Here is a 72089-nt window from a genome sequence, read left to right as displayed (position 1 = left end):
AAATCCCTGATGAGTGTGTTTCAAATGATGCATCAAAAGCAATACTGCCATTTCCTTCTGAAGATATTTTCCCAGTATCTCAGTGTGGTAACAGTCTTTCTCCCCACGCTTCTGACTTTAATCCAGAGCTACAACTTGAATGAGATGAAACTTTTGACTTCCAAGAGCACGGAGGAGCTAGAGCAAAATTTTCACAATTCTGAACTGTGTTTGCAACCCCAGTTGATTCATCGCTTCTCTCTGCCTGTATCTGGTTCCACTCGATCACCTGTGGTGCTCCTGTGGTGTCTCCACCTGCTCTGCTCTGCTCAGCCACGTGTGGACATGTGTGGGGTCAGGGCAGGGAGATGAGACTCAGCCTTAATCCTCCTCAGTGCAGAGGTCCAGCTACTGCTGATTTGCCTTAACAGTGCTCATGGTGCCAGAAATTTCATTGCTGGAATTTATAAGACCCCACATCTCTTTGGTATCACTTTTAAGATTTGACTTGCTCAAAAAATTACACATTTTTTGCAGCTTTTTCTTTTCAGCAAAGCCAAGATTTGCTACCTTTTTTTCTTCCTTTTTTTTTTTTTCCTGAGAAGCTTTTCTTCAGATTTGTCTTTAGCAGCCTTTTCCACTGAGAAAATCTTTCATAGAACTAAATGCTGTTTACCAGACTCATTATCAATGACAAAGGGAAGTACCAAATACTGAAGATTTTTTTTTCTTCTAGTTATTAATGTCTTAGCTGTCATCCTGGTCTGGGATTCTTTTGATCTCCTGTTGCCCTGCTACATTCCTGTCAATCTCCTCAGCACAGTGCCTGGGTACCAGATTATTTGGCATTGCCCCTCAGATGCCCTCTGGACTCATTACATGGCTAACAGTGTTTCCTGTATTACTGTCTCCATCTGCTAAGGAATTGCTTTCAAAGTATACCGTGTTTTCCTGAAGATCTCCCTCTGGTATTCTAAAAAAGAAATATTTATTCCTAAGAAGGTCACCACCTCTATTTAGTCACCTGTTGAATGGATTCAAGATGCTTTGATTGCAGGCGTTCTGGGGCAGATTTTCTTTGTGTCACTCATTGATACTCAACACCTGCAAAAATGATCCTGTTCTTCAGAAGGAGTCTTCATCTATTACTGCAGCAAAAATAATAAACGCAAAAAAAACGCTTCCCAGATCTGGGTTCACAGTGGTACAATTTTTCCTCATTTTGGTCACATTTGTTGTCCCACAAAAAAATGATTCATGAAGTCATTTAATTTCTCAATTCTTTATGTGATCAACGCAGCAAAATTTATAATGCCCATATACTGTGTGGAAGGCACCAGTATGTTGCAGCATTTTAACCTTTTAAATATTCTGTATTTCAGCTGGCTAGCCATCTCTACCCCTTCTGCACAGTTCACTGCAGCTGTAAATAGTGGAGGGAGAGGAACAGACAGCCAATCAAATTACAAAAAGCTGAAAAGGTCAAAACTGCACAATTTACTACTACCTTTTCCAAAATACAGGAGACTTTAAGATCCCATTATTTTCTCTTGAAACACTTAATTAAAATAAGCAAAAATTGTGTAAAAGGAGTATGTGGGTGGAAAAATAAGTAAGGCAGTCCTTGTATATGTGTCAGCAGCGTAACTGTTTCTTTACAGTCTTAATGTCAACTACTTCTAGTCTTTCTGTGTTATTAAGAGCCAGTCCTGCAGCTGCCTTCTTCAATTTTCTGTAGGGCATCCCAGCGACTGGCTAGCTGTCAGCCTTCCACTCTTCTTCTGCTTTTGATCTGTTCTTACAAGAAATTGAGCGAAAACCTGGCAATTTTCTTCAGGGAGATAAATTTTGCAAACACACAAAATTCACTTCACAGCTTCCAGCAGACCGCAGGACACCAATACTTAGGAAAAGGAAGAAGACAAGGATCTATCTTGACATATGCAACCCCTAGACAACACTACAATCTCCTTTCACTTGAGTAATATGCACGGAGCCCTCTTTTAGGCCGAAGATGAAAATGCCCCTTCCTCTATATTTGCAACACCACGATTCATATTGCAAGTCACTTTGCTCTTCTTTCTGGCAGGATCAATGTCTATAGCATCACACCAGTGTCCCCATACTCTCGCCATGCTGGCCTTCTGTCCATTGCAAATAGTTAAAAAAAATTCTTGCTGTAGACAGAAAGCAGCACCACCCCTCTGCTCCTTGGTGCATGGAAAAAACAGCTCAAGGATGACAGACTGTCACAGCTCTGTCACCCCCAGGTGCAGGCTGGTGTCCCAGGACTCCATGATTTGCAGGCAGAAAAGTAATTTGTTGTTCTGTGTAACTTACTCAGCCAGTTCAGCAGGTGAAAAAGAGGCCTCTGCTGCTTTGCCAGCTGACTGGTCTTCTCTGTAGAAACAATGGTAAATAATTGTTAGGATGTGTTTTCCTAAGACTTTTCACTTTTTTTCTTTCTGTTGAAGTCACGTTTATGTAATTTTATGAATTTTGCGTGGGTATTCTTGACAGTAAATTAAAGCAAAAGCAGCAGAAAATGAACAGAAGGTCGACCTTTTGGGTTTTGATACCTGAGAAGTAGGGTAAAAATAAAAAAAAAAAAAAAAAAAAAAAAAAAAAGGTGGAAAAGAAATACCTCCTCTCCTGTTTTCCACCACAATTTAAAGGAAAATTTTAAAGAATACCAGAATAGTTTTCCTTCTGTCAGGCCGTACATATATTTTCCTAAGGAAAAAGAACTAAGATCATATGGAAGCTTACTCACTTGGTCTTATTTTCTTTTTCTGCAAAAAAGATCCCCACTTTTTTTGTGTCTGGTCTTTGTACTGCACATGGTAGAGGAGCTCTGGCTGAGCTACTACAGCCCTGCTCTAGGGAGAAACCATCCCACTGCCAGCACGGTTTAGCAGACCCTCCCTCTTCTTTCAGGGCTGAGCAGTGGCCCCAGACATGCTGGGAAGGGTAAAACTGTACTGGGGCTTGGATGAAGGGGCGGCTGCTGAAATGAAGCTGGCTGAGCTGCCAGTTTAGCTGACAGGGACTGAAGCTGTCACTGGCAATGCATTGCATCCACGCAGTCAAGAGGCAGAGGTCAGTCACACAGTCACACTGGTGCCAGCCAGGAGGCAGCAGTGTGTAACCTCATGCCCAAGGTACAAGGGACTACAGCTCACACCAGGCTGGTGAGCAGCAATTTGTCTGAGGTTACCTACTGTCTGAGGGTTCACAAGTATAACACGTGGAATCACATCATTAATAGAAAGGTGCCATTTCCAGATTTTTTCACAAACAGACCTTTCAGTTCACTGTGCTCAAAACATTGAATGCAACAATTCTCAGGTATCCTATTTTGTTAGAAAAACATCATAGTCTGGATTTCACATGCTCAGCCATGGGGAAATGGCCCCCACTCCCGGTAAATCATTCTAATGGTCAGTTTCTCTCTATGTAAACACTTCAGTGTTTATATGATGAAAGGGAGCTTTTGTAATTGACTTTAACTTGTAGCCATTTCCTTCTCCTTCCCGCTTAGAGTTGTCTGCTTCCTCATGTCATTTTACTCTCAACTATTGTTTATCTTCTTTCCCCTCAGCTTTGCTTCCTACCCACCTTCTATTGTTTCTGTTTTCCCAGCCTTTTTGACCCTTCATTCCTTCTCTCTCTCCGTTTCCTCTTACAACATCCGCCTTTTTCTGAATTTATCTGCCCTGCAGAATTTCACGGTGTCCAAATACAACCATGGCACAAAGCCTGCTGTGATTTAGTCACCAGCAATCTGTCACTCAACCATAATGAAACCCTGTCACAAACAAAATTCCATCATATGAGAGGAATTTCCTGTATAGAAATTATATTTTTGGATGAGAAGGGCATTTCTCTTGTGGCAACTCTCCCCACAACATCCCATTATTTGCAGAGCCAAAAACTGATTTACTTCGATATGAGAGAATGCCAAAGAGAGCCTTTTGGGGAGGGAAGAAGTAGTGCAAACTACTGATAATCAAGATAAATCAAGCCATGACGTAGAACATAAGCACTATGCTCCATTCAATTCGGCGAGGGAGCTCAACTTGTTCAGCACTGTAGGTTATTTTCCATTTGTAATTAGAGCAACAAAGAAACAGCCTTTCCCTGTTCTGCTCCATCAGCACAGCCCCAGCAAACATCCTCATTTTCAATAACTCTTCCCCTTTATCTCACTCTGCCTGATGCCTAATAAGCTGATTGCTATTTACTTTGGACCAACAGCTAATCTGTTAATGATTGATTTTAAATTTTTACAGCCATTTGTCTTTGGCAGGACTTGAGAGTGTGAGCAGCAGTCTTTCTTACCTGATGAATTGGCTTTTCTTTAAAAAAAAAAAAAGGATTTGAGTCAAAAGTCTTCACTGTTATGTTTTGCTGACAAACAGCTGACACACAGGGAGTAAAGCTTAGACAAAAGGGTAAATCTTCATCAGAAATTTCATAAGCCTTTGAAACCACCAGTAAATAATATAAGTGGACATTTTTTTTAATAGTTGTAGAGGGGTAAAGACCTACTTATGAAGTAAAACATAATTGTGCTATAAATTCACAGGGCTTAAAATTCTTAATTAACAAAATTGATGCTTGTAACGATGGTTAGGTAAGGAATAAGAACTAATCCTGCTACTGTGCTCGAAAATGATCTAAATTGTATACCATATGATATATGTATTACCATGATATATGCCTAAAAGTGAATTTCATTTCCCATTAAAGGACTGCCAAATAGACAGTAGTTATTTTAATTGCTACAACACAGCAGTGTGGTGCAATTTAATTGTTGATTCTAAAAATGGAAAAGTGAATAATAACAGCTTAGCCTGTATATTCTGAAAAGAATAGGAAAAATTCTATACCAGGAAGCTATGCATATTTATAAATGTTGTTTCTTCAATGAGCCACTTAGGGATAGGCCCAGCAAGGAAATAAATCATGCTTAGAACGCCTATACTGTGTCTCACCCATAGATCTCAAAGCTCTTTAAAAAGCCATGCAAGTTGTGTGCTTATCATTTTACAAAGGGGAGAAGCCAAATATCAAAAAGTGATTTCCCTAACATCCAAAATGTTCCAGATCCAGAGTTTGGTTTAGGACTCACCCTGGAAAAGCAATCCCTGTTCAAGAAACCAGAAAAGCCACTTTGTGCTAAACTATCAGCAAGTTCTAACAATAAATGCCTTTTAATCAGACAACAATTGATTTATAAGATTATCTTTAAAATTGTGTATTTCTTATACATGCTGTATATATATGCATCCAGGATCCAGGTATATAATAAGGGATTGTCTGACAGGAACAGGGAGGCAACCTAATAGGTTGTGCAGCTGCTCTGTCCCCTCGTTGACAAGGAAATAGCAGAAGAGAATGTTGTTTAATCCTCCCCAGCCTCACACCACAGTTCTGGTACCACAGGTAGCCTCTATCAGGCTTGAGCTGCGGAGGCCTAAGAACCCCTCCTGGATAACCCCAAAAGCAGACTGATGCACATGGGGTTGTGAGCCACCATTTCCTTATGTATATTTTGCATAATTTGGCCAGGACTAATAAGATGTAATCGACCATAACCTCTGTATGTACATTCAAACCTCTCATCTCCAGGCTGAGTTACCCAAAGCTTACTATCCTCCACAAAGATTTTGAACTTATGGCTAGCTTATAATGCAAACTGGCACTTTCTCAAAGGAAATGAACATTGGTGTAACCAATTTTGGCAATACCAGCACAGGCCAGCAACCGTCAGTGCAGAGGTTTTGCATTCCATGGACTGGATGCATAATTGCAAAGCACCAAAAAGGAAGCACTGAACTCTTTGAAGGATGCAAGCTCTAATCTCATTAATATTTTAGATGGCGCAAGACATGGAAGCTCCACTTGCTGTCAGCAATATCGTGAAGGCAATCAAGGTGACTTGGGAACAGGACTCATGAGCCTCCACAATGGTCTATTGACCTTCTGGTGAAGCAGATACCGTGTGACATAGATTGCCTATCTCAGCAGGCAGGATGGAAACAGGAGAAAGTGTTAAATATAACCAGGTAGACAGTGATGAATTGACATGCTGAAAAATCGAACGCTTCAGTAATCAGCCTAAGGATCTGATATCAACAACATTTTTCAGTTTTGTCTGAATTCATTGAAAGGTGTAGTTTAGCAAGCTCACTTCTCATTGGTAAGACCTTTCATCTTTATGCAGGTTTTCTGATTGGATTCTGAGACATCATCACTGGGCTCTGTGTCTTGCTGTTCTTTGCATAGAAAACAGAGAAAACATTAGCATGAGAGTGAAGTGGCCTGAGCAAACCACAGATTTGGAGAAATTACTGGATTTGTGACATTAAAAAGTATTACCTTGCTCCACTTACAGTAAGAAGTCAGGGCCAGATTCAGCCCCAACATTCACACCCATGGTTCTGTAAGGCCTCCAAGCAATTTCCAAAGCATACCTGTGATCCTCATCTGACATGAAGAAAACATCAGGCTGAGAAATTAGGGATCTGTCTGAACCTTTGTTGCAAGCTGGAGGTGACATTTAGTTGAGGCATGCTCCACAGCAAAGACAGGACCCTGGAAGGTTGCAGGGAGTCTAGCGGAGCTAGTCTCTAAAAATGTAGTTTTGTGGGTTATTTGCCCTGTTTGACACTCAGAGCCCTCTCACCAGTTTGGAGGTGAATTCCTTCTCCACAGCTCTGAGTTCTTCCCCTGGCTGAAAGCTGTTTACTGAAAGCTTGAAACAAGTAAATATTGCATGTATATTTAGCACTCTGAAGGCTTTGTAGCTATAATTCTAATTACAGAAGTCTAATGAATGTCTTTATGGCTTCATTAAATCTTTGGGATATTTATATTATCCAAAGAAATAATCTCCATCCATTAAGAGTGCATAAATCCTGAAGCAGAACTTTAGATATTGCTACAGATATGCTTATTTCATTGCAAAACACATATAGAGAATTTAAAGAAATCCATTAATAGGATTATATACCTTTCTTCTAAAATATATTTTGAACATAATATTTTATTACAGAAGCCTGACTGCTAGCAAAGCAGTACAGGAGAGGACATTCTAAAGTAATTACTCAGATGGTCAAATGGGCAAATATTATTCAGCTAATGTTTGAAAGACCTTTCATAAGGAAAAGTTTAGTGTACTTTTCATCTGTATAAAGAAGCCAGGTTCCTTTCATCTCAAAATTAAATACTAAGGGTACAAATGTCAAAATCTGTAAGCTTTTTTTTTTTAAAAAAAAGAGTATTTTTCAGGGTATATTTATCTCAGGCATCCGCACAGGACTTAAAGGTTCTCAGGACAGCTATAAATTGCAAAGCACCAGTTTTGCAACAATGGTTCAAAGCACCAGTTTTGCAACAAGACCTGCATTTTTTATAGGACTGAATCTGTTACCTAGACAAGGGGGCTGATGTTACCTGAGATGCCCTTGGACAGCTGGGATAGACTTCAGCTGCCACTATAGATGGGCTCAGGTCTCCCACAGATCCTGTGTCACCCCACCCAGCCTGAACAGACCCCTGAAGTGGCTAAGGACATTTCCGATGGGACGAGGCAACCATGTACAGATAACTGAGATTCACCCCATTCATCTTCACACAAATCTCATGCACCTTTGTACCAGAGGGTATCAGGAGGTGTCCCCAGACCCCGGGAAGCTCTTCTTTCAAGATACCCACTGAAATGTGGGTCTTACCATCTGAGAAAAAGAAAAAAAAAAAAAAAAAAAAAAAAAAAAAAAAAAACAAAAAACCAAAACAAAACACTTCTGAAACACAGATGGATTTCTTGCATTCTTTCCTTAGGGCCAAATCTTTTCTCTTTCTTCTTCCTCACTTCTGTGGAAAAATGAGCCTCAGATCCTTCCCTGACATGACTCTTTCAGATCCACTTACATCCTGATTACCAACCTGAAATTAACCAAGAACTTTTCCTTTTCCCTCCATTTCTCCATCTATTTCCTACTTGGACTTTTCATTCCTCCACATATATCAGGACTGTGGCCATATACTTTTATTCTTTAACAACTTGAGAATTGGGGGTCTAATTTGCAGCATGATTTTGAGCACAGTAGTAACTGGCATTGGTTAGGTTTCTCAAGAAAGAGAGATAATATAATTATTATTCCAGCCTTTTGATGCATCAGATCCATGTTAGGTTTTACACTTTTGCATCATTTTCCATTAATATTGCAAAGAAAAGCAGTATTCTCTCTGAAATTGGCTGAAGTGTGCAGTATGTCTAGGAGCAACCTCAGCAGGAGATACATAGTGGCTGTCCCCAGGGTATCCTGCTGCTACTGATGAGGACAGATTCAGCCCTGTTCAGACATTATATGGTGCTACTGAAAGCATACCAAGCATCTCTGCACAGAACAGTTTCAGAAAAATAGGAATTTGCTGTAAAATTGTGTGGGTGTGTATTCATAGATCTCTTACTGGGAATAAACTCTCTGGACTATAGCAGAAGGTTAGGGCCATGGCAGATCAGTGTGGAAAGCAAGCAGGTACTAGAGATGCCCCACGTCTTCCTTCTGCCTTCACTCTTCATCGTTCTTAACAGAAAAAGGTACCTTTGTTGTGCTTTACCCCAGCCCCACTGAACTATAATGATGCCTTGTAGTTTAGTCAGCTTGGGTGAAACTTTTAGTTCATTTCTACATACACCAGGGACTGGCAAAAGTGCCTTAGAGCAAGATATGTAAAAGGCTCATTCTGGTTAGCTTATCAAAACAATGACACAAATATTTTTTAAGTAGTAAATACTGTGGGCAGTATATTTTTTTTCTTTTTGATACTGCAGTTTCACAATGCCCATATTTACAAGCAAAGGAGTATAGAGGAAGATTGGCTAAAAATGGAGCAAGATTCGTGGAAATAATGTTCTTGAGAAGAAAAAGTATTTATAATTATCAAAATGGATGAATCCACAGTATATATACATCCAGAGTGTGCTAGGGATGTTTGCCGGTAATAAAGAAAGACAGTTTGTCTAACCTGGAATCAAGTCCCATGGTTTCTCCTTAAATGCAACAAGATAGCACCCCAGTATTTGGGATCTCTGAACATCAGCATAATCATCAGCTGTCAGCTGAGATGGGTTTCTTAAGCCTCTGTGTGGAGGTAGATTGTGAAGAAGTCAAAGACAGGTGTTATGAAGAGCATTTCCAAAGATCTATTTCCATTTTTGAAGACTATATGATTCCTCTGTATTCCCAGTACTTCTTCAGGAAGTCTCCCCTTTACTTCTGACTTCTGCAAACTGGAGAAGCCAGACTGCAGCCCAAAACAGATCAGCCAATACTCCAATTTCCTACTGCTTTACTTTGCTGTCCAAGATGGGGTCCCAGTTGTCCCTTAGCACTAAATAACATATATCAGTTGACTTTCTATGGCAGAGAGAGAGGTTGGTTGAACAACTGCTTATAACCTTTTCTGTTTTGTATTTCTTCAAATGAACCATTAGCAAGCTGAATGTTTGCAATAATTTCTGTTTCTCAAAATATCCACACTTGTCATCAAAAATTGTCAGACTTCATAGAAAGGGAACATCTAGGAATGGGGAGACTGAAGTAGTTTACTTCTGAAAATCAGCTAGTAATGTGAAGGGAAAGGAAACTTTTACCTCATGCATTATGAAATAAAGCAATTCATCCTCTTAAACATGATTAAAGTAGTTGTTTGTATGCTATAAATAAAGTGATATCATCCATTAAATGGTAAACTTAATGAAATTTGTAATTTCAGGAATATAAACAGTGAAAGTGATTTGGAATTTAAACTACCAAACGTCAGTAATGATCCCTGGACTTTTCTCCATGTTTTCTCAGTAGCACATAATTTACCTCTGAAAATAAAATGGAGGTCAGACTTCACTTTCTGTGAAGAAATGCAGAAGATGAAGACACTTTTAAAATTCTTAATATGTACCTTTTTTCCTGACTGTCAGGAGTCAAGGAATTTAAACATTTCAGAAGGTGGTATATTATAATGGAAATTTTTATAATGAATGTCAGTGGACCTGAAAAGCCAATATAATGCATCTATAAGCAGCATTTCATCAAAGAATCCAGTTGTCAATGTATAATGTATTTGTTTACATTGTATTCACAGCCAAAGACCTTCTCCCTTTTTTCAATTAAATGCATTCAGAGTATTATGAGTTTCTTCTGAGATAGCTCTGTGGAGGTTGATAGTACTCCAGTTTTAATTGTATGTTTAAAATTTTATATTTTTGTTTCAATCCTCCAACATTGGGGGGTTTTGTGTTTTTGACTCTGCCTCTCCTGCTGTTTCATTTGCAACCTGATTTTTTGACATTTTAACTTTTCCTCCACCATAGCAATTCTAAAGCTTGAGTAGCTGAAGGTGAAAATGCTGACCCAGGATGCTGCAAATGCCAGACAATTTTTGGATGACAAACACTTGCTAACACTCTCTCCTTACATGTCTCTGTCTTCCTGACTTCTTCTCTCCTGTCTCCACAGAAACAGTACAAGGACTAGACAATATTATTTTCAACGTGTTAAAGCCACTGCTGTTGGTTTTGAGGCATATTAGGAAAGGCTGTATTTTGCTCATAGTTGCACTGTAGTCACAGGTTTACCACATTAAATTTGTTACTTACCAATATTCCCATTTGTGCAAGGGGAGGTTTGCAACTGTTGGAGAGGCATTTTCTGAGATGCAAGTAAACAGAATAACTAAGTATTATTATGGTTTGGGCTCTCATTTCCCCTCCCTATCCTGCTGTATAGTAGGGAGAACTATGCTCTTTTGCATTGAAGTCAGTCTGTATCTAGAATGACTCTCCCTCAGTTTGAGTCTTGGTACCCTCAATGACAGTGACAAAACATTAATGGGACAGTCTGCCTCTCTATGAAGAACGATTTATGCATATAAAATGTGTAAGAGTGCACTTGTTCACTTCTTTTATATGAACCTGCATATGTATGTACATACACAAGCAGAAGCCACCCAGACTACAAAACTGCACCACTGAAGACACTCCTCAACTGATATGAAGGAGGAGAACATTGTGAAAACTTTGTCCATGTTCCTCTAGCACCCAAAATAGTCAATATTACTTAAGTGGAACAATTTTAGCTTTTCCTTTAGGAATCACAACAACTCTGGTCTCAGTGGATCTGCACAAGACACTGTCATTATCACCGGATCATTGACACGATAGACCACAACAGCTCCAGTCTATCGTGTCAATGTGCACTTAGGGAGCCCTTAATCCATGGATCACTGGCATACAATGCTGTAAAATCTCTGTAGGAGACGTTATGGTGTAGCGAGTCAATGCACACCTAGGGACTCCTCCATTTGTGAATCATTTACAGTGCATCATGCCAATTTATACTCAGGGAGCCTTTAATCTGCAGGTTGGTGCATTTAGAGTAGCCCTGTATACTGGAAATTCTTGTAGGCTAACTGTTGTACTGTAAACATAAAGTTCACTTTCTTAAATAAATCTTGGGTTCTCCAAAAGGAGCTCCTGAAGGCATATGAATTCCAATGATGTATCATGCCATGAAAATTTGTAGCTTGCTGGGGTTATAGGGAATCTTTCAAAATCTCAGTGTAAGAACAAAGGCCAAAAAATGCTGCTGCTGAAACCTTTGTGGTTTTGACCCTCCTGTGAGTTTTTAAAAAATGCTTGAACCAGTCTTTGTAGCATGCTGCTTACAAAATAAATTAATCCCAGGGGCCTTCTGTGCTAAAGAATCATTGATCATTTTCATAAGACCACCGAAAGTATCCTTTTCTGCAAGTAATGAATGAGTTGCTGATTCAAAAATTAGACTATTGAGGCAGCTAAATATTTACCAGGGTGATGAATTTTTTAAAATGGTTTTCCATTTTGCAATGTGTATATGACAACATGCAGATTCCTATCTACCTAATGACATCTGCCCATCAAGCCTAGAAGCTATGATTTGTGACCACAAGTGGGTCCACTTACTGAAAACAGAGAAAAGACAGCCTTCCTGTTAAGTATCCATCCCCCAAGTCTTCATCCTGGTATAAATCACTGTCATTCCATTGACTTCAGTAGGTTTGCACCAATTAACACCAGCTGACAGCCTAGCCCCATATTTAGTAAAAGCTAGTTTCCAAGGCTAATGGGGTTGATTCAGACCTTTTGCTTACCAGGCAGCTTTGCCACAGGGAATTTTTAAAATTCTTTTCCTCCTAAAATGGATGTAAAATTTACCAAAGGCCAGTTCTAACTGCCTTGTTATTTATGATCCTCTGGTTCCCTTTATGAGGACAAGGTATTTCTGCAATGCCCTTTGCCAGCATCCCCTGGATATTGGTGAACACGAGTGCTTGGTACCACTTGGTTGCTGCCTCTCTCCCAGCTGCATGCACAATTTGCACCACGTTCTGCTGCTCCACAGCAAAAGGGCACGGTGGGCACAGCAAGCACGAACATGCCACCTCACTTCGAAAATCGACAGAAATATGAAACCTTTCTTTTCTGTTTGACCACAACAAAGTGCCCCAGACGTTCAGCCTGGGATTAATGTGGTGTCTTGGGAGCTTTCCTTGCAAGCTTGTCAGGATTGCTGCTGCAGGCAGGGTCATGGTGTGACTGTCCAGGCACTTCAGTGAGCCCATGACATGCCATGTGCAGCGTGGGCAGTGTGGGAGGGTGGGCAGTGGTGTGCAGCCGGGCTGGGGCTGCCTGCTCCCTGACTTGGAAACAAAAGCACTTGACAGGGGCAAGAGTGCAAGCACAGTCAGAGCCAGGGAACCAGCCAAGCAGTAATCCAAGAAGTCAGTAGATCAGCTGTGGGGATGGGGGGAGAGCGGGGAGCAGAGGGGCGGTGGTGAGGAGAGGGGAGAGCTGGCAGGTCTATTTGAATATCAGGCTCTGCCACACTCGAGGCTCCGCTGACAACTTCATTACCTCCACATATAAAAATGACTGCAGGGTAATGCAAATGGCTTTTGCGTTGTACACTCGCCTGCGCTCTCCGTGCTGGCTGCAGGCTGAAAAGACCTGGCAATGGAGCCTGGAGGCAGACGAGCTTTTGTCCAATTTAATAGGATATCTCTTCAAGGCATAATCCTCCCCTCCCTCTCCCCATGCATTATGGAGTCCGGTGACCTGGCTCTTCAGGCACGGAGAGAAGGGGGGCTGTCTCCGGCTTGACCTCATCTGTCAATCACAGAAGAAAGAAAGCGAGGGGAGAAGGAGGGAGGGATGCCTATCTATCTATAAGAAATTTCTAATGAATGTTAAGCAAATTTCCTACAGCCTGACACGGTGATCTAATTAATATTATAGAAATGTCGACGGAATATCATTCTGCAGATAGGATTTATCACCTTGAACTGCTGTATAACTGATGGTGAAGGAATGGGCACCCCCGTCCCCCCTGATGCTGATTAAATTAGACATAAGCATCAATATGTTACTTATTGGAGACTAGAATTTCATGCTATTACTCTTCAGTTAATCAGAGAACTGTATCTTTTTTTAAAAGATATCAGACTCTCAGTTCTGCTTGTCTGATAAAACAGATGAACGGTTTGACTATACAACACTCACTGTGTGGGGGAAAAATTCAAAAAGAAATCCTACCTAAAGCAGGCTGAAAGATCTTGCAATGACTTTGGGAAAGCTCATTCTAAATGCGCCTGACCCAAAATTCAGGGTGGTGTTGGTTCAGATGGAAGGAGCAGGAACATAACATTATCGCCCCTTTATTGAGCGTGAAGAGACTATTTAGGAGGAGCCATTCATTTGCCCAAGATATTTGGAGATAAGTCTTTTCCTGCTGTATGAGATGCATCCAAGCAATATTTCCTGAAGCAAGGGCACCTGAGAGTGCCTGAGAGCACTGGGCTGTGGCACAGTTCTGCTGCCTCTTGCCTGAACAAGTCACAACCTACTGGGCTCTAGTATTTACCTACCTACCAAAACCTGGAAATACAGAGTAAGCCTTAAGCTCTTCTTGTAAGGAGCTTTATCCTAATTATTTCTTTTTAGGAGACTCTCATGTGTGAGTAGCAAACTCCTCTTTCCACATAGAACATAACACCTGAAAAGTTGGTGGGGATTTTTTCCTAGACTTTCTTTGGTCAGCCTTTAGCATCCTTTCTCAAAGGATGTGCACAGAAAACTTTTCCTCTTGGAGTAACTTCATTCAATGCAGAATGATCAGGGCACATCAGCACTGGCACACCACCAATAATGATAACCAGTGGCTGAAATAATTGACTTTTCCTTTATGTGTTTACTGCCTAGGAATCATTATACAAAAAAAAAAGCAATGGGGGGGTGATAACTGTCATTATGTTTTGCAATGATGTGTCTATAAAAGAAGATAGAACTGTTCAAGAACATGCAACTATGTAAAAAGGCATGAGTCTAAGCATAGGAAAATTGTGGCAGAGTATCAGGAAACACTTTCTCACAGTGAGGCTTTCAACTGTGCAATGGTCACCCCAGGGAAGTGATAGAAGTCTTGGCACTTGAGTAATTTAAAATTAGAGTGGGTAAAGCACAGGGGAATATACTGTTGGGAACAATCCTGTATCGATAGTTGAATAGACAGAGTCACCTAATTGGTCTTTTCAGGCAGAAGTGGGAGTCTGTGATGACTGATCTGTCCCTTAGGCATTAGGTTGCAGAATGACCATTTTGCATCACTAAATGCCTGTTCCTGATTTTCTGGTTGGACGGTTTAATGCATTTCTAAGCTTGGCTAGCAGAGATGAATATTGTTTCATCCTATATGAAGCATAAAAATGTTAAGCTTGAAAGAAGTTCTTATGGCAAATAAGAGGATTTGTCATTCTGATCCAAAATGTTGTGATTCAAATCTAACAGCAGGATGCAAAATTTATTGAATGGGTGTCAGCATCCTTTTGCTCCGGGTTCAATTTCACAATCTGTTTAATTTTGCACCGCCACCAGCAGCAGCAACCCTGACACTCACAACATCGGCAATCACTGCCTTCCCATCTTTCTCCCTTGTGCCAGCACTAGTGACTGTGGGGCTGCATGGTCAGCTAGATCTCTAAAAATGAAAAGTTATACTGTGACACCCCCCAAAGACTTGTGCTCAGCCAAATCAGCTCTCAAAGCAGCTGCCTGCTGTGCTGTGTGGATGCTGAGGCCAGCAGAAGTGAGGGATACGGGTATAGCTATGCAGCTTCAGGTTGGGGCTCTCGGTGACAGCCCAAGCTTAGGTCAGCCTCTGCTGATCAGCAAATCCAGTCCTCTTTATTTTAATATTTTGGGAAAATAAGGCACAGCCAGCATAAGCACTTTGCTATGGTTGTGTGCTCAGTCTCCCAGAGCTTCAGCTGCCGTAGGGTCATCTTTTGATGACCTTCCCTTAAAGATCCTCAGCAGAAGTCAGATCCAGATGCATAGTGTGGGATTCAGCTCATCTAATTTAGCAGACTAAAAGTTAGGCTTCCAGTATCAGCTTCCTGCATCCCAAAAAGTGAGCCAGCATCTCCAGAGAGTGATTCACCTCCTGTAACTTAGGCTTAGCCTTGAGCACCAGTTTCAGGCTGGGATGAATCTCAATGACTGTGAATGGAACCCAAATGACTAATTCAAACTAGATATCTAATTTTCCACAGCAAAAGTGAGCTGGGGTGAATGCCTATCCTTGGATATAGAGAATTAGCCCATGAAGTGCTTGTGATAATGATAAGCTTCAAAATTATATTGAAATATTGTTTTAAATATGCTTTTAGCAATCAAATCTTCTTTCAGAGAGGGAGCTTTGAAAAATACCGTTTGGGATTGAGAAAGATTTTTTGTAGTCCCACAACAACACTTCTCTGTCTCAAACAGGTGTTTCATCTGTCTCACACATTCTTCTCAGACCCCAGAAGGCATAAACTCACAGAGTAATTTTGTTTTGTTTTTTATTAACTAGAACCATTTTCCCCTTAATTTGCAAAAAGCAGAAACAACTTGATAGCAAGCTAAGGTAAAGGAGTGGTAAGAGTGACATGGGACATAGCCCCACTTTTAAAGCCTTTTAGTCTGGCTCATATACTCCTGGTCCGGGTCCAGGCACAGCCACACAACTCCTCGCTCAGGCCACCACCCTTGGCAATACATTAAGGTTTGTATTTGTGTGGACCAACTCACCCGTGGCCCAAGAAGTACTCAGATGCACTTCTCCACTCAAAATAGGTGTCTTATGGTTGTTACACCTGGCTATAAACTTGGACCACTAAAAGTTGAGCCTTTCTAACACATATATGCCCTAGGCAGACATGCATTGTGTGAAGATGGTGCCTGTGTGACTTCTGCTAAGGCAAGACATGACACGTAACACGAGCAAACACAGACTGCATGACCCACAATTTTCAGTCATTTTTCACCACCATTTTCACCCACCAATGTTCAGTCATATTTGTGCTTGTGTGTAAGCATTCATTCATCACCTTCAGTCCTAAAATGCCAGGGGATAAATACAGTGCAGTTCATCCCTTTTAAACACTTGGGAACTCCTCTGTCCTATGGAAAGCAAGAGTGGGGTATAACATTGGCTTTAAACTACACAAAGCTGCTGCTCTCTACTTTGATAGCTGTCTGTCTGCAGAGATGATGAAGTGCACCTTCCCAGCACAACTTAAAGACTACTCTTCTTACACATTTAAAACAGAGATGAGGAAAATATATAACGATTTACTAACATTCTGAACTGATGAAATACAGTAGGAGAGGAATGAGAACTTTCCTTTTCAGCAACTGCTCTAACCTACACTAATGAGTAGACTGTTAGGAATTTTCTTCACTTAGCATTTCTCATTATTAATAAATTTTGCACTGACAACTATAAAGTGAACACTTTGGATTTATGCACCTAACCTAATTACATATGCTGCATGTACGCATTTCATTATTTACTTGACAGATTCATTCCTTGATACCATAAATAATTAAAGAAGGATCAAATATTAACAATCAGATACATGTTAATTCTCCTCAAATCTGGGGAAACAAACACATTTTATTTTCTGTTCAATAAAAAATGGAACAAAATAAAATTATTTCATTAGAAGGATTAAAAAAATAGGTAAAGTTCTTGAGTGTCATTTTTATTTTGCATAGAGTGAAAATTAAAATGTCCAGCTGCTCTCTAGTCCCTTTACAGGAACACATACAGCAAATTTAACAAGTATAAAAGGTTAGTAATTCCCTTTTGACAGTTTCTAAATGAAGCATTTTGGTTTAGTGTTTGTCAGGCAGTTTGTCAGAGGGAGGTGACTTCAAATGTAAAGTCTGATCCTGTTCCCATGAATGTCAACAACAAATTTGTACTGAACTCCAAGCAGGACAGCATCCATCCCATTATTTCCTACATATTAGGAAACGTGGTTCATTTTTTCCAGACTGAAAATCTGAGCTTGCCCTCTCCCATCAAGCACGATCAGCTGAACAAGGGCCTGATCCTGCTCACTGAAGAGCCATGCTGCAAATAAAAGGTGAAATTCTGCTCCTGTCCCTTTCTGCTGCTGTGTTACATCTTCTCTAGAAGCATCCCACTCCAGGTTTGGTGGAATTTTCTGTAGAGGGCATTGCACAGCCAGAACCAGTCAAGGCAAGGAACTATGTGGCCTTTCCTACAATGTCAGACAGCCCCAGAAACTGCTCAGGGCCTCCAGAGTTAGGGTTCTTCTCAGAAGAGTTACTGCTTAAGCTCTGAGTTATAATTAAATCTGCAGGCGAATTATTTGTGACGGAAAGCTGCTCCCAGTCACAAACCCGTACAAACTGTCTTGCCTGCTGTGCAATTTAAATTGATGTTTAAATATTTCTCTACACATTATTCAATATCTCCATTTGATCAAAAATATTCTCCAATTTGAGCAAATTTACTTTTGGATATCACATTCCACAATTTTATCATTTTAAAGGTGTTAAAAATTCATAGATTGCCACATTATTCATCATGCAAGATTAATGCCAGCCTGACAGGTTTTGCAAAGATGTGTTTTTTTTTTTTTTCTAAGTGCATATACCATATCTGTATGAGATGTACCATGGCTGTTGAATATTGATTATTCACATCTCCTTTCTTATTTCTGATGCTAAAGAGAGAATATTAGGGTGTGATTGTCAGGGTTAGCATCTCTCTGACCTACACATGTACTATTAATAATTTATGAGTTGATTTGAAATAGATCTCTGTGAAATCAGCTGGCAATAAGAAGGGCTGTCTAAGATGACAAAGATTCAGAATAGGCCAACTCATGTACATTAGCTTCCTGGTTTCAATCTGAAAACAAAATGAAACAAAACCTCACTGTGCCTTATGCAGTAGATAGGGATATATTATTTGAATACACAAAGCAATATCACTGCTCCGTGTTAAAATTTATGTCTGAATGATGCAAACTTTAGTCAAACTTTTTAAAGTATTACACTTTTTCAACTATATAACTATATCTACATGATGCATAAATGAGCAATACAAAGTATGGCAATCTGTTGGTCAAACCAATGAACAGAGCCAGCTCTAAGACTCCTAATTCCATTTAAGAGTCATCTCCCTGAATCCATAGAAGATAAAAATAACAAAGGTCAAGACCTGCAAGTGCAGCTGCTGGATTGGCTTGAGGTTGCCAGCATCTAACGGGAGCTCTTCAAAGACTAACATTATGGGGTTTCCTACATTAAATGCCTTCTTTCTTTGCACTTTAACCCTTTAATTTAGAAAGTAGCCCTGCTTATGTCCACAGACTTACTGAAGATACCTAGGCTGCATTTAAGGGGTGTTCTCAGGAGCAGACCTGGGAAAGGCAGCGTGTCCCCTGACTGCAGACACACCCTGAGGAGGTGCCTCTGGCAGAGCTGCACCCTGCCGGAGCTGCTCATGGAGAGGAAGGTGTCCCCTGGCAAAGGGCAGTGGGACCACAGAGTGTCCCGCTGGACCAGGGCAGGGGCAGCCACACTCAGGACCTCCCAGCACCAGCTTAGGTGCAATGGCAGCAAGTGAGACACAGCTAAGAAACATCAGGGCTGACCACTACTTTTCAGAGGGCACTCATAGAAATTTCATCATAACACTGACTTCTGCCAGCTCCCCCAGAAGAAAGACTTATAGTAAACCTCAGGCCTCATCAGCTAATATTTGGCTCTCTGTGTCTGTGTCCTTCTTCTCTTGACTGCTGGGCTATATGTGTTTGTTACTCACTGATGAGGGGTATTTCTGGTCTCCTTGTCACATGAACTCTTGAGATCCTGAACCCTTAACCTGCATGGAAATATGTCATATAATGTTTGTTTTTTTGTTTTTTTTTTTTTGTTTTTTTTTTGTTTTTTTTAATGTGATGCAAAATCAAATGGTAAAAGCAAAAATCTAGCTGATCTGAACAGGAAAGAGACAGGAAAGTTTGCTGTTATTTAAACAGCAAACAGCCAAGAGTTAGGCATAGGGAAACTAGTTAATACCTTGTTACAATTTTAAAATAAAGATGTTCAACCAAGGAAATTACATTGAGCTGCACAAGCTAGGGCAGCACAGCGCAGTGTGTCAGAGTCACAGGGGTGTTGCAGTGACACAGAGACAATGAAATTGGATGACACCAGCTCTTCTCAGTGGGAGGTTTTTCACTGTCTGTCTCCTGGGAGTTTTGCTGCACATTCTTTGCAGGAAACCTTTCCACCCAAAGTGGCAGCAAGCCTTTTGGAAATCTTATTAATATTCTTCCTCAGTGCTGTGAAGTATGCTGGAGATGACAGTTGCCTTACCACGAGCAAGGGAAGAGCAGGGGACTAACACCAGCACTGACATACTCCAGTAAAATTGCCTTGCTGGTATCTCAGAAGAAGAAATGAATCAGGAGGGAGAATTGACTCATAATCCCAAGCCCAGCCAGCGGCCAAAGCAGTTATTTATTATTTGTGGTATGGCACACCAAACACATTCTTCCCAGACAAATCGGAGGGCAAGGTCCTTGCCCTTAAGAACATACAATTTATGGAGCTGACCCTGTGAGATGCAGTGGGCCCTCCCGGGAAGAGCAGAGCAATTTCATCTCAGGATGATTTTGGCACATCTTGGGAGGTCTCACCTCTCTTGCTAACACAAATGGTTCTTCTGACCCCAGGGGATGACTTCTGTAAGTGAGGATGGTTTGGTTTTTAATCTGTGACTGGTGAGAAGTAACATCTTTTATCTGGCTGTAGAGTTTCTGCATGTGCACAGTATTAATACCTGCATAACTGAGAGGGAAGCTTGAACTTCTCAGGGGAGCTGCAAACCATCATGCATTCAAGTGGCAGAGTTCAACATACATTTCTCAGTAGGCTCCAAAGCACCATTTTTTGGGGGGAGATTTAGGCAGGGAAAAAACACATAAAAAACAGGGAATGAGCAAGAGAGGTGACTCTCCTGCTGCTGACATCCCTGACACTATCCACAGCCCTTGTTGGGTCAGGAGAGCTTTAGCCAGGATCCCCTTCCTATCCTCCCTGTTACGGCAGACAGAGAAACTGAGAACTGCCAGAGGAACCTTCTGTAGGAACAGCAATTCATTTTACAAAGGCAAATATTTAAGGTTTCCTTCTTGAGCTGTTGCCACAGGGAAATTTGGGTCCTGTCTTGTAAGAAATTTCAGGGGGTGTTGAGGTTGATGGTTAGGAATTAGTGCAAGCACATCACCACCACTGCCATGATCTGTCTCCCCAAATCATGTTTCACTAAATCTAACATTCAGATCTCTGCTTCCTTGTGTTGCACCCAGAAAAATACCAAGTACTCAGTTCTCAGACCAGCACAATTCCTTTTGGACTTCTAAGCCCTGAAGTAGACCAGAATACTCTTCTTACAGGATGCAAGGCATCAGGGAACATTCAGCTCATCAATCCAAAGCATCAATGAGTTGGCCATCTTCAGAAGGAAACATAAGCCTCATCTTTTTACAATGGCTCCAACATCATCCAGGAACAAGGAGGGACAAACTAAACCAAGGAATTTCCTAATGGCTCTCCTCTGTGGGAAAGAGGAAAGATAACATTGTACTTCTGGCTTTTGGAAAGGACAAAAACCTCTCTTATTTACAGGCAGTGGCTTGCCCTGATAAATGTGTTGTAGGAAGCCACTGTGATTAGTAAGGAACAAAGTGGGAGGGAAGAGCCAGTCAAGCTCCAGGAACAGCACAATGCCCTGTCCTTGGCACAGTCTTCATCTCCTGCTCAGAAGTCATCATCACTTTCTACAAACAATACAAAATTAAGGATAAGCTTGCAGAGCCTTCAGGTGAAGTCTCTGTCACTACCCCAAGAAAAAAGATCTGGTCAGAAAGCAAAATATGAACCTTAAAAGATTCTGCTTGGATTTAATCAAATGGGTTGTTGTAATCTAGAAAATTATATTTACCCATAGTGCTCACATGTCATGTCAATTTTTGAGAATTGTTTTTACTTATGAAAGGCCAGGTCATACATCCCACCAGCAAAATAAACTCACATGGAGAGGAGGTCTGCTGAAATCAGATGAACAGGCAACACAGCTTTGGAAAAGGAAGGTTGTAGTGCTTATTTACACCAACGGTCTTTACTTATACTAGCAGTTCCAAATTGTTTTTATAACTAGTGTCATGGATGGATGAGTAAAGACTGAAAGATCTGGCCAAAATCAATCTTTCCTATACTTTTTAGTCAACATCACATCTGCTTCCTGCAGTCCAGTTTCAGTGATAACACCATCTAACATCAAGAAGACTGCAGCACTTCTGCAAGTGTCCCTCAGAGAAAATCCTGTCAGTCCTGCTTATTTAACCAAGCTAAACAAGGTACCCTAATTACCTCGCTCTTCTCACTTCCTGTTTTTTTTAATTAGTGAGAAGAGTAACTCTCTTTTTCCAAAATATACATGAATCTCTGTTATGAATACTGCAACCCAAAAGATAATTAGCCCAAAATTTACAAATGCAATAGATGCCAGAGGGAGTTTGGTTTCCGAGTGCCAGAGTGCACAGTGCTGGGAAGCAAAAGCAAATCCCTTTCACGTGTCTTGATGTTTCGCAAGTCAAACATCAAAAACTGGGACCCCTCTGCTACCTCTTTGGAGTGCTTTGTGCTGACAGCTGGGGGTGAGATTTTCAGAAGGAGCGTGGCAATGCAGTGGAGCCCAGCAGCAGGAGGAACACTGTTCCTCCCTCATCTGAGAGATGTCCTGTACATCACTGTGGTCACCTTACTGTTCCTCAGCTTCCTCAGCTGTAAAAAAGTGGATCCTGTTTATTGTAAGGCTGAATTAATTCCTCATCACAAAAGACTCTGAGACTCTGGACAGGAAAGCTTTATCATAAACACAGACAAATTATTAACTTCCTATATCCAGCCCATGATGTGTGGACTCTGGTGCCAAGGTGGATGCTGATTTCCCAGCAAAACTCAAACCATTCAGGAGCCAAACTTGCTTTCAGACTTCTTTTTGTGTGACCAAATTGGCAGCATTTTTACGGACAGACACTCATATCCCACCTCATCTCCCAGTGCCTTGGATCATTAGAAGCAGCAACATTCTTGAGCCTTTTCGAGAGCAGGAAATAGTAATAAGAAAGATACATATAAACAGCACTTAGAGGGCATTTCTTGCCAAAAATTAAGAAGCTATCTTATATAAAGAGGTTACTCTTCCAACAAAGTTATTTCTTGGGGCTACAAGAATTCCCAAGGTGGACATTCATATGGTTACTTTTCTGTCCTAGGACCAGGTCTCCCAAGGCTCTTGCACATCAGGGGAGTGATGGGCTTCTTCAGGGAATGAGCCAGAGGAACTAAATTTGTTTATGAACCAAACTCCCTAGGTTAGTATTAGCTTCTGAGAAAAGCTGTCCCTGCACTTTTAGTACCTCAGTCTCACAGTTCAACACACAAAGCTCTCAAATGACCATCAAAAGTAAAAAGTGTTGTGCAGACACAAATGGGAACACAGTAATGCTGAACATTGTGGGTGAACTCCTGGCCCACACTGAGGACCTAATTAAGGCCCAATTTCATAAGATGAGTGCTGGTCCAGACCAAGTTCTACCTTACATTGCCTACGACAGCCATTGCCTTCAAGAAAACTAAGAACTGGGTCAAACCAGCAGGTCCTGGGACTCTGAATCTGCTCTTGAACAGGGGCTGCCAGCAAATGCTGAAAGTAGACTGCAGGGGCAAGACAGAAATAGGGTGCTGCCTCTCTCCTAGGAGACCTCCCAGCTTTCAGCCCTACACTGGCTGTTCTATCCACACATAGGGATAAAAACACAAGCCCAAAATTTATCAAAAACCAACCAACTCCAAAAAATAATCGTGTCCAGAAATGCAAAGCTGCTAAAATACCTCATCCAGGCATAAGTGGGGAGTGTTATGAAAAACTCAGGGCTGCAATTTCAAGTTTTTAACACCCTCATCTGACTCAGGCTTTTAAAAGTCTTGGCTACCTATGGCTGCTGACTGCCTTTTCCTTGCAGAAACCTTTTAAGAATGTATTGCTTATATAGGAAATAAAACAGAATCAAGATTTCTGACACTTGGCTCAGAAGAGCAACTTCAGAAAAATCACAAGTACTCTCTTTCTGAAGCACGAGATACTGCTCTTTTGAAACCGTTTTCATTAACTGTGAAATAACAGGAAATAAGAACTTATGAGAGGTCTTAGAAACTGGAAATATATGGCATTTTGAAAGCATGAACATGAAAAAGGAAAGAACAGACTTCGTAGTCCACTTTATCATCACTATTATTGATCCCGTAGGACAAAGGAAATGGCTTTAAACTAAAAGAAGGTGGGTTAAGATTAGATATCAGGAAGATATTCTTCACTGTGAGGTTGGTGAAACACTGGAACAGGTTGCCCAGAGAAGTTGTTGACAACCCATCTGTGGGAGTTTTCAAGGCCAGGTTGGAAGTGGCTCTAAGCAATCTGGTCTAGTGGGAGGTGTCCCTGCCCATTGTAGGGGGTTTGGTTTAATGGCCCTTCCAACCCAACCCAACCCATTCTATGAGCCTATGAAGACCCATGAGTTAACATAATACAGCAAAAATAGGGAATAAATCCAGAAATATGCCTATATATTGTCTTTCAGAAACAAACAAACAAAAAATCACTTTATTTGAAAATGACTGTTTTAAGATGTTCTCTATTTCAAAGCAAACATTTTTCTGTTTTCAGGAAAAAAATTACTATAGCATATACAAAAAGGCCACCTATTGGTTCCAACAAGAATTTTTAATCTCAGCATCATTCAGAAACCAGAATTTTTTAACCCCCACACAAGCAGCACAAGGTTTTTACCATTGACTTCAACGGAATCAGTGCTTGATACGTCTTAACCACTTTTACTGTGAAATTTGCATTTCTAAATGCAAATCTAAATCAGTCCTCTAGTATTGTTCTAAGTAAAAAAATGAATTTTTTTTTTATTCATGTTTGTTCAGAAGGCCTAACTGTGGGACTTTTTTTCTGTATAAATTTTTCCTTGCTTTCTGAATAACCATCAAAGAATAAAAACAGTGTAAGAATCTGACAAAATATTCATCTCATCTGATGACTGTTTTATTTTCTACAAGCAAAAAAAAAAAAAAAAGAGAAAAAAAAGAAAAAAAGAAAAGGAGCAGATACTAGAAGTAATGTTGCAAGCACTCAAAATCATGGGTATCACAGGAAAGTTCTACCACTAACACATATTTTAAATATACCCATGGGAAGATATCAGAGGACATGCAAATACTTGTAATTACTGTATCCATTTAAACTTGAAAAAGTTTTTTATTGCTGTTTGAAATAATTCTAAACTTAGACATATCCCGGCACATTTAACATGGAAATTAGATGCGCCTGATCAACATTTTAACAAGAGGAACATTTGGACAAAACCTATAACTGCAGCAGTACCTGGGTGGTTTGCTGCTCCTGATCATCAGAAAAGCAAAGATAAACTGAGGGAGACAATGGTTGAGTTGGGGGTACTGTCATAAATAATAAATTATTCCTTAACTTTTGGAAAATATGAGATAGTTGACATGTGTCAAGATTTTTTATTGTTTCAGGAGACAGTAAGACAAAATACATTCTTCGAAGAACAATCCAATTACAATCTATCGGTCTGATTTTGTTTTGTTTTGTTTTGTTTTGTTTTTACATCAAGAAGATCAAAGCTAAATTATTGGCCCAAATTTAGGATTGCATGCATTTTAGTGCCAGGTTTCCTAAATTATCCCTACACAATGATGGACATCAAGGCAAACATGAATATGGTCAAAGATGTCCAGAGGATAAGAGCCATACGCCTCATTAGCTGTGGGAGGTTTTTGAATCTGCATTTGACTTTACAGTCTTTGCAAACAGTTGTGCTTTTACTGTCCATACGCATTTTATGACTTTTCCCTTCTCCTCACATCAGCAAACGGTGGATCTAAGCAATTGTGAAGAGGAAATGTTCAAGTGCCAAATGGCATAAAGCAAGGAAAAAATGAGAAAAGGAAAAACACTCCTCCATTTCTGCATGGCATTTATCACAAGAGTAGGTAAACACTTAGCATGTTGAAATATGATGAGACCTCATGAAAACCTTTTAATGTCATTGCTAACAACTGTATTCACTACCAGGGCAGTCATTAACTGGTTGCCAGGAGAGAAAATATAAGCCCCTAGACTGTTTCCATACAGACTGCACTCAATGTTATTACTACCATATCAATGCCAAGAAATGATAATGGGATGAGGGCACTCCCCAACCAGGCACCATGAAAAACCAAATGGAAAGGTTGTCACAAAGCAGCAGACAAAGGGACTTTCCTTTTTCTTGTCTTTGTACTGGGGAACTTGAGGCATATAATGTGCAGTCACCCTTGCCATGGCTGCATGGAGGCCTGTCCTTGTCCGTGGATCTCTCACCTACTGTAAGCATCCTTTTCCCCATGAGGGAGAGCGTCACAGTCCACAGCTGTGAGGGTGTGTCAGTACCTGTCTTTACAGGTACCTCCCAGTCCTGCTTTCCCCAGGATCATGACCCAAACCCTTCTTTCCTAAGTCCCTCCAGCTCTTGGCAGCCCAGACCCTGTTCCCAGAACCTCTGACACTGCGGCCCCAAGTGCTCAGTGGCTCCTGGGAGGGTCCATCTGAAGGTTGGCCCGAGAAGCAGCAAAGCTTGTGATCACAGCACAGAGCTGTCCTCCAGGCACTTTCCAGCACCCCAGGGCTGTGTTTGTGGCATTTTCATTGCCACGGAGCTGGGAAAAGCCCACTCTGGTGTCTGTGCTGTCCAGGATACAACCCTATTCTCCCTCCCTTGCTCTGCTCCAACCATGAATACATTTCTCCCTTTTTTTCTCTCTGTATTTTTTTTTTTCTCTTTCCCATTACCCCTTTAATGCAGAGCAGGGCTGCTGATTACAAAAGAGGCAGTTTGACTTGAGCAATAGGTCTTCTTCACTAATCCTCACTGTCATGGAAATTCCAGCTGCTACAAGAATAAGAGGCTCAATCCATATTTGCCAGCTCTAATATGAAATCTGTCAGGGCCCAAATTAATGAGTTCCAAATTCCTTACATCACGATAACAGGTTAAGACTGGTCAATTAATTACATAAATCCTTCCCGATTCATTGTGCATTTTCAGGCGAGATTGTGTCTTACATAACTGGGTGACACAAGGCCTTTCGGCTCTCGCTGTTCTGCAGAAAGGCCTCCATTTAAGAGCAGCCTGCCTGCCACCGAGGCCGGCAAATGTCATACCTGGGCACTGCCTTTTATACTTGCCTTCGTATAAAAAAAATAATAATAATAAAAAATTAATTAATTAATAGTAACACGTGCTTTTAAAATACGGCGGAGCTGTGGGTGTCGGTGCTTGGAGGGCGCCGGGGGCTTTCCCGTGGGGCGGCAGGTGATGCCCTCGCTACGCCGGCTGCGCCCATCCCCAGTGCGGTGGGCGCCTCCCTGTTTCTCCCCGCTGAGGAGCTGTGCGGCTGCGGGAGGAGCTCGGGGATGGGGGGAGTCGGTGGGGAGCAGGAAAACCCAGAAATGACCCCAAAACGCTCGGCCGCCCCCGCGGAGAGCCGCGCACGCGGCGCGCACTCCCGACGCGGGGCCGCGCCCTCTCCGCCCTGGCCCCGCCCGGCGGCGCCTCCCGCTGGCGCACAGCGCCCCCTGGCGCCCGGCGGCGGGCGCGGAGCGGCGCGGGCGCGGCCCCTCCTTCCGCGGGGGCAGCAGGGAGGGAAGGAGGGAGGCAGGGAGGGAAGGAGGGAGGCAGGGAGGGAAGGAGGGAGGCAGGGAGGGAAGGAAGGAGGGAGGCAGGGAGCGCTGCGGCAGCGCGGGCGGCCGCCCCCGCCCCGGCTCCCCCTCCGCCGTTGCCATGGGCTGCGGTTGCCACGAGTTACCGGATGAAGGCTGGGCGGCCCCGCTCCCTGAGTAGCGGGCGCGGGGCGGAGCGGGGCGGAGAGCGCGGCGGCGCCAGGTAAGGCTCTCGCCCCGCTCCGCGGCCCCGGGGCAAGGCAGGGCAGGGCAGGGCGCGAGGAAGGGCCGGGCCGGGGCGCAGCGGGGAGCGCGATCTGGGATGCTGCCGTCCTTTGCCCTTTTTCCCCGCGTTGATTGTTCTTTTTTCCCCTCTTCCCCCTTTTTCAAGTCCTCCCGCCGGCTGGCCGCTCGTAGCGGCGGCGGAGCCCCGCGGGCAGCCGGCGCTGCCGGACCGCTCCGGCGGGCGCACACGCAGCCTCAGCCGCGGCTGCGGAGCATCCACGGGCGCCCCGCTAGCCAAAAGCGAGCCCGAAGGCCACAGTTCGATTTCTGTTTTACAAAGCCACTTGAATTAATTTCTAAGGAGGTTTTGTTCCAGAAGGCAAAGAAGCGACTTAACCCGTTATGGTGCATTTTTAACACCGAAGCAGAGAATAATTGTGTAATAATTTCCTAAAGCGTTTAGGCCTTTCGTGAAAAGAATCAGCCTGAGACTGGAAATTGTTATTTACATTTTTGCCACCTTGTAAAAGCTAGGGAAGAAAAGTAAAGCTCCCGGTCTTTAGCCCTGAGCCTAGTCCTGCAATTATAGGGAAATGACACAGGACCATTCATTCTTCTTCTTATCCATACCGTGTATAACAGAGCAAGTCACAAACATTTTCTTGTTTTAATAATTCATGGTAATTATATAAAATTTAAATATTCATCTGGAAAACAAAATAAGTATGTCACCTGTCAAAAAAATACGTGGACACTGAAGATTGCACTGTTCTGCAGTGTGGGATTTAGAGATATATATTTCCCTCCGTGCTTATAGAAATACATTGTGATGTAAACAACAAATTTCACTCCAAATACACCATCTTTGTGGAGTTTCTTTGCTATTCTTTTTGTAGAAAATGTAAAGAAGTGGAAACCCAAACACAACAGATTGTGTGTGTATACACAGTGTGTATATATATCCACATATATATACACTATATATATATATATGTATATATATATTTATGTATATATACACATATTACAAAAATAACTGAAGAGTAAATTACACATGGTAAGTCATAAAGTGATTAGGATATTGATATTGAAATAAAGGAAACCTCACTGTCAGGTTTAAACATGAGCTAGAAAGTAGTAACTTGTTTTATTTAATTACTTAAAAGCTTTTAAGAAATCATCATAAAAATGAGGATGTAAAGCTATAATCAAAAGAGAAAAAAAGCTTTTGAATGCAGAATTACTGCAATTAGATATAATGTAATCTGATTACTACTACTATTTTATAAATTAGGTATTATCCTGTTTTTAAAAAAAAAGCTAGCAGGAAATGTTAGCATTGCTCAAAACTAAAAAATGAGAATCAAAGTACCAGTGACAACTGATCAAACTGTATGTCATAGTGTTGAAAAATTAACAAATAATTAAAGTAAAAAAAAAAGACATTACAATTATTTTTGTTTAACATTTACATTGGTAAAAGTTACATTTAATGTTCCAATGAAATAAAATGCTTAAAGCCTTTATAAGTGATTATATACAGCTGATACACAAAGGAGATATATTAGACAGCATGGAGTACTTTCCCTCCCCCATTACAAAGAAAAATTCTAGTAACACTACCTACACAAACAACATTCAAAAGATAAATATTTGAACAAATTTCTGTATAAGCTGAGAAAAAAGTTATAGTAGTCTTAGATTTTTTAACAGAACGACAAAATAAGAGAATAACAATAGAGCTATTAGAAAACAAATATTTATTTCAGAAACATCTTCATTTGGAAAACATTTGCTGGTGTATTGATAAGCTCCTAGAATTAAAAAATACAATTAGCCACAAAGGCTCTCCAAACCTTGTGTTTCTGTAATTTTTGTCAGGTACTGAGGATGTGTTAGTAAGCCAGAACTGTAAAGTGCTTCAAGAGTTTAGCTCAATCTTTTAAAACAAAAGAAAAACTTACATTGTCTTAAATAAAAATGGTAATATTCTTCTCAACTCTGTTTTTGTTTTTAAATCCTTCCCACGTTTAAAATAAATTTGCTAAACAATTTTTTGTAATGTTCCATCTTAAAAATAATATATTAAAAAGTCAAGTAATCAAAATCTCTGACTGGCAGTAACAGCTATTTTTAAGCTACTTTTAGTGGGAACTTGTTGCTTTAATTAAAGCTACCACTTTTACATTAAAAATAGCATTGCTGCTAACTCACATAGAAGCTGAGAGTGTGAATAGATACATTTGTGCAGTTCAGTAAAACTGAGCAAAAAGAAACATGGATATTTATCTTACACAGTGCTACCATCAACAAAATACAGTGGCTTAAAGTAGTTACCTAAGAGATGTTATTCTCAAGCTACTAAAACCTGTTTCTAAAATTACACAGATTCCCAGCTGGATGCTTTAAAAGAAAAAAACAACCAAACATGCCCACACATGTTTATGCTACCCCTTTCTAGCTGTCTATTTAATAATCTATTGTTTCTGTAATTCACAGGTTTAAAATGTCCCTTCTTTGAAAGTAACCACAGATTTCTTTAAAGAGAAAAAAAAGAAAAAGAGAAAAAATACAAGGGCCTGTATATACATCCATTCCTAGGCCGGTAACTACTGCACTGAAGTTAATGGGAGCTTTGCTAGGGTGATCAGACCCCCTAGCTCTTTTTAATAGCAGTTAAATGTCAAATATAAATACAACACCACAGTGAAACATTTCTTTGACAGAATCTGGGACAAGACACTATGCAGCTGCTGTGAACAATAAAGAGCAAAACTGATGTTTAATCAAAATAAGTGTTGGTGGTTAAGAACTTGTGTTCAAGCCTGCCTTTTGTTTGTGAAAAAAGTCAATATTCCAACGTGGTAACTACAGACACAATGAAATCAGCAGCTCCTGTTACTCACGGAGAGTGGAGAGGGCCACATCCATGCAGGGTGTTACAAATATGTGATTATCATCATCTCACAGAGGGAGATACTCCCCACTTCATCTGCTGAACTAAAACACCTCTACCAGCACCATCAAATATAGATGCCTAAAGTTAAACGTGGTGGGTGAAATCCTGTCCCTAGCAAGGTCAATGCAAAATTCAGCCATTGGTTTCAATGGACCTCATCCAGGATTTTCACTGGGAATGAGTATCCATAATTCCTTGGGAGCTGAGAATCTCCAGCAAGCCTAGAAATGATGTAATTTTTATTTATATTTCTAAACTTCTAAGCAACCATGCTCAAGAATTTTTGCCTTCAGTACTTATGCATGATAAAACCAGTCTTTCCATAAACATTACAGGAGGACCAGAGGAAGATGTATTTATATCTCAAATTGTCAGCAGCATATAGTTTGTACGAATGTTGTTTTGCTGATGTTGCTGAGCTACTTTAAAAAGTGAGTACCTTGGTGGGGTGTGTAATTTCATCACCAATGTCAAATGACTTCTAAAGATGAAACTTCTCTGATGCAAATGACTAAAAGATGCTTTGAATATGTTTGATATGATATACCAACATTTAAGATGAGGAATTGAGTTATCTTTATTTTTCAAATCTGAGACACGACTCACTGAAGGAATTCTTTTAACAGCCACATACGTCAGAAGAGCGTGACTTACCCAATACTGAGATTTTAATAGTCACAAAAAAATAAATAGACCTTCACCAAGATACAATTAAAAAAAATCACCAAAAAGATAGTATTAAGGTCTGTTTTGAGTATTTTGTAAGGACATATGGTTGCATTAACAATGGGTCTTTTAGGTACATGTCACCAGACAGCTCTGTTTATGTGGTACACATAACCAGTAAACAAAGCAGAAACTGCTCTGTACTGTCCTTAAGGTAGCAATACAGGAATGATTTTTCATGATTCTTCAGAAGCTGGGCTTGCTTTACATCCACATGAAATGCTGTCATCACTAGGTCCGAGCCCGGAGGATGAACTGCAGAAAAGGGTAGAGGGGGGGAGGAAAAAAAAAAAAAATAAAAGGAGGAAATTGGTTTTCACAACACACTCAAAGCCTGAGTAACAGAGGAGAACTTTAATTATCTCCAGTCACAAAGAGAGACAGGAAATTTGGACTTTTAATTAGCCATTTGGAGTGCAGTTGGATATTTTTTTAGCAAGATAATTTAAACGCGAATAATTCAAGTCTGACTAAATGAAATTCACATAATCAGAATGCAGATAATTGAATTTCTACTGCATTCATTAATTCAGTGTGGAGGTGTGTGTGAAGACTTCTATGATGAGCTGTCACAGCTCAATAAAATCTCAGTCAATTAATTTTTTCATTATCTTAGTATTACATCAACAAAAAGTGAAGCATGTGCGTGTGTATGTATGGATATATAATCTCAGAAAGTAAGGATATACAGAAATCACCTCTCTGAATCAGAGTCTGCATCGTTTTTTCCTTTTTTTTCCTCTTCATCTTCTATAGGAAAACGTCTGTTCAGAGAGGCGAAACTGAGAATCGCATCAGCAACAGAGTATTTGGTCTGTCCGGAAACACAGGCCTCCATATCTTCTGGGCTTAGCTGAGTCTGTAGGAAGAGGTGAAGCCTACTATCTGAAAGCAGTAATGCATCTTGTAGGATCCTGGAAAAGGAAAAAAAGGCAAATGTTTATACATAACCTGCACAAACACGCACACACACACACATATATATTCTAAAGTGTTTTCCCAGAACAAATATTAAATGATGTTCTGCTTTTAAAGTTTTCAAATGGATCCTAAATCAGTAACAGAAGGCAATGAACATATTAAAATGATTAGGTGCGTGTTACTTTCTTATTGCATTATTTGGAATTTTAGGTGAGTAAAAACATGAAGCTAATAGTTAGGCACATCTGCTATTAGAATAACTTCAAGGACATTTCTTCCATTTAACCATCTGCTATTACCACATGGATCAATTAATGATTTTTAGGCAGTCGGAGGCATATACTCTTACAAAAATTTGGTGTCTCTCTTTTTTTTTTAATAACCAAGCTTTTATAAAAATTACAGTCACTGATTTGTTTGGTGGAGTGTAGAGAGACAGTGTGTAGGCAGAACTTCATACGTGTGCAACATCAGGACTTTGGAATACCTGTCAACAACTGAGCCAACACTAGCCAAAATTATTTACACTGTTACTCTGGTTTTAATTTACCTGCAGATAGTTTTCAGGGACTCTTAAATTTTATTTCATTCCAGCTATTATTTTCAAAAATCGGTTTTAAAATTTGGTTGATATATACTTTAAATTAAGCCTCCAAATAAACTTAGCATAGAGTATTTACTTAGAACACATGAAAGGAAACAAAATACAATACATTCCAGTAACACAGAAAGTTGTAGAGAGACCTTTTCAAGGCCTGAGAATTGAGGATCATCATCAATATTTTTAAGGAAAAGATATGCAACTTTTCTTCAACATTTCTGTAAAGAAGGAATTCTTTACTATACAAATCCTAGAATGATTAACAAGAAACTTCTTCAGTTTGTGTGTATTGTTTTATTCATGTAATAGAGACATCAGAGACTATGACCACGCCAAAGAATGCTCTACAGAATATTATTAAAATATTTTTAAACATCTCAAAGCTACTCAGAGTCAATACTTAGCTATTTATACCCATTTAGGCTACACTTTTTACCAAAGAAAGTCATTGCTGTGCAACAGGAAACAAGAGATGACATTAATGTACGAACTAGTAAGAGCAGAAAGAAATATTGCATTTTAAAGGTACTCTGACTAAAATGAAAAGTGTAACTGATTAGTTCCTTCTCTTGAATAAGATTAATGGTGTGTTTGGACTGTAATGTTTTAAACATAAATACGTTCTGAAAACTGTTCTCTAAAGTGGCCAAGATTACAATAACATTTAATAAACACACAAAAGGATTTCTGGCTTCATTCAAGCCCATAAAAATCTGTCAAATTAAAATAAGTAGTAAGAGATATCTACATGAAACCACGAGATACTTGCGTGCATGCACATTTCACTTGCCTCTATGAACACACAGTCTCAACCAAACAACTCCAATTCTGACACCTTCCAATGGGGAAATGTCTCCAACAACCCTAATGATCTACCAGGTGCGGGTGAAATTGAGTCTCAGAAAGACCAAATTTTGTTGAAGTTCAAAATAAGCACACTTTTCACACACAGAGAAAAGCCTTTTTAATCCAATCCGAATTCTCACAATTTTAATAGCAAATAGACGTCTGTAAAATCAATGTGGGTAATGTATTAATACATAGAAAAACTTCTTTGTAGTCTAAAATCCAGCAAAGGCTGTGTAAAAATGATTCAAAACAGAATTTACAGGTCCACACACCTTGACAGCAACAGCTTCATGATTACAGTTTGAAAAGCCATCATTCAGCAGCCACTAAAAGAGGATTTCAGCCTTGACTCTTGATAAACCCACATTCCAAACAAAGACAAATATCGCAACAAAAAGTAGAGGTAGCATTCCAAACAATAAATCCACTTTTACAGTTTATGCAATCGGGAGAGTAAATATTCTACTTCTCTTAAAAAAAAAAAAAAAAAAAGAAGAAGAAAAACAAAAGAAAAATAATGTGCCTGAGTTTCCTGTAGCGTAACTACAGTTACTGTTTTTCCCAGGCACAGTGAGGAGATGTACATTTCTGCAATTCTAACATTTGCGTGTCTAATGCCAAATAACACAGTAAAACGCCAAGTCATTAAATTCTGTGAATGGCATTTAGTTTCACAGATTTTCCTCTTGCTGTACCTTCAAAAGTTTCCTGCCAACCAGTGAAAACATGAGTAACTAACTGTTCATGAGATTACACTACACTTACAGCTCTGTTGCTGTTTGAAATGTATTTTATTTTCTTTATAAAATAACGGGTAATCTTTAAAATTGATTTTAGATGGTTTGAGGCATTACACCAGAGAAGTAATGAGCACTAATGTCAATGATATTGGACACAAATTCATTTTAGCTTTATTTCATGTCCAGTACAATTCTGCTAAGCCTTGAACTGCTAAAGCACTGTTATTAACTCGGCAGTAACCTAACACATGGAACAGCAAACAAAAGTGATAAGAGTACAGACTGATCAGGACCTCAAGGCTACTGTCCTTTTTCTGCAGCTATAATTCAATTTCCAATTTTACTTTACATTGGACTCATTATTTCACAGTAATTTTCTTTTCTGCTTCATAGTGCCATCTGGAGGTGAAGGGAGTGAAGAGAAACCAAGGTGCAGAAATGGAAAGATGTTCATAAAGCTAATCACACCCTCACTCATGTATGTATATGTATGTGTTCACTATGTGTTCACATGGAGACCAAACACTCAATGCATTTTGCAAGTCATTTAAAACCATCCTGAAAGCAGATACACAAATACCTTTTTCCTGACTGTACCCTTGAAGAATTTTTCTCTTAAAAAATAACTGCTACTTTTCCCACCCCCTCTGAACCAACAGGTTAGACTACTTTTTAATTACAAGCTTCAAGCAATCAAAATGTAAAATAAATTCTGCACTACCCATAAGTGTTATGCTTTCCTGTTCAAAACACTCTTTCTTCAAGGAAATACCCAAACATTTTTCACCAGATGGTACTAGTAGTATTAAGTGCTGGTATAGCAGTTGCTCTCTGGGGGCTTTTGCTGTCCTGGGGCCTCATTGTGCGAAGGGCTTGACATTTAAAAAGTAGACTTGGCTTCAAAGACTTAAAAAATGAAAATTACAAACCACCACCTAACAAATTAAAAAGGCAAGGGGAAGGGAGGAGCGTCACAACATTAATACTTGGATGTCTTCACGGAGGCTGGATGCGTGCGCAGTCTCAACACAGCAGGCAGCGCTCCCAGCGCTGCTTCTACACTTTCACTGCAGCCAGGGCCAGGCAGGGCTGTGCTTACAGTGATGGAAATCAGCGCTACTGGAAGAGTCACGGCTCATGGTAATAATTCCTATAAACTGACTGAGCACATTGAAGAGAACAACAGACCTTCTATGCACGCCTGCAAGAAGAACGAAAGACTAAACCCTGCAAGTCTTGATCCCATCAGTAGTCATTACTTGTCAGAGATTTCACTCCTCTTGGCCAGATTGCTCACATGCATAATGACTACTTATGTGATTAAGGGGGCTAAGATAAGGTTCTACATTAGAATTAGAGATAATAAAGAAATTTTTTATTCACAGCCACGTGAATCTTTGTAAGCTTTCAGTAAATGCTCGTGATCTCTAGACCTTTAAAGAAGAAAGACTGAAAAACATCACAGGCAGAAGAAATAATGTCATTTTTGAGGACATGCTGGATACTGTATGAGGAATATTTCTCTTTTCCTGTGTTATGGCAAAAATATTTACAAAAGAACAAAAGCATGTGTTTTTTCTTATTTGGACAAGGTCCAAAATCTGGTTTTCTTCACCATGATTTTATTATGTATATTATACACTGTTCTGCTGGAGAAAAACAACATATGGCTGAACAGTACAACTTAATCCTAACTAAAGATTTCCTGTATCTACTGTAACCTAATACAATGACAGATGCATACTTGAATGCGTGTGGAAGGTTAACACTCCGATTTTGTTTTCAACAAATTTACTCTGTCCATTTACATCAGCCCACAAGAGCAAGGGAAAAACCCAAGGAGCTGAGAGATGGATGACAGCTTGTGCTGTGGTGCCCTCTACTGAGCATCCAGCCCCTCAGCTCCAGCCCACACCAAACAAAGCCCCAGTTTCCTCTTTTAAAAAGCTGTGTTTCCTCCTTCACTTTTTATAAGGGAGGAAATGTTACTGATATCAAGCAACTGTGAAGCAACTGTTGGGTATGTGACAATGCATGCGGTTAGGAGAAGATTGAGCCACATGTGCCTGCTACACATTTTTCCCTCACCAGAGAGGAAATCCCAGCAAGGCTCCACTGGAGAGAGGCAACTTGCCCAAGGTGGTTCCACCTGCCCCACAACTGCCAATGCTGCTGCCTGAGCCCCTGGCAAGGGCAAGCTGGCATCCATCCCTTTAGGAGCCAGTCTCCCGCTTTCCACATCCCTGAGACAGCACCCAGTGGAGACACCTCCAGAAAAGACCCCTGACCCAGCACCAGCTGCAGCTTGTGGGACTGCAGTAGAAAAGGCAAGGAGGTGCTTTGACACCAGACAACTTTAGAAAATGGCTCTGCCTTAGGCAGATGAATTTTGGGTGGCTTCCTCACTCTGGCACCCAGCAAGCCCAATGTACAGCCCTCTGCAGCAGGATGCCCTCTGTTCCCTGTGGATCCATGCATTTCATTTCTCAAAACTCTCAGTGTCTTCCACCCCATCATAAACTGCATGTCTGAAAAGTAATTGAAGAGTAATCCTTCTCCCTAAATCATTTAAGTTTTTGGGATTCGACTATATTCAATAAAAAAAAAGTCATCAATTGAACTCAACTTCATTCAAAATGGCTTTGTTAATTCATTTTCTTATGAGCAAACCCAACTGATCTTCTCTGAGAGTAATCTAAATCCCCAAGTTAGACCTGCACAGCTCCAAATGGATGAAAGCAAAGAGGATTTGCAGAAGTTAAAATTTAAGATAGTGTTTTAATTCTGACCTCTAGTTTAAGAATAAACTTTTCTGTGAATTCACAGGCATCCTCGAAGGACGAGGATACTTAGCAGGAAAAACACATAATTTTCCTTATTCTTACAAAGTAATTCATAATTGAAAAGGGGCTAGCTGACTTCCGTTAATGCAAATGGCCTCTTGAAATATTAAATTATGCCCAGACAAGAAGTGAGCTTTACAGCTCTTCATCACTCAAGAGATAATAACCTGTACGACAAGTAGATCTTACCCTGCATTTGTGCAGTAAAACCAAATCAAAATGGGACACCTGTTCCCAGATTTCACCAAAGTCTAGTGCTTAACTTCCCAGCTGTTGGCCTAATCCTTATGCTACTGTGCTCAGCACAGAGAGGCTTCTCAAAGGCTCGTAAGTGCACACTGTGCCCTGTGCTAACTTGCCCTGGAGTGGGAAGTGAGGAAGGACAACAGCCTATATGTGTAGCCATCCACATATAGGCAATATGGAAGTGTTCCCAGGGCCAGAAGCTGAGCACTAGAGAGCCTCCAGCTGCTCAATCCTGGCTCCGCAGGCACATAGCTCCTGCACAGGCAGGCACTATAGCAATCTGGTCATAGAGCACAGGGCACAAACCTGGTCATACAGGCACAGAGCACAAACTGAGACTTTGAAACATCTAAACCCCCTCTTCAGAGATGTCTTGGATCCTGGTAACACATGGGATTCCTGCATCACAGGCAGGCATTTAAAAATGTTACCTGTGAACCTCTCCCCAGACAGGTCCACATAGGCTCAAATCTAATTTCTTCCCACTGCCACAAAGAAATGCCAGCAGGATTGTGAGCTTGTGCACAGTGACTTCTGTCCTTGCTGGGGTGAATGGAACTCTCAGTTTAGCAGTTTTGGGTTAGGGTCCCCCCTTTCTAATGTATCAGAAAGGTTCTGCTTCACCTGGCATTGCCACCCCACAGAACATGCAGCATCCAGACCCAGAGCTTCAGTACATTCAAGTGTGTATATTATATGTAATATCTATGTAACATATGTATATTGTATATATATGCATATGGTACACATAGAACATACATATATACAGAATATATGTGTGTATTTCACATACATACATATATTATACACAGGTATATATATATTTTATACTAACTCTCGTTAGGGAGTTCCACAAAATTCAATTTCAGAAAAAGAATCATAACCTTTGGTTCAGCGTCATAAATGGGGGTGGGAGGAAAGCATCACAGCAGCTGAGCCAATAGGAAGATGCCTTCTGTGAGCCGCAGCAGCACAGCGGAGCCAGCCAGCAGAGGGCAATGGTACAGCACATCCAGCGCCAGGCCAGTGTACCTCAACACAATCTCTGAAAATTCCTTCCAACTGCTCCCCAGGGCTGAGAGAAAGCTGACACACTCCTTGCACTCAAGTTCAAACATTTAAATCATTACCTTAGAATTGAGTCGCCTCTTTTCCCACTCCTGGACTAACAGCAGCATGATGAAGTGTTCCACATGCTGTCATTTTTTACTGTCAGTACTCATTTAAGCTACAGTCATCCACAAAATTGGAGCATGAGGATGTCTTTTAAGATAATCTACCTTTCTGTTCTGCCTTTTGAAGTGCAGACAGCAGCTGTAAACATTTCTGATGGTGATAAACCTTGTTACTAGACTGGCCTCTTTCAAAATGAGTATGTTTTTTGAAATGTACTACTCCATGGGGCAGCACAGCTAAGACAGAACTGCTCAGACCCTGGAACCTGAGCTACCACACTCTTCATATTATCACTGACATGCTTCTAGGAGCACAGCTCTTCCATTTCACTGCTTTTCTTTCCTGAGGTGTAAAAATACCCTCTAATCCATTTCTGCTTTCTCTTCCCTGTCTCACACGCCTTCACCCAGTATTTATTGGGTGACCTTTTGGCCACAGATCCTATATAACTGCATGCAGAATATTATTCCTGCAGCAGTTAGCTGTCCCTGCCTTCAGCTGCTAAGCCTAACAAATATACCTTGGGACCAATGATTTGTTGTCTGTTAGGGAGGCTTATAATACACTGACTGGAGAGAAGATGAATAGTCTCTACTTGCAGTGTTTCACCATGCCCTTACCCTGAGCAGCAGCTAAAGGCAGCCGGCAGAGGTACACACAGCTCCTGCCCCAGGAGCCGTGAGCAGCCTGCTCTCACACCAGCAGTGCCAGGGCACGACAAGAATGGCAGAGAAAGCAGAAAATTATACCAACAGGGGCTCTGCAGAAGGTGAAGCGGTCATAGCAGTGGGACTGAGGGATGCAGTACTGAAACTCATACACTACTCCCCTGTAATGCAGGCCAGGGTCTAGCTAAACCTGATGCATAATTTTATACAGATTGCAGCTGCACTGAAAATGGTCACAACTGTTAGAGCTTGCTTATGTTAGTGGGACTGGTAAACGAAGTAATTTGCATTATAGAAAACTCTGTGTTAGGAGATTTCACTAGAGAATTTTCCCAGGCTCACAGGGGTTTAACCCATAAAGACACTGATTCTCCATGAACATAAAGGGGGGTGGGCTTTCTTCTTTGTACAAGAATATCCAGCTCCTTATTGAAAGCTAGAAATAGACATCACAGTGAAAGATCTCCCAAACTTAGTATGCAATTGCAAAGTGATTTAAATTTAAACCTATTATCTATAATCAGTGCAATGAAACAAAATGGAAAAGCACCAGCTGAAGTCTCCTTACAACCAACCAATAGAGCTGAAGTCACGTGTATGAATTATGACAGTGCAAGTAAAAAAATGTAACTAAACGTGTAGCATGTACAGATGACCACATGGTGGCTCTCAAGTACCAGAGATGAGCTATTTTAAACCAGAAATTGATTACCTCATAAAAATTCCAACACCTCTGGATAGGCTCTACTCACTTTTCCAGGAATTCTTGCAGACCCTGACGGCGATGGTCCACATGATTAGGATTGTTCATATTGAAAAAGGGAGTTCTGGATGGCAGTTCAGGTAGCTGTCTTTATAAACAGGAAAAAAATACACAGGTAAAACCACATGTGAAACATCAGAGAAAAATGCAGAAAGCAAATGCCAACCCCAAGCACGTGAAAATCATGGGTTATGTTCCAGAAGCTCCTGAAATCCATTTGGGAACACAAGGTTGAGAAACTGAAGGGCTTCTCACACACCTCAAAGGGGAAAAATAAATGGATCTGATTTTTCTGGTCCAGTTGTTAAGCCTGCACCCATGTCTGACTGGGTCTCTTACTGTGCTTGGAAGACCTAAGCACATTGAAGAAGAACACAGAGGAGGTACAAATACCTACAATAGATTGTTAATTCTGCTACCTGTGTATAGCAAAAGAAAATACAGATCAAGTCTCTCACAAATTAGAGGAGGGCTCACCAAAAATACAAACCACATTCTTCTGGGTTTAAAGCACATAAAATGAATTCTACAGAATAAACTTGTGCTAGTAAGAAACACAGGATACTTTCCAGATCTGATTTCTGTAGTTCTCTGAATTAGGATGAAACAATCCTTCCCTCCATGACTGACAGATTATTAAATAGCCATATATAAAGTTGCTCACATAAGCACTGCATTGCTCTGAAGCCTCTGCCGGAGCCAAACAAATTCTCGATAGCGTCGTCTAACACAGGATGTTTTCCTTGTAAAGCATATACTGTTTGTCTGTTGGGAAATAAAAAACATTTACCTTGCAAATCAGCTTAAGCTAAAGTGCAGGCATGGTATTAACAACACATCCAAGATGTTATACTAATGCCCGAGACACCAATGGAAAGCTTGACATCAATGCAGTTTCTCTTAAGGACTGTGCTTTACCTCAGGCAGGACTGGTGACAGTTTCTACTGCTTCTCAGGGAAATATTTTTCATTGCTTTATTTTTAAAAGCAAGAGATTTGGATTACAGGACAACTTACAGTAACAAGAAAAACAGACCTCAGAAAAACGTTTCAGTAGATAATGTCAGTCTTTGCAGGGGAAAAAGATCTTTAGCTATTCTAGTTACAATCCTGCCAACAAGTACACAGAGTTCTTCCAGTGTACAGTCACAACTTAAATCAAACCGAAGAAACCAATGCGACTGCTCTCTGCAAGTAGCAGCATTTGGAAGTTTTCCCACAGAACACAACTAGTTCATTAGGAAAATGCCAATTCATCAAAAGAGAAACAATTTGTGGAAATTAAATACTTTTGCCAAAATTTTCCCATGAAGCATACATTTAGATGAAATCCTACATACTAGACAGGACTGCATTAGTAAACTGCTTGCAGTCCAGCCCACCCTCCCTGCCTGCCAGGAGCCATAACTCCAGCCAGCCCCAAGATGCAGACTGTAGAGAACACAAAGATGTCAGCCTCCTGGAACAGAGGAGCACACCCAGGATACCGCACAGTTTAAGAAGATAAATGCCCTAACAGCTGGGTAGAAGGGGAACTCAGCTGGCCTAAAAGCCTGGCAGACACAATACTTGGAGTCCAGTAAGAAGTCTGGATGGTAGGACTGACCTAGGGATTTGGTCTCCAAAAGCCCTGGCATTGTGGTGGCAGGAAGCTGAGTTGGTGCTTAATAGCTTCAGAGATGCCAAGTGATGGATGATGTATCACTGTATGCTGGGTTTGGATGGGGGAGAGTTAATTTCCTTCATAGTAGCTGGGGCTGTGTTTTGGGTCTGTGCTGAAAACAGTACTGGTAACACAGGGATGTTTTAGTTACTGCTGAGCACTGCTTGCACAGAGCCAGGCCTTTTCTGCTCCTCACCCCAGCCCACCAGCAAGCAGGCTGGGGGTGCATGGGAAACTGAGAGGAAACACAGCTGGGACAGCTGATCCCAACTCACCAAAGGGATATTCCATACTATATGGCATCATGCTAGGGTGGAGGTTGGCTGGGGATAGCCACTGGAAGACTGGCTGGGCATTGGCTACTTGGTGCTGAGCATATGTTTTCATTTGCATCACTTGTCTTTCTAAAGTTTTATCTATTTTTCTTTTTTAAATTTTTCTTTATTAGTATTGTTATTATTACTATTTAGTATTATTATTATTTAATATTATTATTAATGTTATTACTACACCTTGATTATTAAACTGTTCTTATCTCAACCCATGAGTTTTCTCTCTTTTACCCCCCCAATTCTCCTTCCTCCATCTTGCTGGTGAGGCAGAGGGGATGTGAGCAAGCAACTGTGTGTGCTTAGTTGCTGTCTGGAGTTGAATGAAGACACATTGGGTCTAAACAACATCTCCCCAACTCAGCAGTCCTTGAGAAAGCCTTAATACACTTTTATTCAGAGGCACTGATGTCTGTGAAACAGTAATACAGCACTCACCCTGCCAAATCTACAGAATTTCTATTTACCAGAAATGAAAAATATAATTGCTTTGGAAGCGGTACTTGAAGCACATTGCAAATTTAAAAGTTTCACAACTCTGATTGCCACACAGGAGATACGTATTTATCACATGGACATTTAATAAGTCATCATTTGACTGCTTGCTCTCATACACTAACTGCTTAACTCTTCCACACAATAAAGAAATGCTTTTGGTCTTGTGCCAAGCATTAACCATGTAACTTGGTGCTCTCAAATACCTTCATTTTACACTGCAATTAAAATCCTTGGATCTAGATTTGGCAAATTAGGATAGGCCTTCCATATGTCATCCACCAAAGAACAATCAAGAAAACAAAATTATGTATAGGACAGATTTATGGCGCAAAAGCACCATAATGCCAAGTGCACTCTCATTAACATATGGTGGACTACAATCACAAAGCCAAATGCAAGTACTTCACACATCCAAGCACCACTAAATTAGCATATGAATGTCAAGGTACACTGAAAACAACCACATTGCAGCAACCAATAACTTGGCAAAAAGAACTGAGGAGAATTTAAAGTACAAATAACCAGATAATTACTTGAAAATAAAGTTGTTTTCCCATGAATACCTGAACATCAACATTATTTTACAATGGTAAGATATCATTGACTGTAACAGTCTTCTAGCTAATAAATAAAGCTAAAAATTTTCTGTTGCAAGACATTGTGGAATGCACATGTGAACACATTAGGTTCAACCCCAGCTCTGCCAGACCTATTACATGGCCATTGGCAAACCCACTTTACCTGTTCCATGGCATCCCAGTTGTTAAAAAGAGAATAATAGCCTCCAGCATCCCAGAAGCAGAAATTCCTTTTATATCCCGAAGACAAACCTGGCTTGGACAGAAACAGCAATAAGAGCCCTAAGAATCTGTTCTCATATTTTTATACTTACATGAATAAATATCTCATAGTCTATGTAAGAATGCCATGAGTCTTCTTTCTGTATCCTGGGGTCTCGCACCAAGACAGTTACAAATTCCTGTAAATGCATAATAAAAATCAAGCAATTAATTTCAGAAGACAAAGGCAGCCTTAAAGACTCTCTTGATTGCTCTGCTGTTCCACAAAATACTGAGTCAGATTAAAAGCTGAAGTGCTGTTTTACTGAATTTTGCAACCCTATAAATGGAGAAGCATAAAGCAATGAATCATCTGAGCTACACCACATGTCTGGGAAAGTCCCTGCCAAACTGCTAGCTGAAAAGGAATATTTCAGATTAAGTAACACTGTGAAAAGTCATACATGTTTCATGCATGGGAGACGAGATCTTGGTAGTGACAAACTGAAAACCTAACATTCGAAGTCACCCATGTAAAGGAAAAGGAGGCAGGTATTTCAGGCTTTTCCCACATTTGTAATCAACACTACCAAAGAGCACAACTGAAGATGTGGCACTGGGGCATTTCTGTTCCATCAACCTGCCCAAGGAAGCAACATAGCTACACTGCAGAGCAAAATTCCCCCTTTTGAAGGGACAATCATATACAGAATTTGTTGTAGAAGTTGTCATATCTAGCTTACTTCCTTGTGATTTCTACATTTATATAATAATTTAGAGAGATCCTAAAAGAGAGAGAGAGAGGGCCTGTGGATGTTACTGTAATGTAACGCTAATGGGAATTGAAGAGACTGAAGAATTACATGTTTCTCAATACTCTCAGCTAATGATCAAAATTTTATTGTAGAAAAAACCAAACCAAACCAAACCCCAAAATCCTGATAAATCTATATATTCATGCTAGGATGGAAAATATTCCTTTAAAATACAAAGGTCAAAAGTGTGCTTAAATACCTGCTACTTCTGGAGCACATGTAGAGGCTGCCCTATTCCAATTGCTTAAATAAGCTATTCACCCCAAAAGCTAAGCCAACCACGTAGCAAAGACTTAAAGAAAAGTATATCATTTTAAGCTGTAAATACATTCCCTGAGAGGAAGGCACTGCGCAAGATCTTCAGGTACAGGAATCCACTGTGGGAGGAATGACAGTGTCTCTGGTAAAAAAACACGCTTTTTTTAGTACATATTTGCATAAATCAAGAAATCTTGAACTAGAAAGCTCTCAAAGCGTGTCTTCCTATGTCCAAACCAAAGACATCAGAAATAAAAGCTTTACTCTTCAGCCACATATTCTCCCCTAACATATACTTGCATGTAACACCACTGCAAACCTTCAGTGGACTGACAGAACAATAACAATCTTGAAGGGCAAAGATACACTTTTTCCTGGACAGCCATTGCACTCCATACATAGCAGGAAGACATTCAAGGTCTGGATTAAATCATTTTCCTCCCTGATTTCCTGGTGTTACTGCTTCAGAGATGGGGAGCCTGTGGCTCAATGGCTGGACACAGCTTTTGGTTTTAGGTCACTTAGCCCAGCTCCCGATCCCAGGGGAGTTTTCTGTATAATTAGTGGTTACCCTTCTGGTGAGTGTCATGAACACCTTGCCAAATAAAGCACATTTGAAAGGCTCCTGCCACCTCTGCCACTTCTTTCATCACTGAAGAGCACCAGAGGGCCAATTCTCCCCTGCAGCTTTTTAACCCCATGCCAGCATGACACAAGAGGAACAAGTGATCAGAGCTTTAATAATTTCTACCAGCTGAAGGTCATGCCTTTACTTTTACAAAAACAATAGTGGGACATATGAGGAAGTTATTTCTGCTCCAGAGAAGATATTCAGCAATGTGCTGAACACAGGAGAGGACACCATTTTTTGGGTTGTTTTTCTCCACCTGCCTCACTGTCTATAATATTTACCATACACAGGTAGGTAGATAGATAGAGCAGACTTTCAGACCTACTGTACCATCTTTTTATGTCGCAAGTTTTTGTCTTCCCCAAATTCCTATTTCCCTGTGTCCCAATCTTCAAAGTAGCAACCACTTCTCAACATACTTTCCTTTGCTGAGCACTAAATGCATCAGTCCTCAAGCAGAAGAGAAATTATGCCAAGAAGCTTCAAACAGGACACTGCACTCATCTTCCCTTCAACTGCTGTAGCACAGGAGTGACAACCTCAGGCAGCCTGCTTATAACCTGACCTCAGTCTCCTTCCTCTCATCTACTGGGGTATCAGCTTCTTGTTGACTTTCCTTTCGTCCAAGTTCCACAAATGACCCCATTTCCAAATAACCTTTCATAACCCTCTCCTTTGTAGAGAATCAAAACAGTCTTCCAAGTAAAATACTTCTTTCAAACTTTTATAGTACCAAAGTATTGTGACTAAAAGTTGCTATTGGATATGCTATCAGTTAGCTATGGCTTACCTTGCAAATCATTCCAGACCGCAAGATTTACACTGGATAACTTCTGTATACTTTTAACTTGCAATTAACTAATCACTGAGTTTCAACAAGGAGGAGGTTAAAACCGTTCAGACTATACCTACCAAAGAAATGAGACCTGCTGTATATGCCGTGGCAGCAGTAAAGAACTGAGCCAAGAGGAAAAATGATGTGCAGAACAGCACAACACCTCAGCAAAATGCAGCCCTCACACACAGCCACTGTCAGCTTTGATTTGAAACACTAGGATTTCAACAGAAGACTGGGTGTTCCTTTTTCCCCCCCCCTTATTTACCAAAAAAAAAAAGACAATACCAAGTTTAGAATGAAGCAAGATAAACAGTAAGCAACTAGAAATTAAAAATAAAAATGTACAGCCTTTCTCAAGATTTAGGGTTACTTCCCCATTCATCTCTTGAATCCAGGAAGTGTTCATTCCCATTACAGATTTTGCTGCTCTGAAACAGTGGCATTGCACATGTAGACTTGTTCCTTCTCTTGACCTTTAAGTCTTCTCCAGAATACAAGATCCCACTGGGAAAACAGCATTGCTCTAATCAAAGCAGATCTAACCACCCAAGAAAAGTGATTTTCCACTGCCAGAAAAGGTGCCTATGCTTTTGCATTCCTAGAGTAAAGATCAATATTCACATACAAGCTATGTTATGGTCCAAGCAGAGTTAAGTGGCAGAATACTCACACCTCTGCAAGATTGCTGTTATATGCTCAGTCCATCCTGCATTCACTGGTCACAAACAATCAGGAGATTACAGCAATACTGAGTAATAACTGCCTTTCTCCTCTCTGCATATTCCACTCCCTCCCCATTTTGCTATAAAACTGGGCATACTCTCAAGAAACAGATCTATTCTCAAGTAATGCACTGTCCACCTGGCAGAGGTGACGCTGACCTCTCCCTCCCACAGACCACTTGAAGACTAAATCATCTGTCACAAACTGTATTGCAGTCCAGCTGTACAATGTGGGAGACTCAGTACAAAGACAGCCAAGGTTTCAGGGACTTTTTACTTTTGCCAGCTGCAATCCTGTACAAGGTGTCTTCCCTGCCCAGTGCTGCTTGGTTTTTCCAGAACTGCTGATCTATCTAGCTATTACATCACACTACACATATTTTCATTTTTGGCTTTTTGTTGTTGTTTTTTTTTTTTCTTGGTTGTGCTGTTGGGTTTTGTTTTTTTTTTTAACTGAGTGGCACAATACATGATTAATATATCAATGCATTCAAGAATATGTGTCCTGTAACACTTTAGAGCAACAATTCTCTCAAAACCAAAATTTGCTGCTGATAGTTAAAAGTGTCCAGGCTTGGGCAGGGAGGCCTCTTGCACTGGAAACAGTCTATACTCAACAGAAAGGAACTGGAAGATGTGACATCTCCATTTATTCCTTCTCTCTGGAAACTGCTAAAATCAGAGGCAAACCATTTTCTGCTCAAACTGCTAAAGCTATAGCTTTGATATGGACCCCAGCAGCCACACTGGCCTAAACATCCTTGTGAATATTCAGAATCATCAAATCTGCCCCAAAAGTAGCCATAACTACTTAACAAGCAGGAATTGCAGAACAGTTTCTCTGACTGGATGTGATTTTTAATTCCTGGCTAAACCAGCCAGTTTAAGCATGGCACTGGTGGTATTTTGCTACCCTGTTCTCAAGGCCAGGAGCAGTCCAAGTACATAGGGTCACACATAAATGACAAAATGGCCAAAGTGACACCCAAAACTGGATTACACCTACTCCCTCGTGGTTATAGATCTATGCAAAGAACATGAGTGTTGACAGGAGACTACAATGACAGCACTGAGGTCACATAGACACAAGCATGGAAAAACAAAATGTTCCATTTGGATCTGCCTCAAAAAGAAAAACAACCCATAAAGGCAGCTGAAGCAAACACAACAAATCTTTCTCTTTTAATTTTTTTGTTTCTTTTTTTCTTCCCCTTTTCTCTTTTCGTTTGTTGGATATATTTCTGCATAATGCAATGGATTCCTCAGAGAAAAGGATAAGGCAGAAGCCTTCCTATATAGAATTTGACCACAAAAAATGTGCCTTTCTCAGAAATCTCTTAACATTTTCCTACTAGGAAAATAGGAAATCTGACATGGAAATATCTATTTTTAATATGAGGGAAAAATCTACCACAAGAAGGAGGAATAAAAACAACCTCACATTGGTTGATTGGTTGTATTAATCATTTCAGCTGCATTTTAATTCAAATGTCTGTGCTCAGGACTGTATCAGGTGATGAGCTTGTGCTCCTATTACACATGTGATTACTCAATAACCCCTGAAGAGTAATTTTCCACAAAGCTTCCAAGAAAAATAGCATATCCCATCAGGTTGCCTGTTAGTAAAAGGATCAGCCACAAAAGACATGGGACTTTTCATGCTGTGGGTATTGGCATCTTCACTCCACGCATGCTGTGTAGTAAGGCTGGTAAGAGACTAAGAGCTGAGACAAAATAATTTGTTGAAACTTTTAATGTTCACTGGACTGAGCAGAAGAGAACACACAAGTGGGATTCTTGTGGTCCATGCAGCTGGTAATCAGAGTTCAGACCCAGATCCAACCATTAGTCCTATAAAATATCTAAAAGTGATAAAAAGAAGACTCCATCCAAATCCTTCTCTCCTTTCTCAGTGTCTGAGCCCTTTATGCACAGTCACTCTGAATGAATATCTGATTCTTCTATCAGACTTTAACAGAAGGAACTGGCACTGCATCATTCCAGAATATTCTGTATCCTGGCAACTAGAAGTATGAAGAATACAACCAATCTTCCCTGATCCATGCGAATCTTAATGAAATTCAATCCACGACTTAAATCCTTTTTTATTACAGCTTAGATACCACTTACCTGTTTTTCATGTTTTGGCGTCATCTTCACTGGTTTGCAGTAAAAAAAAAATCAACCTGAAAAAAAAAAAAAACCAGAACAGACACCAGATTGTTATTTAGTAGATATTTAAAGGTCATTATCACTTTTGCTCTTCATTAGTAGACAGTGGAAAAAGCCAGGCTTAGTGCCATATATGGCAGAAAACATGTTTGCATGTCTGTATCTCAGAATTTATTCATTTTAGAAAAAATGCCTTTTTAGAAGCATTGGGCTTGTCCCCTTCTCTATATATTTGTCATACTTGACAGTCCAGTTCAACTCTGGAAGCCAGTGCTTTTCTTCTCTGCTCCAAGAGCCATCTCAGGGATCATCCTTGCACCCACCTCCCAATAGCTCTGCTCAGCCAGCATTCCCAGAGCAAAAACACAGCCAAGGCCGTGCTGCCTGTGCCTCACTCCCAGGTGCCCAAGAACAGGTTTGCGTGACTGCAACTGAGGTCCAGAGACTTTAAAACATCTGAGTCAAAAGAATCAAATGCCCGTCTCAACCATCTTCCTCCCAACTCAGAGAACTGGAGACACAAACTGCTTGGATCCTTCAGGAGAGCTAAAACTCAGGCTAAATTTCACAGCATTGGTGTTTTCAAACCTCCACATAGGGGAAGGGTATAATTAGACCAAATCAAAACATCCTGTCATTAACTTACATTTTAAATCTACTCTCTCAATGAAAATCCCAATAAATTTTTAACTGTGTCTGCAGTCCAATAAACTGGAAAGTTTGCTCAGGACAGGTACCCACATGGGAAGAGCAGGACAGCTTTATTTACTTGCCAGGTTATATAGACACCACCTCCTGTTTAGTGATACAGAGTTTGAAGCTGATCTTGTTATTATACAACTACATATTTTTGTCAAGCCCAGCCAAGGAGTGCTGAACACCCCACCCCTGCCCAATGCCTCTTATGAACACTTTCAAATTACAAACCCCACCCGTTTTAATAAAACCAGGCACAAAGATAAGCACACATACATTTCTTTGACCTGGAAATTATTCTGGAACAAATGCTTTGTTGTTAAATTTATATAGGGTCAGTCATACCAAAATAGGATACTTTGTTTCCAAATAAAAATGACCATACATAAGACTTCATCCTAAAGGGTGCCATTGCATGGTTCCCATCTCCATAAAGACAAGGGCATCATTTCACTTCTATAGCTAGAATGGTACTGATAAAGTAGGAATATAAAAAACACACTAATTTTTTTTTTTTTAAACTCAATTTACATATGCTTAACTAACATGTATGTTCTGAGTTGAAGTTAGAGAAGAGCACTCAAACACTTCTTGATGCACAGGCTCAGCAGTGTCAAGCATCTCTGCAAGGTGGGGGTAAAAATTTGGCTCACTGATGCTAACTGCTGTTAATGCAAAAGTGTATTAGAAACTTTCCTTTTAGGGAGATAATTGGCTTTTTACCTCACAGGAGGGCACCAGCACACATCACAGACCTTTCATGGAATTGCATAATCATTTACGTAGCCTCCAAGATCATCAAGTCCAACCTTTGGCTGACCAGCACCTTGTCCACTAGACCATGGCCCATGTATAGTTGTTTCCTGAACAACTGACTCCACTGCCACCCTGGGCAGTCCATTCCAATTCTTAACAAGCCTTTCTGTGAAGAAATTCTTCCTGAGGTCCAACCTGAACCTCCCTTGGAGCAGCTTGAGGCCATGTCCTCTTCCCCTGTCACTGGCTGCCTGGAGAACAGGATGATCCCCAGCCAGCTACAGCCTCCTTTCAGATAATTGTAGAGGGCAATAAGGCCTCCCCTGAGCCTCCTTTTCTCCAGGCTGAACACCCACAGCTTCCTGAGCTGCCCCTCGTAGGACTCAATCTCCAGACCCTTCCCTAGCTCCACTGCCCTTCTCTGGACTGGCTCCAGCACCTCAATGCCCTTCACAAGGGAGGGACACAGAACTGGACACAGGACTTGAGGTGCAGCCTCACAAGTGCTGAATACAGACAAAAAAAACCACTATGTTGGGCTCGGGTAGTTTGAAGAAGACTCGTTCTGCTATCTCTCCCCACTGAGTATAGCTGTAAACCTATATAGTTTGATGTTATTTTCCCCCCTTTCTGATCAGGTTGAATGTCCTGTGTTATTTTTAAAATGGCAATCCAAAAATTTTTTTCCAGGTATGTATCTTTATTCTATCAAATCCTGCAGTGTGTTTCTCTCCTGTCTCTAAACTGATTTAAATGAGAAATTATGCAAGCTCAAAATATCTCATTCCTAACACTGTTAACGAACAAGGCTGAAATAACATGTTTCGTTTTGTCATCTTTCTAATGACAGAGTTATGTGTTGGTGCAGGTTAGCAAGAACAGCTTAAACTCCAAACAGCCACCACAATTTTACATATTTCATGGCAAAAAATTAATATTTCAACACCAAAAAGCTTCCTAAAATATTTAAAATACATCAGTTTTTCATCAAGTAATTCAGAAAAAAAAATCAATTAATGGGAATGCAAGTCCTCCAAGGCTGCCTTTTTTCACTGATTTCAGTGAGATTGCCCAGTCATGCTGCAGCCACTTGCAAATATACTGAATGCAGTATTCTGTCTGGTAGCAAGATATATATTTAGGGACTTCTGTAACACGTAGAGAAGCCAGTGAAGCAGAACGCACAGTGAAGCTAATGAAACTTCTGCTTAAGAAGTTATCTTTTTATCTTGAGAAAAAATTACCCAAAATACCAGTGATGGAGAAAAGCAGCCATCAGAAGACAAACAGAAGGCTTTCGGTCTTTTTACTCTAAACAAAATTTCCTCTGACACGGAAATGAACAAGTGCTGGGAAACAGAATCAAAAAAGCCAGTGGTCAGTTTTGATTAAACACTTTCTGTTGAAACTGGGAAAACCCCCCCAACATTGCTTTGAGTAAGTTTTTGTTCTGCTTCTGATCCATTATCAGTCTGAAGACTTCTTTTTTATTATTATTTATTTTCATTTACTTAACTAGATCAACTGCTTCTTGCAGTATGTATTTTTTATGGTTCTTAATTGCATAACCAACAAATCTGCCAGGGAACAGCTCCACAGCTGCTAACAACAACCACTCAAAAGGAAAAAGATTACGTAGGATGAACTGCCATACTTCCTGTGCCTGAAAAAGAACCAGGAAGAAGAGGGAGGAAAAAACACAAGTACTGCAGTACTTTTCTTAGGGAAAACTGATAAACTGCACTGCTCTTCTTAAGGGTAATAGATAAATACTATCAAGTATTAGATTTTATTTCATATTTTAGAGATTAGTTTCTATTTTAAAATCTAAATTAAAACAGATAATCTAACATTACTAGGGATATATCCTTTTATCATGTAGATGGACTGCTCCTAAAGGAGGAAGTAATTTCTCCCCAGTGTTCTCATACTGAATGATGAAAACTCAAGCAGTAGTGTAGACAAAAACCACATCAACTTGCTCTAAGAACAGCATGAACAAATGCAAGCCCTCCTGGCTGCCTCACCAGTAGCTGTATTTAGCTGCACTGAAATTTTATTATTTCACTCATTACTGGGCAGTATTATCTGCTCTGGGAGTGCCCATGCATTCCACATGGTCAGTGTTTCCTCTCAAGGATAAATGCTGGTAGTCAGCTCATCCATCCATCCATCCATCCATCCATCCATCCATCTTTGGTTATTTCTAATCATACAACTAAATGACCACCTTCAGGATTGAATGGGGAAGTGTGATTTAGTTTTAGACCTTGGTCTTTAGACCTCCTCAGCTGTGCTTTCAAGGTTGTTCCCACCAACAGTTTCATCAAATGAAACTTTCACTGAAGGCTTCAATATGACTGAGAGAGAGAAAAAAATTGAATCTCTAAATGCTTACAAGTCTTTCCTGCATTTTGTGTTTTGCTCACCTTAAGGCTCAAACAAAGTCAAAATAATTTTCATTTGCGTCCTGTAGAAAGTTCAGCTGCATCCGTACATGGAGTTCAAGTTCATGTCAAAGAATATGCTCACGTGCACGTGGCCACGCTATGTTCCTGAAAGGCAAGTGATCTGTGTGGATTTGTAAGGCAAATACACATGCAGGCGTGATGATGGAAGGGGGAGGATCAGGAAGAATAAATAAGAGAAGCTCTGGAGAGCTCAAAAAACCCCTAAACCTATAAAAAACACCATTCTGTGTTGCCAAATTGACCACATCCTAACACAGCTTGGCATTTACAGCAATCGGGTACATTGCTATCACAGAACTACTGCTCTTGTTGATGGGAAAAATCTTATTCAAATGCTGCTCCTCAAGCAGGGACTTTCAGTCGATCCAGAATAACTCAAACTCGGCATAAGCTAATGCTTTCTACTTCACCTGTTCCACTTAACACCTGGGGTCAACCCTACTGCACTGATCAGATTCATGAGTTCACTTCTGTTCCTCATTGTCCATGAACTAGATGGTGAGGACTGAAACTCCAGACTGTGCAGGTCACAGAGCACGTTTCCTCCTTTCATCTATCCTGATGGTTATTTGCTTTGCCCTCAGCAAATTACTGTAAGGATGTGTTGGTCAAAAGTGAAAAGAGTATGAAAGACATGAACAGTCAGGGGTCTGCAGCCTGCTTAGTGAAGGCAACAAAACAAAGTAACTCTTGAGCAAATTCTTACTTCCCAGGATCAAGGTACCAGTTTCATCAGTGTTGTATCACAGTAGGAGCACAATCACTTCATTGCTGAGAAAAAAACAAGCACACTGTCTAAACTGCTTTTAAAAGAACGAGAGCTTTCCAAACCGCTGACAGAATTCATACACCTTCCTTCCCACCACAATGTAATGTAGAAAGGCAATGCCAAATATCATGCCTTTGTGGCTACACTTGAAATTCCCAGGCACTGTTGCCAAGATACTTAGTTAACTACTCCTTCCTATGGAATTTCACTCCATTTGGTTTCTAAACATTTTTTTATGGCCACAAGGTATAAGAAAGCTTTTCCTTAACCATTACATTAGCATTTCTCCCAAGTCAGCCATTCCCTTGGCCTGCAATCTTCCTGGCTATTAAGACGTGTTTTACCAGAAGAATGAATCTGGATCATTAAAAAAGAAAAAGAAAAAAATAAAAAAAGACAATATACAAGAAATTTTCATTTGTTTCAGAGGAACTTGAGAATCAAAGAGTTAATGAAAAATACTAATTTCCTTCTGCCCTCCAAAATAAATACATCACAAGGATTACAGTGTCAGGTGCGGGTCACAGATTTCCAATTGTAGTGGTATTATACCATGCTTTGAATTGCTTCAAATTAATACCATACTACTGGACAGCAGCATGACTTACATGCCAAGCCCTTCTGAAACCTCTAAAAGCCTGAAGACAAACAAGGAAGAAGTACTAAGAAATCTGTTCACAGTAGGAGAGAGCTGTTCAGATGTTTCCCCATTCTCCTCTTTTTGTTTTTGTTGCTGGGTTGGTTTGGTTTCTGGGGGGAAGGGGGTTTTGTTTGTTTTGGGTTTTTTTTTGTTTTTCAGGCTCAAATTGCAGACATACACACCACCAAAGGACTTCAAGGATATTCTGCAATTTCAGTGGGTTGCTGATCTCAGAGAAACTATTGCTTTGGTTTTCTCTTAATAGAAATTACTGATAAGGTTAACACTGGCATCTTGGGATTTTAGATAACTACAGAACAGTAACTGTAGGTCAAGACACTGAAAGAACAGTACATGCCAGGGCTGGTCATAGTAATTATTTATTCCTCATGGCTAATGCTTTCCACTGCTTCTGCAGACAACCAGGGGATCACTCAGAACTTTCCTGCAGCTCCAACTCCTGTGCTTTCCAGGCAGCCTGTCAAGCTAGTCTGCCATGTGAGCCTGCCTTTGCTACTCTTTCCAATTCTAACGGTGCATAAGAAGTAGAATAAACAACGCAAAATTATTTTTGTGGCATACATAATCACAGGTTTTGTTGCTAGGACATTTTCAGAAGGCTGACAAAGAGATAAGGCAGTCTTTGAAGGAAGCATTGGTGACCTTCAAGGTAAAGTTTCAGGAAGTGTGCTTGCTCCAGGGAGCTTTTGAGATTCCTTGAGCTAGGAGAAATCAATTTCAGAAGAAACAGCAACGTTGGCAAGCTGGCAAATTCAACCATCTTTTCAGCTGTACTCAACATGGAAAACACTGGATCAAGGCTTCTTACTGATACTTACACAGAACAGGCATACCACTGGCACTGAAACTACCTCTGAGAAGAGAAAGAAACAAGTACTTTCCAGACTAAACCACTTGCTGAATAGCACTGTGTACTTTGCAAGCGACAGTTCTGTTCAGTTGCAGAAGTGATGAGTGAGGACGTACACACTGTGCACTCATAAACCACACACAGATCTTATGAGGTACACCAACACAGACAGATAAGCCATCCTTAGGTATTTTTTACATGATTCAAGTCACAAACAACACATCAGACAGCTGTTACTTTTAGAAATCAACAAGGTGGGGGTTGTAAAGAGACTAATGTATCAGCATTTCAGAACACAGATTAAATTCCTAAGAACAATATTAAATGCTGCTTCTGAAGAAAGGTTCAGAGAATGTATATGACTTTCTTTGAAAAATCATGTTTTTCTCACAAATTAAGTATTTCATTGCATTAAATCAAATTAAGTTGCCTTAAAAATAGTATCTTTCTCAAGGTGTCTGTGTAATAATTAATTTTTACTTATCACAGGAGAAGAAGGGCTGATGGAAGCTGTATCTTTGCAGCTGAGTAAGCAGAGCAAAAGTCAGCAAATACTATGCAGTCTTATCACTACATTTCCTTCTCTGTCTCTCATATACACAGGCTGCCATCACCTGACCCTTTCCTTCCTGACTTACCTGCTGCAACCCTTTGAATCTCATGTGCCAAAAAGTCCTCATTTTTTGCTTATTTCAAACTCTTTTAATTTACAGTACAATTTTTGTCTGCTGCTTGAATTGCTGTTACTTAGCACTACATGTTTTAGCTTGGCTTTTTTCCTGCTGTGGATTTTCTTATGCTATCAAAGCATCTATTTTCGTGATGTGTTACCTGCTCCAATCCAGGAAGTGTTAGTGTTTGGTCTTATGCCCAGAGAGGAAAGTAAAGCAAAAGTTATAGTTTTGGCCACAACCACAGAATTAGAAGTCCCAGTCTCATGACATGGGTCTGGGGAGATAGCTGGGAAAGACCCAGCACAGATATAGCAAAAAATGAAATTAACAGCTAAGCAGTAACATCCTGAGACAGATTGATCCTAAGTAGTCTATAACTGCAGCTCAAAACAGTGGGTAAGACAGGAAATACTGCGGTCAATACAGTGTGCCCACAAAACATTCTGATCAACTCTCTTCAAACTTGTGTCTCTTGTGTCTTTTAAGTTGACCAAGCCCACGACAGATCATTACAACAGCGCAGCTGGATCACACATCCAGTCTTTCACACTATGACGATTTACTCTTCAGGCTCCCTTCCCCTGAAGAAAGCATCAGACAGCCCATCATTGACACAAAACCTTACTGTTGTCACATCTGTGACAACAGATCTGTGTAGCTGCATCCACATATTGCACTAGTTTGTGGGCTGAATCTATCAGCCATCGAATTAATCATTAAAGAATGTATTAACAGTGAATTTAACTGGCAGTTCACTTGTTCAACAGGCTTTGTTACCTTTCTAGATGCTAGACTGTGCCACTGGCATGAAAACAGTATTTTGGAAGCAAAGAGCTTCTAAATAGTATTACTTATTACTTAAGGGGGCAATTCTGAGAAAACATCATTTGTCAGGAGAAACTTTTCATTGAGACTGACCAGTAAGAAAAACAAGCCAAAAATCAGTGATTCATCCTTATACCTGGATTTTCTCCTTCTCATTTATTTTGTGCCTACTAAACATTAAGATGTGATTTTTGTTGCTTTCACCCCACCGCTGCAGCCTGACTTTATAAGATTGGTATCAGCTCTTGGCCAGCTCCCGGCACAAGAGGCTCACCTGTGATGTGGCAAACTTCTTTATGAAGTTGTGAGAGAAGAGCAGGAGGCATAGCAAATACACAAAAGTGGGAGGGAGAGAAGAAAAGCAGCACTTGGGTTTGACTGCTCTGCCATCCCAACGAAGTCAAAGAAGTTGCTGGTCAGACTAGAACAAACACTGTTCAGGATAAAGTGATAAAATAAGTAAACACAGAAGACAGTGCTTGCAGGACAAGTAAGGCTCACAGCTTGCTTTCACAGTGCCCAAACCCATGTGATATTTTTCCAACAATGAATTCAAGTATACCACTAAGTAGTCTGAACAATAACTTCTGCCTTCAGTAGGAGAAAGATTTCACACTCATAGAGCAGGTGCTGCTGAAATGAGCAGAATGCACAGATCTGTATGGCAAACCTATGGGAAAACAGTGGATTGAGAGGAAACTGGTTTGTGTTAAATAACACTTATTCCAAGTTCATTTATTAGTCACTGTCTTTAAACATACAATATATACACTAAAGTTTTGGAAGTCCCAGACTGTTTTCTGCTTGTAAGCACTTCAGAGGCAAATACTATGAGAAAATGCATACAAAGTCACCAGTTGAAATAATTTATAGTCATAAACAATGTCCCAGAAGTCCTTTTCTTTTGCAACAGGCCCAGTTCCATTCTTTTTGGTAGGAAAATACCTGTTAGGTTTAATTTACTTCAGGCCAAAAAAAGCACAATCCAGTCTTAAAGCCAAACAAGTATCAATTCATATAATGGCACCTTTAACTAAACCAGCTGAAACCTATACACGATGAGTGAACGTATTAGAAGTACTACTTTGTGGTACTACAGTTAAACCCACACCAAATGTCCATCACATGGCTGGTGGGATCTGATAACCATCAAGAGATCCTCTCCAGTCCTACTAGTTTGTAGAAACACAGTGATGTTGCAGACACAATGGCTTTCTGGCCTGGGGCTACGCGCAGATCTCAGAACAAAACCACAGTCACGGCACCTCAATGAAACCAAAGGCCCAGACCAAGCAGGAGCAGAAGGTACCAGCTACCACACACCCCCTGCAGCTGGAAGCCCATAGAGAAAAACCCTACTGCAGGTATCCAGCCTATGCCTCACTGCCTGTAAATTTTCTGCAGAACTGACACAAATAGGTCACTCGGTGCCACTGGAGATGTAAACAACCATTACTGAGGATGCATTTCCCCTTTATAGGTGAGTTTCAAATCCTGCACCACATTATGCACAGCAAATGTTCTACATACTTGGAAAGCACTCTGTAAAGATAGTACTGTCCTTGACAGGGTCTGTATTACTGTTCTAGCAGGAGAACAGGAAGGAGAAAGGTTAGAGGTTTTAGTCATCTAGACTAAAAACAATACAACTTTTCTAATTATAAAAGCTACTTATTAACTGACCACTGAAATCCAGAATTTCATCTACATTAAAGAGAGAATAAAGCTATTCAAGGTTGGAAAGTTATCTAGCTTACCCAAGCCTATGGAGAAAAGGCAGCACTTCTTAGAATTAAGCTTTGCTAGAAATCCAGTGAAAGGGCAATCATACACATGAACCCACATGATTTTTCCATACGGCTAACAAACTTCTATTTCAGATGGTCTAGGACAACTCAGTTACAACCCAAGGTTGGAATGACAGAAGCTCTAGTGATCCTCAGGTGGTCAAAATAATTCTGGAGTGTCGACTAGTGTTTACACAGTGTTATTCAGATGCTCTAAGTCCCAAAGCCTTATTTTTTGAAGCAAACCTATTACTCTAAGAAAATATATTTAATATGTACAACTCACCTTGGTCCAAAGGATCTGTGATTCTGGAAACCCTAGAGAAAATGAAAGAGAAAATAATTGCTTATGCACACATGCCATAGTACAGGATATTATTTTCCCAATCTGACTGAAGCCTAAAGATTACCTTATGTTTTCTTAAAGACAGCCCACAGGACTTCAAATTATCTTTAGGGTTATCTTGCATTAGTTACGAGGTTTGGTGCAAATACTGATAGTTTTCAGTATAGGATAGTTTTCCTGAGAAAATCAAGATGCTTTCTTTGCAAGCTGACCTGGATTATTAACACCAACCTACCATGGTTTGCATTAAACCCCCGCAATTCAGCTGTGGAAAACTCACAAAAAAAAAGAAAGATCTCAGCTGGGAGAGGATCTTGCATTTCTACTCTTAGGTTTAGCACTGGATTACATACATACTGTTGACAACTTTTTCCCAGCCAGCACGTCAAACAGATCTTCCAACTCGGCAGATTCTGTGATTCACCTTCATCCACGTAGAGAGGGGGAGACAAGGGGCTTTCTCTCATCTGGAATGAGTCATTTGCCTTCCTGCCTCCCCAACTCCAAACAGTCATACCTGCAACCAGTGGCCAGACAGATCTAACAAATGCCACGTAGTCCTAAATCCTTGGGGAGCACAACAACTCGCGTCTCAGCCATTAAACATCAGTTTTATTATTTCACATGTCTGAAGACATGTGAGGGTGTCTTTGGGCTGTGCATGAGAGACAAGGCTGTTAGACTCAGCTGTTCTCAAAGCATGATTGCAATGACACTACGTGCCAACGTGACTATTTATACATGAGTGCCTGGCATGTCATAGGCTCTGGCATTATCAAGATGTTCTTCAAGTCTGAGTGCCTGAGACTTGCAGGTATGTCCCTTCTCCCCATAATCACTCCCCAATACCTCCACTGCCACCTCACCTTTTCATAGGTCATTAGTAGAAATTAATTTCTTCTGGGAAAAGACGCGCTCTCGAGAAAACGAAGACTTCCCCTCTGGGAAGACAACTGAAGATCTCATTAAAACAGAAGCTAAAGTTATGACTAATTTAAAAGCACACATCACCATTACACAATCAAAACAATGAGACTAATAGAAGGCAAAACTTATAACCTGGTGACTGCTGCTGTACACAAGCAAGGTAGGTGAGCAGCTAGGGCCTCCCTGAGGGAAAGGAGGAGCAGGAACTTGAAGGATGTGTGGGCAGCACACAGAGGTCAGAGTAAATTACTCATTGTCAATTCTACAGTAAAATAGATGCTTTATTACAGGAGTAGAACATTTGGCTTTGAAACATAGTTTTAGCTGTAAGTGAGTGCATCTTCCTAGACATCTCTGGTAGAGAAGAGTGGGAAAGGAAGAAGTAATTTTCTTAAGCCTTTCAATATCAGGAAACAGGAATTCCTTCACACCACAAAAAAGCAGGCATGGAGGGTAAATTGCTTCCTCTTTTTATGCACAAGAGAGAAGATCTACAATGAAATCATTGCTGGTTTATTTGTTCTCAAACAAATGGAACTTGCTGGTGTGCATCCTGCCCCTCAGCTCTGTGACAGTCTGTAACACCAGGCACACAAAAATGCTGGAGCAAAGAGAAACTCCCTTCAATCCTTCAAGAACTTCCTTTTGGGCCAGGCCCACAGCGTGATGCTTTTTGTAATAATTTTTTCAAGATTCATATCTATTGATGAATTCACCTGCCATACTGGGACACAGTTTGACATAAGTCACGCTGAGGTTCCAATGGGACAACGTGCAGTGCTGGTGTACTGTGGGCACTTTGAGCAACACCTGCACAGCATCAATCCAGAGACATACCCTGATTAACTGCAGACTTTCAGCAAAGCAGAAGAGAACAAGCAAGAAACATACATAGCATGTATGTTATTTATGTCTATTTATGTCTATCCCCTAAGTACTAAAGGAGTAAGCACACCAGGGAGCAAGTCAAGGGCCAGCACAAAGGCTAGCAGACAGTGTGGGCTCCTTTCTCTGTGGAGAACAGGCCCAACAAAATCAGAAAGGAAACTGAAAACAGGAGCCCTGAGGATATTTAAGGATTCTGTGAAGACATTTCACTAATTAGGCCTCAAGAAGAAAAATACTGGTTTGAATTTCTCCAAGTTGAAAGAGGATCCCTGGAGGAACACTGTGGGAATTGCAGAAACATTTGTGATTTCATCACTGGATTATGTTCCATTAGAACTTCCACTGTTCCGCCTGGCCTACAGAAATCTGGACAAGTAGGATTCAGACAGCTAAATTTAGATGCTCGTGTCTTTGTGAATGCTCATAAGCTGTCCTACTTACTCTTCAGCTGCTGCTCAAGAAGAGAGTTAACCAACTGCAAGTCACGTGCCAGCCTCAAACAAGTGTTTTGGATCCCTCTGGACAGTCACCTTGAAAGGCACCAGTCACACACATCAGGCCATTGACCCCTGCCCAAACCTCCGGGTGCTGCACAGGCAGCACTTTGGTGCTATGTGCAGTGTAGGTGGATCCCTCAGGAGACCCTGCTCCTTCTGCAGCATCTCCCACCATGAGAGCTTGTGTGTGCCAGGACTGCTGTAAGTGGTTTCAGCTCCAAGCTGCCTTTGCAGTCTCTCTGCTTCTTCCTTCCCTCCCACAGATGCTTGATCTTAACAGCACAGACAGCTGTTGACCAAGCTCTCAGTGATTCAGTTGGAGCTTCTGCCAACCAGGAAATCGTGATGGCAGTCCACTTTCTGTGGGTGGAGAGGTCACACCTGCAGCCACCAATGAAGTGGCATGACAAGCTTTTTATTTTTGCCTTCCTGTCTTTCAATGTCTATATACAAAACATTAATGTTTTGTAAATATATTAATCAAGGATTCTTCTGGCTTTCTTTTTTTCCCCTCCAAGCTGGAGAAAAAGAATGCTTACGAAAGATGTTTCTACTCTTAATTTCTGTGTAGAGATTTAGCAAGCAATGATACGAAGATCTAGAGCCAAACACTATGCAGCAAACTCGTGCATGTAGCTCCCTGTAGACATGAAGCATGATTTGCTTCTCTTTTCCAAGACTTAGCTTGCCAAGAAGTTGGAAATTCCTGTAGGACACATAGCTGTGCTTTTCTCTTTGTATTTTTATCAGAAGAACAAAAAAGTTGCTGAGGGTTTGGCTTTGTTAGACAATAAAAATATGCGAAATGTTTAATGAGAAGAAAGATAAATGACAATACCCTAAAATTATTGAGATCTCTTTTACTCCTCTGTTTATAAAAGCCAAAACCTTATGCATACTACACACCACATGCATTGAAACAAGATCCGTGTGACACATTGCAGAGATCTGATACACCAAAGTTGTCACCTGTCTCATGCTACCTACCTACTTCCAGGAAGCAAGAAACAGCCCCAGCAGTCCTGAGTAAATGTTCGCAACTTTTTTGCTTTGTGATTTATCATAGTGTGGGTTTTGTTCTTTGGGGTTTTTTGGTTTTTTGGATTTTTTTTTGTTTTCATTTTCTTTTAAAATCAACCTGCCAGAGGAGTGCTTCCTTCTTTCACAGGCAGAAGTTACAAAATTGTGTGATAAAAGCAGAGAAGGCTTGCAGTTGCCTGAAATGATGGCAATTAGGAAATTGAGCAAAAATTGACTAAAATGAGGCCACAAGACTGATTCAGACCTTTATGGTCAGAAAGGCCCCAACTTCTGCATTGGTACCCTTGACAGTATCTCTCATTCCCCAGGAGAAGGGTGGGTGGAGGGGAACACCACACTGAAGCAAGTGCCTGATCTGCAGGCTCAGCCCAGCAGGCCAAAGATAACGCTGCTCTGTGCCAGAGGCAATAAGCTGCCAGGGGAAGGAAGGAGGGAAGTATCAAGGAAAGGTGCTCTAGGGTTTCTTAGCTAGCTATGTTCAAACTCATGACTGCCATGGCCTGTGCTGCAGCACAATGGATCTAAAATTTCTGTGAACAGAGCCTTCACCCTCATTATGTTCTGCTCCTCATCTGTTCAGTGGGAGCACTCAACTGCCTTGCATCAGTCACATCACCAGTCCTGGCTCAATGGTGACAATCCACCAAGAGGTCACCCCATGTTTGCCAACTGATGGTTTGATTCAATGCTCCACTTATTCTTGCGCCTGAGAATTGCCCAGTTTGACCCAAATCCTCAGTAGTTTTTGCTCAGTATGGAATAGTGCTTGGGAAGGGAATTCTCAGGACACCTGGAGCCTCGGCACAGCAGAGCACCGCTCACGTGCGACCTGTACGCTGCACCTATGCTAAAAGCATCTCATCACTGTGGGCATGCAGAGATCACAGAATTAGCTCAAGCAGCTACACCAGGGCTGGCTAACCTCCAGAACAGCTGTTCTTCAGGATTAAATGTGGAAAACTACAGCTGTTTTGTAATGGTAGAAGAGCACAAATCCTTAGTAGTAATATTTTCAAAATATTTCCCTCCTTAAAAAAAATAATTAAGTATAATTATTTTCCTAATAAAATTTAAAATAATAATAATCATAATCTATAATAAAGGTACAAGTATTTCTATGAATACAACCATAGCAAATACTCCTTAGATTCAACACAAAATATATATTATAAACAAGAGGTTTCTGGATTTCAAGTCAAGCATCATAAATAATATCCTAGGCTGAGTCAGGCATAATTATTATTTGCATCTTCTACACACAAAAAAAAAAAAAAAGTTAGTATTTCCACTTTTCTAAAGAAAGTCCAGTATTGTGCCATTCAGGAAAGCCCTGCCTTGCATTACTTTCAGTTTCAGTTGTCCCTAGCACAAACAGGAAAACCTCTCCCTTCACTTGAGCTGTTTCCATCAATGTGAGAAGCAGAGTGGGCAATGAAAACCCCAGCTGCAGTTTCCCTTGGGTCATGGGTGACATGGGCACATGCCAGGAGGGTGCCTCAAACACACCTGAGTGGGCCAGACTCTGATCCTCAAGAGCTTGGATCCACAATCCCGCCTGCCTTTATTCCCTGGACACTGCTAGCAGAATTAGGCAATATTTATACTCAGAGCTGCCACATCCTTGAAGGGGCTGTGAGAACACCCAGCCAGTTGTCCTGATCTGATGGCGACTGTGTCTCCAGCAGTGTGACCCCAAGTGTGAGACGAGCAGCAAATACAGGTGCCTCAAGGAAAAGCACTGGCAGCTGCCTCCGTGCCTTTATGCCCAGCTCCAGAACATGACCCAAGGCTAACCAAGCAACCCTAAGTCACTGGAACTTCCTTTGCTTTATAAAATCAGTTTGTTTTAATTGCTTACTGTGTTTTCATAGGTTGTCCTCATATGTACCTAAAAATTTCTCATGCTGCTTAACTTAGATAACACAGAACTTAAAAATAACATAAGGCAGTCTCCTGACTAACAGAATAGTACATCGAATATACTACATTTAATACAAAAGCATGCTATGATATATATTTGTATACATATATTGCATGTTATATAATGTATATACACAACAATAACAATATGTATATATACACACAAAGCTTTTGCACATCTCTGTGATCTTTAGATCACAGTTGCCAAAGGCGATGGATTTGTTAAAGCAAAACAAAGAGGAGTGGACCAAAACAAGATTACAGTTGCTTAAACCAAATCTTCTCGCTGCCCGGCGTTAATCATTGCCAAGGGCAGTCATTTACCGCGCCGTAAGCCGCGGCGGAGCCCTCTATCAGAGATCGGGGGGGAAAACACACTCCAAAGGGCCGGGAGGAGCCGAGCGCCGCCGCCGGGGCAGCCGGGCCACAGGGCTGGCTGCCGGGCCAGGGCTTGGCGAGCCGCCCCTAAAGCGCGGCCGGTGCCGCCGAGCCCGGCAGCACCCGCCGTCACCCACAGCCCGGGACACGGCCCGCACCCCGAGCCCCGGCGCTCCCAGCCCCACACCACAGCCCCGGCCACCCGCCCCGCCGGCCCCGGCGCGGCCGCTCCGGTGGCCCCCAGTTGTCCGGAGGGTCTGACACCCCCCGATCCCGATCCCGATCCCGCACGGCTCACCCACTGCCGCCGCCGCTCCCGCCCGCTGCCGCCCAGAGCCGGGAGCAGCCGGCGCGTCACCGACAGCGGGCGGAGCCGCGCTCCCCGCCCCGCCCGGGCCCCGGAGAGCCCGGGGTGCAGAGAGGCTTTCCCCGAGCGGGGTGTTGGTTTGTCTGTCCCGGCCACCTGGGAGGGGGAGGAGGCTGAGCCCTGGGGCCGCGCCTGTGGAGCTGAGCGGGCATGGAGGTGTCCTGTGACCTGCATCCTGATCAGATCTGCGTCCCGTGATCGAGTCACCTTGATTGAGCTGGGCTCTTTGGTGTTTACGACTTGTAACACCTCAGTTGTACGCACCCCATGTGCTTTGTGAGATTGCACGCTATGTAGGCATCTCGCTCAGACTGAAAAAGTACAGGTTTACTGGGAGTTTTATAGAAGCCTTTTAATTAAGAAGGGGGAAAAAATAAAGAAATTAAAATTATCTCTGGATTTTACAAGAAATGACTGGACAAACAGGTTAATGCTATGGTCTAGTTGACAAGGTGGTGATAGGTCAAAGGCTGAATTTGATTATCTTGGTGGTATTTTCCCACCTAAATGATTGTGTTGTTCTGTGATTGATAAATCAAATGAACTATTTTTTTAATGAATTAAATATCTCCTGAAGGTTTATTTTTGGCTTTACTTGGTTTCTCAAGAAATCAATGTTCTAGTAATTTTGTTTCTTCACTGGCTAGGTGTTAAAATTCCAAGAGGAATTTGAAATATGTGATTAATGTTGTGTGCCATCACTTGGAGATTTTCTTCGTAATAGCGCTTATGCCACAACTCTGAAACCTTGGATTCCTGGGTTTTGGAATCTGTCTTCTGAAAAAGAGCTTTGCAAGCTGGGGGAAATAATTTATCTGTGACAGTGCTTGTCTCTTGCTGTTGAGGCTTTTCTTTTGTGCTGAAATTTGTTTAAGAGTAATAAATGAAAGCGCCTTGGAAAATATCCGCTGATGAGAGTGGAAGGAAAAGAGTTAATTAAATGCAAAAAGAAGGGGTAAGGGTTTCTGCTTCTGAATAGCTTGAATGATCTTTACTTAGTGCTGATAAGAATCCTCAGAGGATCTGAGGAACCTCTCCTATTTTGAAAAAGAGAAATAATTTTAGTACAATTACACATATTTACTCAATTTCTAAAGACTGAAAAGGCTATAATTTCTTTTCTTAGCTTTTTTTTCTGTTAACTGTGGACTAATTTTTCCCATAATACTTCAAAATACGAAGCAAGTTCTGGGATAAAAATTCTCAAAGAAAATAATTATTAATTTGTCTGGAGTACTCCAGAACTTTTATCCGATGAGAGCTCTTAAGCAAAACACTGCAGAGACAGGTAGAGATCAAGATGACCAACTACTGGAACAGAGAATTACAGGGATGTTACATGAAGTGTCTTCATCAATCTTTTCCACTCCATGTGGGTGTAGACAGGGCTCCAAGTGTCACTTATCCTGTAGTGGCAAATTTTGTGGTAGGATGGTGAAAGCACCTGAAGGCTGAACATCACCTTTTTTGCCATTGCTGTCAGATGTTGCTCTGAACAATCACCCTGTCCAAGAAAGGATTCACAAAGGATGGCCAGAATAGGAAAAGGCTGAAATTAAAGGAAAGAATAAGACTAACATAATTAAATAGTTCTTTGTGTGATTGCCAGTATAAACTTATTTTCAGAATTTTTTATGGGAAAAATTTTTTCTTACATTCTAGCATTCAAAAATTAATATCAGTGAGATTTTTAAACCTTGGTTATCTGTGCATATATGTGAAATAGTGCTACCTGACAGCCACACAATTTTGCCACCCCCCAAGAAAAATCATAATTAACTATAGTTAAATTTAGCAAAAAGGGACTATACAGGCAAGTGTTCTTAATGGAATAAAGAACAATTATGACGGGGAATAGTTTTTTCTTTTGGAGAAAGCCTGTTCAAACTTTCAAACTGCTTATTTGTAGGATTTCAATCCTTCATTCATTTTCCAGATTTTTTTTTTCTGTCCCACTTCATTGCTGTACTGAATAATCACCTTTTGTGAGGCTATGGTGTGCAGATATACTCCAGGAAAGAATGGAAAATGAAAGACGTTACTAAGATGACTGTGACAAGCAGCAGATCTGAATGATGCCCCTACAGAATTTTTCTTCCTTCCTATTTTTATAGGAAAGCTTGCATCAGGAGGATCAGATGCCAGTCATCATAATATTCATATTTTCTGGTTCTGAAGTGGAAGATCTGTCCAAGCCCTTCTTGACGGATTTCCTCACGAGGGTGGGCTTCTCTTTCCATAACCTAGTTTGGTCAATGTACCCAGGTTTTGTTACCATGGTCAAAATTTTCCTAATCTAAGTGACTTTCATGATGTTTCTTATTTTATGTTTTTATCTCCATTTATTCATGTATGATGAGGGCTGTATGCTCCCAACTGCTCTTCCTCCTTGTTTTTGCCAGGAAACAGGCTCTCAGTTTGCCTTGGTCTATACAAAACTGTCTGGTGAAAGATTCAGAAGGACCAGTTGGTTACTGCTCAGAGCATCTACCACCAGACCTACTGAAGTGGAAACCGCTTTCAGCTCAACAGCAAACTTCCAGATTATTACAGCTGGTCAATAAATAAAAAGTATAATATGCTAGGGGAAAAAAAAAAAAACAGGAAAGATGAAGGAGAAAAAGACAAAAGGACTGGAAAAAGGAGATTGATTTCCTGAGGAAAGGGATAGAAATCAGAGCAAGGGCGAGGTTTAGAAAACTGGTGCTGCCAATTTAGTTCTGTTGACAGATGAAAATTTGCATAAAGGAAATTCCTGTGCATTTTCTGTGAAGTCCTCATGGTTTTTTTGTCCAGTTTTCTTCTGCCAGTGGCATTGTGTCCTGACATGATGGCCAAGTGTTTCTCAGAGTGCAGTTGTACTGCTGGGATGGGTGATGGGGCCTGCTGCTGGCATTGGCTGAGACCTGCTGGTCTCAGGGGACTTATTTCCCTACACCAAGAACTTGTCTCTCAGTGCTATGATAAACTAATTGAGCTTCAGGGAATTATCAAACCTCTGTAAAGTATTTTTTCCATGTTTCAACAACAAAAAGAAGAGGGAACTTTATTCCACAACAGCTCTTTCTTAAAATTTCTACAGTAAAAAGATTTTATTCTGCTATCTTTCCATCAGTTTGATTTATTTCAGATTAAATCTGCCACAGATATGACCATCCATTTATTCATAAAGGTAAACTTAAGTGTGTATTCATCTACATTGACATTTTATTTTAGGTGAGGTATGTATTTTTTGAAGCAAATCTCTGGTTGCCCTTCCTTCCTGCTCTTTGGTTCATTTTGTGGAGCAGCCCCAAAAGAGACAGTAAGAAATGTTCCACCTGAAACATAACAAAAAGCTGCATTCCAACCACAGATGGAGCCAGCCTGGAACGAATCTTCCCGAGCACACCGAGGGAGAAGGTTATGTCCTTCACATAAGCTGGTTGCACTGCAGAGCTTTTCCTGTTGGAATCCTGCTGCTTGCTAACATAGGCCTAGCCTAAGTCACAGAGTGATTACAATGCTGGTTTTGTTACCCCATGTTTATAATCCCTCAATTATTTCGTTCAGGTTGAATATATTTCTACATCCAGAGAATATTACAGGACTGGATCCTGACTGCTTGATCATATAATGAAAAAATCCAGATAAAAAGAAAGATTCTTAAATTTGCAAAATACACTACTTCAAATAATCGGAGTTAAAGAACAAAGAAATGTGGGATATTATGGGCACAAATTAAAACATTATTTTTAAGACTTTCCCATATTTTCCTTTTCATGGCTGAAGAGGAGGAAATCATGCAGCTGTAGGCTGCAGTGGGATGCTTAGGCATTACTCTTAGAAAGCATTAATAAAAAATGAGAGGAGTTGTGTCAATGATTGCAGTTCTGACAAATGCTTGATAAAGATGCCTGGTGTTTTCATCTTGTCGAAGGTATAAGGATAGAGAAAAGAGATGAACAAAAGAAGAAGGAACTGTGCAAATGTTTCCACTTACTGGTTTGTGTTCTGTGGTGGAAAACAACAATTTTCCCTCAACTATGATGTCATGTTTGGCAAGAAGGGATTTCTTTGTAGCTTATTTGCAATAAAGCACAAAATCAACACTTTTCCAGTGTATTGCTACTAATTTGTATCTATGTTCCAAGTATGTATGGCAATAAGCAAGTGAACATATTTAAATACTCCCACCTGCAAATAGGATGGCCAAATGTTCTCCTATCTAAAACTGCTGAAGGAATGAAACTCTTGGCTTTAATTTGTCCATTTAGGTGACCATGGCTAAAAGAGGACTTTTGGTTAGAACAAGCAAATTGCCAGGACCCTGGACATTTTTATGCAATGAGTGCAGTAGCTTTAGACTTGGTTTTGCAAGTGCTGTGCTCTCACATTCAGTAGTATCTGCTAAATTGCCATCTCAAAAGTGCCAAGCTTAGAAGCACCAAGTCTGCCCAAGCAAAATTGGGTCAGACTGTGGGAGGGAGAGGATTATTTGGATTTGCATGTAATATGAAAAAGGACTACTTATTTTGCTTAATTTTTTTTTACCAATAAGTATTTCCAGGTTTCCATATTATATCTGATCTGAAGACAAGGTTATATGGAAGACCTTGATGGTTTTAGTGTGAAGAAGAAGAAAATTATCAACTGACAAGAAAAGGATTATTAATGAAATCCCTTTGCCATCTTTTCAACTTGAGCTGAAGCCAAGAGCCTTATTAAAAACTGAAAACCATCAGAAAGAGCTATGGTTCATTGCCACACACTTGTTTTTCCATAGTGTTGTCTAGTCAACCTGCTGGACTTGCATGATACTCTGCAAGAAAAAAATAAACAAGGATGAAAGAAGCATTAATATTTTTAAAGGAACTCCTCCTTTACATATTTGATAGAAGCAAAGTAATACAGAATTTCTTTTCCTTTTTCTCCCCTAAATTTGCTTCTTGCAAGGTTTTATTGTTCCCTCCCTTTCTTTCTAGGCAATTTTTTTTCTGCTTAGTTTTGTTTCTCAAAGTCGGGTTAAATAAAATAGCATAGAGCCACTGTTTATTTGCATGAATATACCAGACTCACCAACTAAAATCAACATCCAGGGCAAATTCTAAAGTAACAAAAGATACCACTCTAAAACTTGGCTTGGTATCTATGACCATTTCAGAGAAGGTTATAATAGTATAAATCAGTGATTGACTAGAAGAGCCTTATACACTGGTTTTCAATCTGCAATTTCTTATTGGTTGTGTGCTGGTTTCTTGCAGAATGTGAGACCAGAACAATCTTAAAGGGCACTCCAGATAAGTGGTTTTCTTCCATCTTTCCCATCTTCCCTTTCTATTTGTGTTCCTTTCTACTGGGATGCAAGGCACAAAAGCCAAGCAGCTGGCTGCCCTATTTTCCCTGCTTTTACAGCGTACTGAGATGTTTGTAGTCAAGGCAGATACAAACATCTCCTTCAGACAATTCAGTTTGCCCAGGATTTAATTGGTCCTCTGAAAACATCTGTGCTCCCAGGGTCCAGAGCAGCAGCCGATGGCAATTCTGTACCTCAAGTGGGAGATGTCTGGGTCAGACTGGCTATAAAATGGTAGCTTTTTCTTTAAGTTTCCAGAGGCTTGGCTGTGAGCTGCCATTTGGCTAACACAGAATATGTTCATGTCTTATGAAAGGCAGTGCCTATGTGGATGTCTGTGTACTGCCCACTGTTGTCCTGATAGATTAATAAAAAGAGGTAGAATAAGAAGAGGTTTGTGATATTTTCCATCCAAATACTCTCAGTAGGTACAATCCTTTCTGGTTTTTCTTTTGACAAGAAAAAAACCCGTAATGAACTGTCATGTGCAATTTATTCCACATCTGGAAAAAATAAAATAAAAATTAAAAAAATAGCCATTCTTCATAAACTTTAGATGGAGCCCTGCTTTAAGCAGGTTGCATATGTATATTTCCAAATGAGCATCTCTTTCCTTTGGCAGATTATGCCACTGTTCTCACCACACTCCTGAATCCTTGGAAACTTGCTTCTTCTGCTGATGAGACCCCAAACCTGAGGGGCAGGTGGGTCTCACCTGGTGAGGTGAGTGAGACTTCTGTAGTTGATTTCTAGACAGTGTCTGCAATGGCTTGATAAGGTAACTTTCTGTTCCCCTCAGAAAGAAGGAAGTTGGAGTACCAGCAATGGGAACCAGGTGTGACAATAAAGAGGCTGGGAGGAATTAGTAATTTTGAAAGGTATCTGGATTGATAGTTTTTGTCTGAGCTGAGCATGGATGGGAGGGGTCAAATTAGTGGTGAATATTTTAAGACAACTGCAGCCATGTGGCTACCAATGGAGTTAGAAGATCCAGAACATCAGAGATGCAATTAAGAGAAGCAGGCTTGGAAACAAGGAGGTTTACTGGGTCTGTCATTACTGACAGTGGTTAGGGTACTGGGGAATGGACCCCTTTTCCTAACATCCTAGTCACACCCAGAACAAGCCTCTCCCTTTGGTACTTCGTCAGCAAAGTCTCAGGGCTAATACAGCTGCAGAAGATATGGCAGCCAAACAAGTTACTGTGCACCAGCTGAGTTTCAGTGACTCTGCTGTTGGGTCATGTAAATGCCATATCATACCATCTCATTTAGCAGGAAACAAGAGAGGTTTAAGCTAAAGGCTGTCACCTTGCTTTCCCTGTGCTCTGAGATGCTGCCTGTGGATGGATCTCACCAGGCTGAGGAGCGATGGGAGCTTGCTCCTGTGGCTGACTCCTCCTGCCTTGGCTGCATAGCCTGGTTACATGCAGGGTTTGTGCTGGTGTAGAAGCCATTTAGGGTGGTAATTTTTTGCCAGAATAAATACACTGGTATAATTCCTAGTATTGATGTATTAAGTTGATTTAAAGCTGTTATCTCATTGTAACTTAGTCTCTTCCTCAGCCCAGGCATAAGCATATACCCTCCAAATGCCAGTTAAGTGAACTCTTCAACAAGGCTTCATTATTTTAGGCAAACCTGCATAGTTAGACTGAGACTACTCTCATGTGGTATAAGATTCCCATAGGCAACCTGTACCTCCAGCATTTAACATGTCAATGGCTGTCACTTTTAGTTGTATCAAAACCTCATCGCTGCGAATAAATTTTACAAGTACATATGGTTGAAATTTACTGAACCAACTGGTTTGTTCAGCAAAGGAGATGGACAAAACTATCAATTGTTCAGAATCACCTGTTGTATTTTAGGATGTTTTGCTTAGTTCTTTTAATAGTAAGTCAGATGTATCGGATGCCTCCTGCTGCCTGGCACAGCCACATGAGACAGGTTTTACCCTCCCTGTTTCCCACATATTCTGTTCCTTTCAGAAGAGTGTATCCATTGTCTTAAAGTTATTACAGTGAAAAAAAGCTGCTGTGTTTTTCAGACTCAGTCTAAAATGAACGTAGAATAAGCAGTCACATCTGTGTAATATTTGAGCTTACAATATTAATTACACTATATGCACTAGCATATTTGTAACAGCTTCTTGATTGTCTGAGAAACTTCTACAATGTCATTTACAGCCAAAGAAACCTGTTGTAGGGTGTGAGTGGTGCTGTGAGTGCT

General features: G+C 40.7%; 1 protein-coding gene across 6 annotated transcripts; it reads right to left on the bottom strand.

Moving 5' to 3' along the window:
* Nucleotides 1-29216: 29216 nt before the first annotated feature.
* Nucleotides 29217-64531, bottom strand: SNX10 (sorting nexin 10). 6 transcript variants are annotated; one of them, XM_053944857.1, is made up of 10 exons: nt 64455-64531; nt 58446-58477; nt 52552-52677; nt 51639-51785; nt 48629-48684; nt 43348-43434; nt 40630-40730; nt 39955-40053; nt 31857-32072; nt 29217-31413 (listed from the first exon to the last, which is right to left on the bottom strand). In XM_053944857.1, exons 5-10 carry the CDS (start codon nt 48650-48652, stop codon nt 31335-31337), a joined length of 606 nt encoding a protein of 201 aa, XP_053800832.1. In that variant the 5' UTR covers nt 48653-48684; nt 51639-51785; nt 52552-52677; nt 58446-58477; nt 64455-64531; the 3' UTR covers nt 29217-31334. The 6 variants fall into 6 exon arrangements, with proteins under 6 accessions (XP_053800832.1, XP_053800821.1, XP_053800837.1 ...); XM_053944846.1 differs by lacking the exon at nt 64455-64531 and adding an exon at nt 58863-59224; XM_053944862.1 differs by lacking the exons at nt 51639-51785; nt 64455-64531 and adding an exon at nt 58863-59224.
* Between the last annotated feature and the right edge of the window lie 7558 nt (nt 64532-72089).

Source organism: Vidua chalybeata, chromosome 1 (assembly GCF_026979565.1).
Source record: "Vidua chalybeata isolate OUT-0048 chromosome 1, bVidCha1 merged haplotype, whole genome shotgun sequence".
Taxonomy (NCBI): Eukaryota; Metazoa; Chordata; class Aves; order Passeriformes; family Viduidae; genus Vidua; species Vidua chalybeata.
The sequence above is the reverse complement of the archived record's forward strand: the minus strand, read 5'-3'. Positions and strand labels throughout refer to the sequence as shown.

What these genes read in the sequence shown, in the direction of transcription:
- SNX10 (XM_053944857.1), bottom strand. Translation starts at nt 48,652, where the DNA reads ATGACGCCAAAACATGAAAAACAG. An exon ending in ACTATGAGATATTTATTCAT is followed by an intron (nt 40,731 to 43,347) that starts GTAAGTATAAAA and finishes ATTTCCCAACAG; the next exon opens with ACAAACAGTATATGCTTTAC. An exon ending in CTGCAAGAATTCCTGGAAAA is followed by an intron (nt 32,073 to 39,954) that starts GTGAGTAGAGCC and finishes TTCCTTTTCCAG; the next exon opens with GATCCTACAAGATGCATTAC.